The 72089-nt window shown below is 38.4% G+C and overlaps 1 long non-coding RNA gene across 1 annotated transcript; it reads right to left on the bottom strand.

Annotated features, from left to right (window-relative positions):
• Nucleotides 1-12796: 12796 nt before the first annotated feature.
• Nucleotides 12797-27558, bottom strand: LOC142166343 (uncharacterized). Its single transcript, XR_012696692.1, has 3 exons — nucleotides 27185-27558; nucleotides 26748-26868; nucleotides 12797-14608 (listed from the first exon to the last, which is right to left on the bottom strand). It is a non-coding gene; the product is annotated as an uncharacterized LOC142166343 (long non-coding RNA).
• Between the last annotated feature and the right edge of the window lie 44531 nt (nucleotides 27559-72089).

The following is a 72089-nucleotide window of genomic DNA, read 5'->3' on the forward strand; positions in this document are numbered from 1 at the left end:
TTAGGAAACTTCACATTCTTGAAGTCTTATCGTGCGAATCTGTTGATACTGGTAACTAAACATCTGTTATTCCATTTGCTCACAAATGGTGAGGACACGTACTACCGGCCAGGATGGACAGCCACCAGTACTACCAGTTGGGGCTGCGAGAGGTCGAGGTCACAGTCAAAGCCATGGTAGGGGCATGGGTATAGCCCACACAGCAGCTAGTGCAGCACCTGAAGATCTACCAGCCGCCCTAGTTCATGATCAAGTCCCAATTGTGGATGCACCAACGGGACCAACTCAGGCACCGGCTGTGCCTATTTTTATCCCAGGTCTTCAGGAGGCCTTAGCTTAGATTCTGACCGTGTGCAACAGTCTTGCACAGGCGGTCTCTGTTACTACTACAGCAACTACTTCCCAGGACAAGGGAGGCACTCAGACTCCCACCGCCCGTACACCCGAGCAGGTAGTTTAGGGACTTCAGACACCGGGGGCACCACCAGTCTAGCCGGTTGCACCTGCTCAGGATTATTTGGTTCTAGTCACCCCCGATGACGATCAATGTAGATTGGAGAGATTTGGTAGACTTTAGCCTCTGATTTTCAATGGTGTGCAGAGGGCGAGAAACCCAGGGTTTCTTGGATAAGTGTCAGAGGACTCTCCATACAGTGGGTATTCTGGAGACCAGTGGGGTCTCATTCACTACCTTTCAGTTCTTTGGAGCTGCCTTTACTTGGTGGGAGACTTATGAGAGGCGTAGGCCTGTTTGTGCAATGCCCCTTTCTTGGCAGCAGTTCTCCGTTCTCTTCCTAGAGAACTATGTGCCGCAGTACTGCAAAGAGGAGCTGCGCAGACAGTTTGAGCAGTTGCATCAAGATGATATGACTATGATGCAGTATGAGATGAGGTTTTCTAAGTTAGCACATCATGCTTTTTAGTTTGTTCCTACAGATAGGGAGAGGATCAGGAGATTCATTGATGGCCTCACATATCAGGTATGTATTCTTATGACCAGAGAGAGGGTGTCTGGTGCTTCTTTTGAGGAGGTGGTTGACATTGCTCGAGAGATAGAGTCGGTTCTCTGCCATGAGTGAGTTGAGAGGGAGGCCAAGAGGTCTTGGGGATCCGGTAATTTAGGTGGTGTTCCTTCTCGAGGTCAGCTTCACCATGTTAGGGGTCGTCCCTTCAGTCATGCTTAGACGGCCCGTCTAGGTCACCGTGGTGGATCATCTGGCCATGGTCCACATAGTTTATATCAGGGCCATTCATCTCTCAATGCCATTCCAGCTTAGAGTTTGTCTCATGCACCATCATCTCAGAGCTCATCTATGCCTGGTTCTTCTAGTGGGCATCCCAGTGCTCGGGGCTCCCTTTAGTCCCCACCGCCATTCTCAGGGAGAGGTTGCTTTGAGTGTGGAGATTTGGGTCATATCAAGAGATTATATCCCCTCCCCCTTAGGGGAGATTCATCCCAGCAGAGGAGTCAGCCTTCGGCTTCAGCACCAGTTACTTTCTACCCACCCACCCAGCTCGGGGTGGAGGTCAGTCAGCTAGGGGTCGCCCTAGAGGGGGAGGCTGACAAGGTGGCGGTCAGGCCCGTTTCTATGCACTCCCTACTAGAGTGGATGCTATTGCTTTAGATGCTGTGATCACATGTATTATCTTAGTTTGCCACTGGGATGCCTCTGTATTATTTGATCTTGGTTCCACTTTTTCATATGTGTCATCATAGTTTGCTCATTATTTGGATACGCCCCGCGAGTCTCTTGTTTCATCTGTTCATGTATCTACTCCCGTGGGCGATACTATTATTGTGGACCACGTATATCGGTCTTGTGTGGTGACTGTTGGGGGCTTGGAGACCCGAGAAGGCATTTTGCTTCTTACTATTATTGATTTTCATGTGATATTGGGCATGGATTGGTTGTCTCTGTGTCATGCTATTATGGACTGCCATGCTAAGATGGTGACGTTGTCTATGCCAGGAGTGCCACGGATTGAGTGGCAAGGTTCATCGAATTATGTTTCCAGTAGAGTAATTTCATTCTTGAAGGCCCAGCGGATGGTTGGGAAGGGTTGTCTCTCTTATTTAGCCTTTGTGAGGGATGTTAGTGCAGAGACTCCTACTATTGATTCAGTTCCAGTGGTGAGAGATTTTTCGGATGCGTTTCATGCAGACCTGGCGGGCATGCCACCGGACAAGGATATTGACTTCGGTATTGATTTGGTGCCGGGCACTCAGCCTATTTCTATTCCTTCATATCGTATGGCACCGGCGGAGTTAAAGGGATTGAAAGAGCAGCTTCAGGAACTCCTTGATAAGGGATTTATTCGGCCTAGTGTGTCACCTTGGGGTACACCAGTTGTATTTGTGAAGAAGAAAAAGGATGGCACTATAAGAATGTGCATTGACTACAAGCAGTTGAACAAAGTCACAATCATGAAAAAGTATCCTTTGCCTCGTATTGATGATTTATTTGACCAGTTTCAAAGAGCGAGGGTGTTCTTCAAGATTGATCTCAGATCAGGGTATCACCAGTCGAAGATCAGGGACTCATACATTCTTAAGACAACTTTTAGGACCCGATATGGTCATTATGAGTTCTATGTGATGTCTTTTCGGCTGACCAATGCCCCAACAGCGTTCATGCATTTCATGAAAAATGTGTTTCGGCTTTATCTTGACTTGTTTGTTATTGTATTCATTGATGATATCCTGGTGTACTCTCGTAGCTAGGAGGAGCACGCTGAGCATTTGAGAGTTGTATTCAAGCGGTTGAGGGAGTAGAAGCTTTATGTTAAGTTCTCCAAGTGTGAGTTTTGGCTCAGTTTAGTGATGTTCTTGGGTTACGTGGTGTCCAGTGAGGGTATTCAGGTTTATCCGAAGAAGATAAAGGTGGTTCAGAGTTGGCCTAGATCGTCCTCATCCATAGAGATTCGTAGCTTTCTTATTTTGGCTGGTTATTACCATTGATTCGTTCAGGGATTTTCATCTATTGAATCACCCTTGACCAAATTGACCCAAAAGGGTGCTCCTTTCAGGTGGTCGGATGAGTATGAAGCGAGCTTTCGGAAGCTCAATATCACTTGACCACGGCTCCAGTGTTAGTTCTACCATCAGCTTCAGGTTCTTATATAATATATTGTGATGCTTCTTGGGTCGGCATTGGGTGTTTGTTGATGTAGGAGGGTAGAGTGATTGCTTATGCTTCTCATCATTTGAAGTCCCGTGAGAAGAACTACCCTGTTCATGATTTGGAGTGGGCTTCCATTGTTCATGCATTGAAGATTTGGAGGCACTATCTCTATGGTATATCTTGTTAGGTGTTTGTTGATCATCGTAGACTCCAGCACTTGTTCAAATAGAAGGATCTCAATTTGAGGCAGCGGAGATAGTTGGAGCTGCTAAAGGACTATGATATTACTATTTTATATCCTCCAGGAAAGGCCAATGTTGTGGCTGATGCCTTGAGTAGAAAGGCAGTAAGTGTGGGTAGTTTTGCGTTCCATCCTGTTGGTGAGAGACCTCTTGCAGTTGATGTTTAGGCCTTGGCCAATCGGTTTGTGAGGTTGGATATTTCGGAGCCCAGTCGGGTACTAGTTTGTATGGTTTCTCGGTCTTCCTTGTTTGATCGTATTAGAGAGCGCCAGTATGATGATCCTCATTTGTTTGTCCTCAAGGACAACGCCAGAGATGTGACTATTGGTGATGACGGGGTATTGAGGATGCAGGGCCGGATATGCGTGCCCAATGTAGATGGGCTTTGGGAGTTGATTTTTGAGGAGACCCATAGTTCGCAGTATTCCATCCATCCAGGTGCCGCAAAGTTGTATCAGGATTTGAGGCAGCACTATTGGCAGAGGAGAATGAAGAAAGATATAGTTAATTTTGTAGCTAGGTGTCTCAACTGTCAGCATGTGAAATATGATCATTAGAGACCGGGTGGCTTGCTTCAGCAGATAGAGATTCCATAATGGAAGTGGGAGCGGAGCACCATGGATTTTGTAGTTGGACTCCCACGGATTTGAGAAAGTTCGATGTTATTTGGGTGATTGTGTATTGGCTGACCAAGTCCACGCACTTCATTCATGTGTGTACTACCTATTCTTCAGAGCGGTTGGCTGAGATTTACATTAGAGAGATTGTTCGCCTTCATGGAGTGCAAGTTTCCATCATTTTAGATAGAGGCACACAGTTTACATCACATTTTTGGAGAGCTGTGCAGCGAGAGTTAGGCACTTAGGTGGAGTTGAGCACGGCATTTCATCCTCAGATGGACGGGCAATCTGATCCCACTATTCAGATATTGGATGACATGTTACGCGCGTGTGTTGTTGATTTTGGGGGTTTATGGGACCAGTTTCTACCGCTCGTGGAATTTGCTTACAACAATAATTATCAGTCGAGTATTCAGATAGCTCCGTATGAGGCTTTATATGGGAGACGGTGTAGATCTCCAGTAGGTTGGTTTGAGCCGGGAGAGGCTAGGCTTTTGGGTACAGACTTAGTACAGGATGCTTTGGACAAGGTAAAGGTGATTTAGGAGTGCCTTCGTACAGCGCGGTCAAAGAAAAAGATGCTGACAGAAAGGTTCGTCATGTGTCTTATATGGTTGGGGAGAAGGTTCTACTGAAGGTTTCACCCATGAAGGGTGTTATGAGATTTGGGAAGAAGATCAAGCAGAGCCCTCGGTTCATTGGGCCTTTTGAGGTGTTTCGGAGGATTGGGGAGGTAGCTTATAAGCTTGCTTTGCCACCTAGCTTGTCGGGTGTGTATCCAGTATTTCATGTTTCTATGCTCTGGAAGTATATCAGTGATCCGTATCTTGTTTTGGATTTCAGCACGGTTCAATTAGATGGTTATTTGACATATGATGTGGAGCCAGTGCCTATTTTATAGTGGCAGGTCCGAAAGTTGAGATCAAAGGATATAGCTTAAGTGAAAGTGCAGTGGAGAGGTCAACCCGTAGAGGAGGCTACTTGGGAGACCGAGCGGGAGATGCGTAACAGATATCCACACCTATTTGAGGCTTCCCGTATTTTTCTAGACCCGCTCGAGGACAAACATTTGTTTAAGAGGGAGAGGATGTAACGATCCGGATGATCGTTTCGAGAGTTATAGCCCCATTTTACCTGTTTCCTTATTCTTTTGAGTTCCTCAGCTGTATTTGGAATTACCGGGTTAGTTGGTTCGGATCCAGAGTGGTTTTGGAGTAAAGTGAGACACTCAGTCACTTATTTGAAAGCTTAAGTTGGAAAAGTTGACCGGATATTGACTTATACGTAAACGACCTCGGATTTCAATTTTGAAGGTCCTGTTAGCTACACCAGGTGATTTTTGGACGTAGGAGCGTGTCCGAAATGTGATTTGTAGGTCCGTGGTAGAATTAGGCATGAATTGGCGAAAGTTGGAATTTTGGCCGATAGTGGAAATTTTGATATCGAGGTCGGAATGGAATTTCGGAAATTGGAGTAGGTTCGTAGTGTCATTTCTGACTTGTGTGCAAAATTTGAGATCATTCAGGTGTGCTTTGATTAGTGTCAGCATCGTTCATGAAATTTGGAAATTTAGAAGTGCTTAGGCTTGAATCTTAGGGTAATTTGTGTTTTTGATGTTGTTCGAGGTGATTAGGCTAAGTACGTATGATGTTATGGGACGTATTGGTGTGTTTGGTTGAGGTCCTGAGGGCCTCGGGTTGATTTCGGGTGATTAACGGAACAAGATTAAAGTTTGAAGGATTGCTTAAGTGGTCTGGTTCTGGTGTTTTCGCACCTGCGGTGGGGAGACCGCAGGTGCGGACCGTGGAAGCAAAGAGGATGCTCGCAGGTGCGAGCAAGTGTGTCCTAGACTGGAAGTGTAGGTGCGAGATTAGGAGCGCACCTGCGAGACCGCAAATGCAAAAGTGGAGCACATATGCAGAAGTGGAGCGCAGATGCGGAATATCGCCTGTCACACCTCCTTTTAGCGCGCCCCGCCCCGGAGGGTAAATGCGCGAGGGAGTTTTTCCAATTTAAGTGACAATATTCGAAATGGGATTATTTATTTAATTCAGAGTCGCCACTTGGGAAAGGTTTGGCTTTTGGTGTCCCAAGTCACCGGTTTATCTTGAATCCCAAATCGAGGAAATTTTCGACTTTTCCAAATGAAGTCTGCGAACCAGAAATTCTAAGTAAGGAATTCTGTTGACCCGAGGGAAGGTGTTAGGCACCCTCGAATCCCGTGGTTCTAGCACGGTCGCTTAAATTGTTATAATGGCTAAATATCTGATTTAATTACATGTTGTGACTTATGTGTTTTATTAAGACAAACCGCTTTTATTATTATCATTTATTTTTATAGAATTGCAACGTCGTGAAAATGTATCTCGAACCACGTCGCAATCAATGCACCCGTAGTTGTTAACACATTTCGACTCCGTTGAGATTTGGATTCGGGTCACATCAATGTGCACCCGAGTTTAAGAATGTAATTTAATTAAGCCGTGCCTAAAGGGCCTAACGCGTTATTATCTTTGGGAAAGGCCATGAAATTTACTAAACGGCCTGTCCTGAATTCTACATATTTATTATGTTAGTTATTGCGGGCCCCGCAATTTGCATTTTTATTTGGCGAGGCTCGTCTCTATTTTAAAAGATATCCTAAAGTGGCTACATTTCTAATGCGTTTGTCTCTAAAAATGGAAGAAAAAGATACATGCTAATTTAATTATATGTTTTGGCCTAATCCGGATCCTTATCAATTTCTGATTAATTATTTACAAAGTGGAGAGAACATTATACTTCACGAAAAATGCCTTAATTTGACAAAGAGACTACATACGAGCTGACGAAATGCTAAACTTGCATCCAAACATTTCTTGAATTGAATTTAACTAGACTTATTTAGGCTAGGTTAAGGGAATTAACTGCTAGGCATTATTACTAATAGGGATTCGAACGTGCTTCTATATACTGCCTAGCGGGTCCTAATAAAAGAACTAAAATAAAACAGAACATCATTATGTAAAATGGAAGTATTCTATCGTATCCATATCATTATAGCTAACAGGAATCTGGTCAGTCGCTATGTCAATTATCCGTACATTCTGTGTACTGTACAATTACATACCTCGTAACAACAAACAACTATAAACTAAGACGCAAGAGACTAGAACTCAGTTAAGTATCAACTAATCTTTTCCTGCTATTGAAATTACAAACTAATCAATTATATAAAAAGAAATCAATATACCATGAGTATTACAACAGACATTTAAACTTCTCCAACTCTTTTCATTTCATGCTTTCAAACTGTTACAGTTACACCAATATGGGACTCGAAATGTATACCTGGATACTGAAATGCAAAGAAGAAGTGAGAGCAGAAGAGTCAGCAGCAGCAGCACAAGAATGGTAGTAACAACAAAGCGATACAGTAGCAATGACAATCCCAGACCAAACAGACCAAAGCAGTAAACCAATGGTACAGTACTCAATGTTGATCTTTTCAAAACTCAAAGGAAAATCCTAAAATCTGATAGAAACAAAACAAACTGGATGTTGGATTTCAGACACGAAAGGATGAGGAAAAGTAATGTTTCCAGTCGAACAAGAATTTCTTTTCTAAATCCCCCTCCTGATTTCTAAAAAAAAACTCTCTTTCTCACTCAGAAACTGATTCTGTTTTTTCTCAGCTTCCCTTTTTTGTATCTCTATATCTGAAATTTAGTGTCAACTTTCAGTTCCCCCCCCCCCCAATTTGTCTCTGTGTCTCTGTGTGTATCTATCTATTTCTCCCTTTTTCCCTTTTATTATCCAAAAAATCTCCTCCGGCACTGATGGAAGTTCTCCCTTTTATAAACCTAAAATCAGCCCTTTAACAGCCTATTAGACAGTCAGAACACCCCTCCCATGTGCTATCTTCTTTTCAGTTTCCACTTACTATTTAAATAAAAACACAACCCATGATATTCCCTGGCAATTTTACCTTTTGAGTAAGGTTTATTATTTCTGAAACTAAAGAAGAATATGGGCAGCAGAATGTAATCTGACAGCATATGCTGTCAAACTATTTTAATTCAAAAAGGGCCTTTATGCACATGTTGTGCACAAGCGCACATGCTATCAATTCAGATTGCAATTACAGACCAAACCTTAGATTTCTGAAATAAATTAAACAACTATAAGTAGCTAAACTCAGTTCCTAATTGATTCAGGTAATGCTTAATAGAAGCAGGTCAATTGGTTATTGTTCGGACAACTGAAACTAATTGATGACATATGTCGACTCGACTATACTAATTACAACATGTTCAATCAAAACCAAGGATTAGAATCGAACAGTGTTGCACCAAGGGTTCAAATTGCACTGGCAACACAGAGGTTAACTTGGGGATTGATTAATCAAACAATTTCAATTCAGTCGATTATGCAGTTTTACATACACACACATTATCGGTGAATGAGGAAACATTTGACCAAATACAGAGGGGTACAGGCAAGGTGGACAATCAACAGTTGATAAAAATTCAAAGACACAAATTACACAAAACATTTGGCCATACGAACAGACCTTTAAACCACACACGTACTGAATAAAGGAGAAGGAGAACAAACTCACCTTAAATCCCGAAAAATCAAAAAGTCTTAGCTTGGATTCGAACAGACCCTTCTCAAGGTTGAACGGACTTTAATCGAAGTGTTTCTCAAAGGAGAAACACTTCAATTAAAGTCCATTAGACCCTAATCTCTTGGTTTAAACAGGCACGGAACAGGCACGAGGTTTAAACCTAATCTCTTGGTTTAAACAGGCACGGAACAGACCCTTGGTTTAGCTTGGATTAGACCCTAATCTCTTGGTTTAAACAGGCACGGAACAGACCCTTGGTTTAGCTTGGATTAGACCCTAATCTCTTGGTTTAAACAGGCACGGAACAGGCACGAGGTTTAAACCTAATCTCTTGGTTTAAACAGGCACGGAACAGACCCTTGGTTTAGCTTGGATTAGACCCTAATCTCTTGGTTTAAACAGGCACGGAACAGGCACGAGGAAACCTAGGGTTCTAAAATCAGACCTGGGATTCGTGTTTCCCTGGTTAGATTCGGACCAAACCAAACATGGTTTGGTCACGAGGGAGGTTCGGGGACTGTCTGGTGCGAAGCTAGGGTAGATCGGGGTAGGTCAGGTTCCGACTCGAATCTTCAAATGAAGATTCGAGAAGGTGGGAGGGGATTCGAAATGTGTAGTTGGTGGATTTGGGTTCAGGACGGTGAGGAGCATCTATGGTGTTAAGGAGGGGGTCACCGGCGTCCATGCCGCCGGCTTTCATGGTGAAGGTATACAGGGGCGGCTAGGGTTTCGTGGGGAAGGGGATGAGGACGAAGGCTGGGGTCTTGGATAGGGGGGCAGGGTATGGTAGGAGGCTTATATATGGAATGGGTGGATTGATCTCAGCCGTTGGATGAGGCACGATGAAGGGCCAGGATCCTTCAACTAACGGGAAACGGTGTCGTTTTAGACCTAAGGGGGTTGGGTCGGTCCGGGCGGAATGGATCGGGTTTGTTCATGGGTTAATAGGGAAGTGATCTTGGCTGTTGATCAATCTGAGATCAACGGCCTAGACCAAGCTAGGTCACTACGACGTCGTTTGGATGCCCTGGGTGTCAGCTGGTGTGGACCGGGTTACACATGGGGTTTTGGGTTTGAGTTTGGGCCTCGAATTTAAAATGAAAATGAGCCCAAACTGATTTTCAACCCAATTCTGCATTCTCTTTTATTATTATTTTTTAGTTTAAAACAAAACTTAAGTAAATCAAATTAAAATTAAATAAACACTTAATACAATTATTTGCACACATATATTAAAATATTTAAAGCAGGTAAAATCAAACAAAACAACAATCACGGACAAAGATGCCTATTTATGATTTTTCTCTTTAATAACCGGGTTACGGTTCAAACTATGCATGACACATACATTTTTTGTATTTTGTTTTAATAAAAATAAAAATGGGCAAAAAATCATAAATAATTAACAAAGTGCCACGTAAAATCCAAAAATTGTACAGCAGGACCATTTGTTATTATTTTTTATTTCTTTTGGAGCGATTGTTGCGTAAGACAAAAATCACGTGCTCACCTCGCCAGGGAAGGAAGAATCGTAGAAGCGGGCAGGGCCCGCAGGGGCGGACTCGCAGGTGCAATTGTTTGTCCGAAGATGCAGACTTTGAGTGATTAATTGAGATCCGCACCTGTTATGAGGATTCCGCAGGTGCGGTGTCGCAGAAGCGGGATATGGACCACAGGTGCGGTTCCACTGGGCAGAAAGTATATAAAGGAGACTTCGCGAATTTTGGTTCATTTCCACCATTTTCAAGTCGGTGTTTTGAGCTTTTGGAGTGATTTTGAAGGGAGATTCAAGGGGTTTTCAGTAAGGTAAGTTGCTTGAGCTTTAGTACTCCTATCTATGGTGTTTTCCCGTTGTTTTATCAATGAATTAGTGGAATTAGGGGTGAAAATGAGGGGTTAGGGCTTGGAATTTTGGAGAGTTTGATTTGAGGGACCAAATGGAGTCGGATTTTGATGAATTTCGTATGTATAGACTCGTGAGTGAATGGGCTTTCTAGTTTTGTGATTTTTGTCGGATTCTGAGACGTGGGCTTGGGGGCCGGGTTTGAGTGAATTTCGGGATTTACGTCCACTAAAGTAATTTTCTTGTGGAATTGGTTCCTTGGCCTATAATGATTGCATTGTATTGCTCTTTACTAGATTCGGGACGTTTGGAGGCCAATTCGAGAGGCAAGGGTGTCGCGGAGTAGGATTTTGGATTGGTTTGAGGTAACGCTTCCAAACTTGGTTATGAGAGTTCGAACCCCGAACTATGTGTTATGTGATTAGTATTGAGGTGACGCACATACCAAGTGATGAGTGTGCGGGCGTGCACCGTGAGAATCAGGGCCTCGTTCATTCCATGGCAACGTTAAGTGACTCTTTCTTTCCGATATCCGTGTTTCCATCATGTGATTAAGTAAATGAGCTATAAATCATGCTAGATATCATGTTAGGGCTTTACGCTGATACTGTTGGGACCCGAGTGGTCGTTTTTTGTTGTCATCTCACTAGTTTTACTGATATTTTGTACTCAGTCTTATTCATGCATTTCATAGCATGTCTCAACCTCAGTTGTTATTTATTGGCACATCATATCATTGTTCCGGGCTAGTTTCATGGCATTGTGAGCCCGTGTGTGAGATTGGATATTGATGACTGAGTGAGGCCGACAGCCTGATTATGAGTGATAATTATGGGATCGGACTGCATGCCGCAACGGTTATGTTGATGATTATGATAGCGCTTGGGCTGTAGGAGCCCCTCCGGAGTCTGTAACACTCCTAGTGAGCGCAACTGATATTATTGAGGGATGGATCTTCCCTGGACATGGATCTTGTCCGAAGCATTTATACCTGGAGATGGATCTTCTCCATAGGGCTGGAATGGCCTTCCTCGGTATTGAATGATTGTGGTCAGTGATGTGTATAGATTCTGGGATGGGTCTTCCCTGGGACGGATAGCCATATACAGTACCGAGTGGTTGAGCACTTGAGAGTGGAGGTACATGGTACATTTTCATGCATTCTATGCATTGGCACATAGAAATTAGCTGATATTTATACTTCAAATTGTCCAGATTTGTATTTACTTTACTGCTTGAGCTGAATGCTTGAATTGAAAGCATGCCTACTTTTCTACACAGTTTATTTATGTTACGTGTTGAGGTTAAGTTTCTCACTACCTATCAATCCATAATTTGGACTTCTTACTTACTGAGTTGGTGTACTCATGTTACCCCCTGCACCTTATGTGTAGATCCAGGTTTCTCTGGCCATGGTAGCGGTTGTTGATTTACTAAGTTGTAGATCATCGGAGATAGCGAGGTAGCTGTCTGGCGATCGTAATCCTGCTCTTCTCCCTCTTATCTTCCTTTAGTTGTATTTAGTTATTTTCCCAGACTATGCTAGTCTCAAAATTGTTAGACAAATTGTAGTAGATGCTCATGACTAGTGACACCCCGATGTCGGGTTTTCTTTTCCGCACTTTTGTTTTGATTTGAACTCATTTATGAAGGTTTTATATTAAATAGCTTTGGAATTATCTTTGAAATGAAAATATCGTTTTGTTTTGATAATGTGTCGGCTTGCCTAGTACCACGATATGCGCCATCACGACAGGGTTAGTTATTAGGTCGTGACACCTCATAATGCGCAAATAGCGGACTAGGGCATCCTGAAGTATGGGAGTAGCAAAGAATCTCGTCCGGACCTGAGCGAGTCCAGCTAGTGCGGTCTGAATAGGGATCTACTCCTCATGATCGATCAGAGGCTCATCAATGGGTGTTGATGCATGTGCTCTAGGCTGAGCTCTGCCTCTGCATCGACCCCTACCTCGGCCCCTATCCCTGGTAGTGGCTACAATAGGGGGCTCTGGCTCATGCCCGACTATAGATGTTGTGCGTGTTCTCACTATTTGTGAGTGTAAAAAAAATAGAATGGAACTTCAGTATACAATAAAATTGCACGATAGAGAAAGAAAGAAGTGAAATTTTCCTAAAGTCTTATAGCCTCTAAAAGATAAGTACATACGTCTCCGTACCGATCCTCGTGAGACCTAAGCAACCTAGTGCTCTGATCTCAACCTTGGGGCCGCAATAGCGGCTAACATCTACTTGCTAGGTAAGCCAACATTAGATAACTACTTAACTAGTTTTAACAATTTAGGCAGAGAAATCATGATAAACTCGGAAATGAACCAAAGTATTTATATAAATAACACGGTACTAGATCTACTCCTAGATATCCAGAGTCACAAGTACATGAGCAATTAGAACACTACAAATATGGTCTGAAATAAGGTACAATTGTTTGAAATGAAATAAATGGTAAAACATGATATAAGGAGACTTCAAGGACTGCAAACGCCAGCAGCTCTACCTCAAGTCTCCGAAAGCAGCTGAATATATGCAGTCTCGCTACGCGCAGCTGGAACCAACACCGAGATCTGCACAAGAAGTGTAGAAGTTTAGGATAAGTACAATCGACCCCATGTACTCTGTAAGTACCGAGCCTAACCTCGACGAAGTAATGACGAGGCTATGGCAAGTAACTCACAATAAACCTGTACGAAATAATAATAATAATAACAGAAAAATAGGAATAGAAATAAATTGGTAAACTCATACAACAGACCCGGAGGTCAACTTTCAGAGGGACCCAGAATAATATAATCTCAAACCTCGTATCACAATATCAAGAATAAACTCTACAACCGCAACACAACTACAACATATCAAATCTATTAAGCTTGCAACCGGATCCCAATAATTAACACGATACCATGATCCGATATCTATTATCATACCATATCATCATCTGTCCATATCATTTTATGTCCTTATCTCTATATATCATATCATTTCCTGTTCTACTGCGGCGTGGAACCGCTCCCCAATATCAATTCATTTCAATACTATTGTGGCGCGCAACCCGATCCCCCAGTATCAAATTATTAACATAAATAACTCAACACCAATATTTACGTAATATCAACACAAAAGAGGATGAAACGTACGGAACATTATGGAACCACCAATACAATGGATAATATCTAACACCTCGAAATTCCAAACCGTATCGATTTATCAATACAAGAATAGCTAAATGGCTCACCTAAGCGAAATAACATAATAGAGTGCATCTAGTAATATAAAGACAATAAAATTAGGTAAAACATGTGACAATGAGAATGTACAATTAAGACAAGTAGGAACAAGTAGCAGGTAAGTAGATTATTGAGTGAGAAATGAACAAATCAAGCAAGCAAAAATTAACAAGTAAAGCACATACGTCAAGTAGGAAAATGCAACAATTAAAGCATATATCAAGAGATAACACGGAATAAATGAAGACATGGAAATGTGAAGAGGGAGTCGCATCTGTGCCATCTGGACCTCCCATGTCCTCTTCACAATTGCGATGTTGGTGCTCGCAATTGCGACTACTGCAGCAGCAGCACTCCAGTAACCTATAACAAGCTCAAAACCATCCTGAAACACATCTGAAACTCACTCAAACCTTTGAGACACCAAATCAATATATATATACAAGTTTAAGAATATCATACGAACTCACTCGAGCGATTAAAATACCAAAATAATACCTAGAACCACGAACCAGATATCAAAATGCATGAAATTCAAAACAAAACTGTCATGACCCCAAACACCCCGATCGTGATGGCGCCTATCACAGTATTAGGCTAGCCAAAACAACACGAACAATATGAAGATCCTTTTTAAAATTCATTTTTCTAAACAGACTAAGTCTCAAATCTTTCATTTGTAAAGTATCAAAAAAATACGCGAAAACAAGTACGTAAATACATCAACACAGTCCAAATCTAGTATCACTAGTCATGAGCCACTAAGTACAACTCAACATTGTCTGCTTAATACAAAATAAGTCTGAAATATAAAGTACTAGGATAGGAAGGAGAAAGGTAGGGCTGCGAACGTCGTGCAGCTACCTTGCTAACTCCGGAAATACGCAGAAGATGCTGAAAGCTCTCACTCTGATGCTCAAGCACCTGGATCTGCACACAAGGTGCAGGGAGTAACGTGAGTACGCCAACTCAGTAAGTAATAAAGTCTGAGTGCAGCGACGAGCATTTAAGATTATATGCATGCATAATCAGGAATCTCAACAGAAATATCAAGGTCAAAATCTACAGTTCAATAACGATATACCTCGTAAAAACTCCAGTTTTAATGAAAATTCTTTAAAGTATTTATTCAATATTTTTCAATAGAGGCTCAGTATAAAAGAAGAGTGAAAACAAAAAATGTCATAATCAAGCCCCTCGGGCAAAACAGTGTGAGAAAAATACAAAAATATCCCTAAGGGTCGAAACAGTTCGGCACAAAGGCCCCAAACATGGCATTCAGCCCAAGTTAACAGATTCATAACTAAAACAAATGGATATCATATACAGTATATCAAAATATGCAACTATACAGTCGCTACGGGACAGACCAAGTCACAATCCCTACGGATGCACGCCCACGCGCCCGTCACCTAGCATGTGTGTCACCTCATGTATCAAAACAATACGAAATTTCAGGGTTTCATACCCTCGGATCTAGATTTACAATCGTTACTTACCTCAAACAGGATTAAATCCTACTCCACGACGCCCTTACCTCTTGACTCGACCTCAACTCGCGTTGAATCTATCTAAAATCAGAATCATAACATCAATATATGCTAAAGGAACTAAACCCATGTGAAAATAATCAAATTGCATCAAAAATCCTGAAATGGCCAAATCCGACCCCTGAGCCCACGTCTCGGAATCCGATAAAAATCACATCAATAAAAATCCTTATCCTCCCACGAGTGCATACATATCAAGAACATCAAAATCGGACTTCAAATGGCCCCTCAAATCCCCAATTTTACCTCTCCAATTTCAAGCTCTAACTTCCCAATTTTTCACCCTTAATCTCATAAATTTCATGCTTAAACAACTGAAAATCAACATATAATCGAGTTTTAGATTTAAGAAACTCACCTCAATGAAACTCCCTTGATTCCCTCTTCAAAACACTCTAAAAAGCTTCAACTCCGAATAAAAATGGTGGAAAACAACACAAATTTCGCGAAGGCGGGTTTATATAGTTTCTGCCCAGGCATTTCCGCATCTGCAAACAAATTAACGCATCTGCAGATTTTTACTTAAAACCACTCGTCCCCGCAGGTGTGCCTCAACTCCCGCTTCTGCGTTTCCCAACCGCATCTACGGCCTTTCCTCGCTTCTACGGTCTTCGCACATGCGGTCCCCTAACCGCAAGTGCGGTTATGACGAACCAGCAGCTTCAGCTGCATTCTCTAACTTCCAAACTTTTCGATAACCATTCGGAATCATCCCGAGGCCCCTGGGACCTCATCCAAAAATACGAACATGTCACATATCACTATTCAAACTTATGTCAATCTTCGGAACACTCAAAATAACATCGAATCATCAAAACACCCTCGGATTCAAGCCTAAGGTTTCCAAAACTACCGAATTCCAAAAATGACCAGAAAGCCTATCAAATCACCTCCGAATGACCTGAAAATTTGCACACACGTCACAAATGACATAACGGGCCTACTCCAATTTCCAAAATTTCATTCCGATCCCGATATCGAAATTTTCACCACCAACCGGAAAACGCCAAAATTCCAATTTAGCGAATTCAAACCTAAATCTAACACGGACCTCCAAATTATATTCCGATCACGCTTCTAAGTCCTAAATCACCTCACGAAGCTATCCGAACCATAAAAACCATGTTCCGAGATCATTTACTCACAAGTCAACTTCCGGTTGACTTTTCCAACTAAAACTTTCCAAAAAGAGACTAAGTGTCTCATTCCTCTCCAAAACCACTCCGAACCCGAATCAACCAACCCGATACCATATAATACGACTGAACAACACACAAAGAAGCAGAAATGGGGGAACCAGAGCGGTAACTCATGAAACGACCGGCCAGGTCGTTACAAAAACTCAAGAATCTCTAGTATCACGACCAAACGTCTGAATCCTATCAAACTAACTCCAAATTACATCAAATTTTGCAGACAAGTTCCAAATAGCAAAGAGCATATTCCAAGCCCCAAATAAAAATCCGAACCCGATAACCATAAAGTTAACCTAAGGTAAAACCTAGGGAATTTCCAAACATTCAAATTGTTAACTTTCGATAAAACAAGCCATATCAATCTAGGGACCTCCAAATTAAATTCCAGGAATATGCCCAAGTCTAAAATCCCAATGCAAAGCTATCGGAATCGTCAAAACACCGATCCGGGATTGTTTACACGAAATATTGGTTGTAGTCAACTCAAGTGCCATTTTAAGTCAAAAATCACTTTTTCTTCAAATTTTCACGTAAAAGCTTTCCGGAAAACAACACGAACTACGCACACAAATCAAGAAATATCAAATGAAGCTAGTAGAGGTCTCGAAACATAAAAATAAAGGCTAGTGCTCAAACGACCTATCGGATCGTCACAGTATCCAACATCAATAACTTAGGCAACTAGTATCTCAACCATGTTTAGACAAGATACTTATCTCAAATAAGCTAATTTATTAATCCAAAAATGCCTTCTCACGTGAAGCGCCCTTGAACGGCTCGAATCTAGCCAAAAATAACCCAATTAAATCAAATAAAGCCATAGGAAACAACCCAAACAATAAAACTTCGATCTTTATATAAATACACAAAGTCAACACGAGCTCACATCTCGAAACCTAACCAATCTCGCAAATTTCAGTTACGTATTCCAATACGAGTCCAAATATATAAGTCCCACCCTAATCTGACTTCAAATCCCAGATAATCACTCTAAAAAATCTAGCATAAAAACTCCCATTTTTTCCCTTCAAATCCAAGTTCCAAGTGTACAAAACAAAGGGGAATCAAGATATAACATCATAATCAAGTAAAGATTACTTGCACTCCAAAGTATGGTGAAAAATTCTCCAAAAATCGCCTCTTGCCGAGCTCCAAATCCCCAAATAATGAAAAATAAGCTAACCCTTTGACATAATAAACTGCCAAACGATCTCCGCATCTGCGAGCCCACGTGTGGTGTCAAAACTGTGCATTTGCGCCCTTCACTCAGGCGACCAAACCTCGCAAGTGCGGTACTTTTTCACAAAAGCAGCCTCTGCATCTGTGGACCTTCATCGTAGACGCATCCCTCGCAAAAGTGACCTCAGAAACCCATCCGAAAAACAATCGAGCACTCTAGGACCCCGTCCAACCATACGAACAAGTCTTAATACTTCATTTAAACCTATCCAAAGGCTCAAAATACCGATAGTTACACAAAAACCGTGAATCACCGATCAAAATCAATCTCTAAATTCATAAACTTCCTACTTCAAATCAAGCGTCTGATTCAAGCCTAACCAATCCGAAATGAACCCAAACTCTGCATACAAGTTTCAAATAATAAAATGGACTTATACCAATTTCCGGAACAACAATCCAAACACGTTATCATCAAAGTCAACTCCCGGTCAAATATATGCTTAAGTCCAAAATCGTCGCACAACCCTATTATAACCAACAAAATGAGGTCCTTTACACAAAAGTCAAACCTTGGTCAACTCTTACAACTTAAGCTTCCAAAATGAAACTAAGTGTCTCAACTCTCTCCATAACCTTCCCGAAACCAATCTCAACCATCCTCGCAGATCACCAAACATCAAATACACATACGAAAAACATAAAGTAGGGAACATGGCTTAAATACACAAAGTAACCGGCCGGGTACACTAAATCTTCTACTATATATATACGAATATATGATCTATTTAAAACTTTATAAATATTGAATAAATAATTTTTATAATAAATACTATATTCAGATCAAACCCAAATTTAATAGTATATATCCCAACTAACACATGCAAAACTTTAAAATTGTATTCTTCTTGCGACCCTCCACCACCAAACACTGCCACTTCTTCAACGGGAAAAAAGGGAAAAAGATAGTGTCCAGTTTCGATAGTAGTGATGTGAATTGTCGAAAGAAGAGCAAGAGGGCTACACAATGTTTATTTAATGGTCAATGTAGAAAAGTCAATAATATGATCTGATATTAGGTGGCAAATATTGAAAGGTTGAACCACAAGTTGGCAAGTGACGATACAAATCGGCCGTCTCATTGGACAAGTTTATAAAATTCCATCCTCATTGACCTCACTTCTTAACCGGTAATTTTCTTTTTATTTTATGTTTGGGAAGATATGAGGAGAATGTCAAACTTGTGATAAGTCTCACTAAAATTAAAACCTGTTATTGTACGAAGTTCAATCCTAATCCAGCTCTTTGGTTGTCATGGACATGGATTTAGAGATGGAAGAATACTTGCCTTTTACTAGACAAAAGACCAAGATTTTGGGGTATTATCACTTTTAGTACGCGTCAGAAACTACTTATATTCGGTAGCCGAAAAAGTGTATAAAATTTGTATAATTTTTATATATAACATACATAATGTAAATATATATATATATATATATATATATATATATATATATATATATATATATATATATATATATTTGACTATTATTTTGAGAGTGACTATACAATATCATTTTCACAAGATTATCTTTTGTTAGCCAACTTATCTGAACTGTGCATCTTATTAAATTGAATTTAATTTTACACAATCGATGAATTTTAATTTGTAATCGCATACTTGTTATTGCTTTTACAAATTACAATTTAATGCATATTAAGAGATTTATCTATAATTACTTAATAAATTATCTGGTTATGTAAATAATTTTTACATGTTCAGGACCTTAAGTTGTTGGACTAATGAACCATCATCCACAAAGCTTTCAGGAGATCAAGGACATAAAAATTTCTAAACTATTTTTTGTAATGAGAAAAGCCACCCAACTTTCTTAAGTACCAAAAGAAAGTCACTAACAACTGTTTTAACTAATTGACCCAATTTTATCTAAGTAACATATAAACTGTCTTCGTTGTTTCTTCCTAGCTTAGTGACTTTCTGTGAAAAGTAAGCAAAATTGAGTAATTTTTTCGTTAAAAAATAAATAATCTAAGGACTATAATATTTAGATAAAGTTAGATTGATTTTTCGATTACGAAAAATAATATAATTACTTTGGGGCAATAAAAAAAAAAAGTTGAGTTGTTATCCATCAAAATTTATAACTCCTGTCATATTGCATACATACTTCAGTTATGACTTAAGGTAAAATAAGTAAGTTAATATCACTACTAAAAAATTGGCTAAATTCGTCCAGGAAAATCGATCGAAATCGGTCGAAAATTGAAAAAAATCGACCGATTTCAGATTGTTTTTAATTAGTCGAAAAAATGATGGTCGCTAACGTATTGCGACCGAAATCATTCGAAATTTTCCGACCGAAAATGGTCGGTTTATTCAAAGCGTTGACTGACTGTTAAACAGTATTTACCGACCGAAATTGGTCGGTATTAATTAAAAAAATTTATTTAATTTTCAAATACCGACCGAAGTCGGTCGGAATTTTAAATAAATAATAATTCTATTTAAATATATAATTATTTGTAAATTATAATAAATTGTTAATTTATTTAAATAAATAAATTTAAATTCAAAATTTCCGACCGAATTCGGCCGGAAGTTTCAAAAATCTGGAGATTTCATTTGAAATTTCTGACCGAATTCGGTCAGAAATTTTGAATTTCGGGCAAAAAAATGATATTTCCGACCGATTTCGGTAGGTTTTCTAGGTAAAAACTAGGCAGAATATGCCTGCTTTTAAGCTACACCACCTGCCAATTACAACCAATATCCATCATATAATGGCAGCATTATATTGCTGTCATTCAACCATAATTAATCAACAACAACAACAATTAACTAACAACAACAACAACAATTATCTAACAACAACAATAATAATTAACCAACAACACTAATAACAACCATAACAACAACGCTAATAACACCAACAACGCCAACCACAACAACAACTATACAAATGTTCAATAACAAAATAATATCAACAATACAATCATCATTCAAAACTAGTCCCAACTAAATATTGACAAGTTCAATATTTTGTTTAGCAATACACACCATTCAATGATTGTTTATATTGCATCATCTCCATCTTCACTACTAGAACCTTCATCGCCGGGATGGTTTGAAGGATTACGACGAGAAGGATTAGCACATGATGAAGGCTCACGAGACCAGAGAAGTATGACCAGGTCTTGGTTAAATATTGACCACTCTTTCCCTTGTCAAAAATATTTTCTTTGAATTTTGCGGCCAATTTACTTAATTTCCAACCGATTTCGATCGGTTTTTTTCCGACCGATTTCGGTCGGTAATCTGTGGACGAATTTTGACAGTTTTCTAGTAGTATATCCTAAAATCCCCCTTAACTATCAACTTTTTGCGTGTTTTCTATTTAATTATTGGATGTGCCCAAAACCGCCTCCCTCCCCCCCCCCCAACTATTATCCCCCATCGTAATAAAGCCCTCTTCCTGCTTACCTAGCATAATGCGTGTGATATGCCTAAAAGCTCTAAACGATTATAAAAATTGGCCACTTGACATAATATAACGGCTAATTAGCCTTAAACTTTTTATAAACTGTTTTTTCTTTTATTTTCTCCTCATTTCCCTTATATTTCACTTTTCCTCCTTGTGAAGTTACCAAATTAGAGGTTAATTAATTATTAGGACTAATGTGGAAATAGTGAGACTTGGGGGTGTCAGCTGGAGTAATAACCAACTTAGTCTATAAAATGACTAAGTCGGTTATTACTGTGCTTAACAGAAATAAGAGCATTGTAGCTCGCTCTTCTTCTTCCTTCTATGAAATCAAAAAGAATGAAGGCTGAACTGTTCTTACATGTTATAATTCAGTTGAAGTTCGATCGATTCAATACAAATTAACATGGTATCAGAGCGGTTATCGATCAATTAGTGTTGTTATCTTACAAATCTGAAAACAGTCAATTTCAGAGCTTGAGAAGGTGCAATAATGGCGGACGATGAAGTTGAGAAGCTCCCTCACAATCATACACTGTATCTAATGGATTCAGATTCACCGGTAACAACTCTAATAGCTCTCAAACTCATAGGGCCAGAAAATTATGCCTTGTGGAGTAGATCTTGAGAGTAGCTCTCCTTGGGAAGAACAAATTAGGTTTTGTGGATGGAACTTGTCAGAAAACTTCGTACAAAGGAGAATTGGCAGTGCAATGGGAGAGATGTAACGTCGTGGTCGTCTCATGGCTCAGCAGCACTGTAGCGGCAAAATTGGTATCGAGCATCATGTATGCTTCAAGTGCGAGGAAGATCTGGGATGAGTTCAAGGAAAGGTTTGACAAAGATGATCTAATTAGAATTTATTAAATTTTTGCTGACATTGCGGCTCTCAAGCAAGGTACAGATTCTGTGATCTCTTATTTCTCAAAACTGAAAGACTTATGGAATGAGTTAGATATCCTAGCACCTTTACCCTCATATGATTGTTAGGAATCACGTATGTATGTAGATCACCTGATGAGACAAAGACTTTTATAGTTTTTAATGGGATTAAATGAGAGTTACAGTCATGTGAGGAGTGCAATGTTACTAAAAAGCAAGTTCTTACTGTGAATCAAGCCTATGATGTTGTAGTGCAAGAAGAAAGTCAGAGGGAATTAGGAGTGGTTGAAACAAATAGGGAGCCAATGATTGTGTTAGCAGGCAAAGGTTATGAAAGGGAAGAAAATAGGTATGATCTGTGAACACTGTGGATACAAAGGGCATTTGAAGGAGAATTGCTAAAAAATAGTTGGATACCCTGCAGATTTCAAAAGTAAGAAAAAAAGTTAGTTTCCTACAAAAACATATGATAACAATGCTAGTGGAGATAAAGAAGTAACAATGAATGAACAGTCACAAGGAAACTACATGACTGAAGATCAGTACAAGCACTTGGTGAGCCTGATGACAAAATCATCCATGGAAGGAAACTCCAACAATTCATCAAGCTCAGCAAATATGACAGGTATAAAGTCACTGCTATCTAATGCAAGATCATATGATTGGATAGTAGACTCAGGAGCATCACACCATATCACCTTTTGTAAAGAAGTTTTAGAAAAATTAAGGAGAATCAATAAGGTAAATAATAGAGGAGTTCAAATACCCACAGGAGGCAGATCAGAAAGAGTACACACAGGTGATGCAACAATACTAGGAGGGCAGAAGATTAGAAATGTCCTACATGTACCTGACTTCAAATTCAACCTCATTTCAGTGTCTAGGTTGACCAGAGATTTGTGTTGTTCAGCCTGCTTCTACCCTGGTTTTTGTGCGTTTTAGGGGCTCTACAATGGTAGGGTATTAGGGATTGGTAGAGAAGATGAAGGCTTGTACATAATCAAGAGTGAAGAATATGACATAGTAGTTGGATCAGTCAAGAAGGAAGAAATAAGTGCAGAACTGTGGCATCAAATGATGGGACATGCTTTTATAGGATCATTGCAATGCATGTCAGATCTGAAGAATAAAGTGAATAAAGATGTGCAGATGTTCTGTGAGATTGGACCATTGGCTAAGCAAAGTAGACTAAGTTTTCCTACTAGTAGTCACCAATCTGACCATATTTTTCAGCTTATACATGTAGATGTCTGGGGACCATACAAAACTGCAACTTATGATAAGAGACATTACTTTGTAACCATAGTAGATGACTATAGCAGATACACTTGGATTTGTTTGCTACATTCTAAATGTGAAGTAATGGTGGTACTGAAGGATTTCTTTTCTCTTGTGAAGAATCAGTTTAATTCTTCAATAAAAATGTTGAGATCTGACAATGGTAGAGAGTTTTTCAATAAAAACTGCAATGAATTACTTGCATCCTTGGGAATAGTACATCAGAGTAGTTGCCCCTACACTCCACAACAAAATGGAGTGGTGGAGAGGAAACATAGACACATATTGGAGGTATCAAGATCATTGAAATTTCAAAGTAGCATACCTGCTAGATTTTGGGGGGACTGTGTGAAAACTGCAGTCTACTTAATCAATAAGCTGCCCACAATAGTATTGAGTGGAAAATTACATTATGAAAAACTTTATGGGAAAACACCAAAGATAGATCACCTCAGAGTATTTGGATGTTTGTGTTATGCTAGCACATTGCCAAGAGGGGACAAATTTGCAGCAAGAGCTTTGAAATCAGTGTTCATTGGATACTCTGAAGTACAGAAATGATATAAGCTATATGACCTGGAGTCCAATAAGTTCTTGGTGAGCAGGGATGTAAGTTTCAGAGAGGACGTATTCCCTTTTAAGACCTTACCTTGTCAGCCTGAAAACTTGTTCCTTCTTGATACTGATCTACCAACAGTCACAAAAGATCAACCTACTTCAACACCTATAGTTGATAATGATCTGGGAATAGAAATTGAAGCTGAGATAGACACTTACACTCCTCATGTGCCACCAAATATGTCACTGAATAAGATAGCAAATGACATGGAGATACAGAATTTAGATGAGAGGGATGGACAAAGTACCTCACAATAACAACAGTAGCAAGAAATACAGCAGGAAAGAGTAACAGTAAGAACATGCAGAGGAGTTACCTAGGAAAGTGCCATCAATTGTGCAGCAACCTACAGAGACCAGGAAGTCTATAAGAACATCAAGACCAGCAGTGTGGTTCAAGGATTATGTGACTACTTGCAAACCAAGAGGAGACTGTCTCTATTCAGTTTCAAACTGTGTAAGCTATGATCACCTTTCAGAACACTACCAATGTTATCTAAGTTCAATCTCGGCCCAAGTAGAACCAAGAAGTTTCCAGGAAGTAACACAAGATGATAGGTGGATAGAGGCAATGCAACATGAAATTCAGGCACTAAAAGAAAACAAAACATGGGAGGTAGTAGATCTCCCTCCAGGGAAGCAGACTATTGGCTTAAAGTGGGTTTACAAAATCAAACACAAAGCTAATGGTGAAGTGGAGAGGTTCAAAGCCAGGCTGGTGGCAAAAGGATATACACAACAGGAAGATTTGGACTATCATGAGACTTTTTCACCTGTTTCCAAGATGGTAACAGTCAGAACTGTGATCAATCTAGCAGTTTCTAAAGGCTGGACTTTCTCTCAAATGGATGTTAATAATGCCTTCTTACAAGGTGATTTATATGAGGAGGTGTACATGGCCTTGCCTCAAGGATTCCATAGGCAGGGGAGTCCAAGGTTTGTAGGCTACTTAAGTCCCTTTATGGCCTCAAACAGGCATCAAGGCAGTGGAATATCAAGTTGACTGATGCACTGATAGGTGAAGGATACTTGCAAAGTGCCTATGATAATTCCCTATTCACAAAAAAGACATATGTAGACCTAGTAATCATCCTTGTGCATGCGGATGATTTACTGATTACTAGCAGCAACACTACATTGGTGGAAGAGGCAAAGGCAACCCTGCACAAGCATTTCAAGCTGAAAGATTTAGGTGAGCTAAGATACTTCCTAGGAATTGAGCTCATGAGATCATACAAGGGAATTGTGCTTAATCAAAGGAAGTATGCACTTAAACTAATCTCAGAAGTGGGGTTGAGTGGTGCAAAACCAGCTAGTTCACCATTAGAACAGAATCTCAAGTTGACAACTGTTGAGTATGACAAGCATGCAGAGGTTAAGAGAGATGAAGAGCTGCAGGACATTGTAAGCTATCAGAAACTAATAGGAAAACTGATCTACCTCACCATTACAAAACTAGATATTTGTTTTGTTGTTCAAGTTTTAAGCCAGTTTATGCAAAATCCAAAACAATCACCTTTGGATGCTGCATTGAGAGTAGTTAGATACATAAAGGGATCACTAGGAATGGGATTGCTATTAAAGAAAGGAGAAATAGAAGAAATCACAGCTTATTGTGATGCAGATTGGGCAGCTTGCCCAAATACAAGAAGGTCAGTGACTGGTTATGTAATAAAACTGGGAGAATCACTGATCTCATGGAAGTCAAAAAAGCAGCCAACTGTAAGCAGGAGTTCTGCTGAAGTAGAATATAGAAGTATGGCAGCAGTAACTTCAGAGTTGGTCTGGCTAGTGGGCTTATTGAAGGAGCTGGGATTGACTGTATGCTGCATTGTGATAGCAAAACAGCTATGCAAATTGCAGCCAATCCAGTCTACCATGGGAAAACAAAACACATAGAGATTGACTGCCACTTTGTGAGAGAAAAAATCAAAGAGGGATTGATTGAACCTCAATATGTTTCTACTAAGGAGCAGCTCGCAATTGTGATGACTAAAGAGTTAGGAGCTGAACATCATAGGGTCCTAATATCCAAGCTAGGATTGTTCAATGTTTTTCACCCTCCAGCTTGATGGGGAGTGTGAAGTTACTAAATTAGAGGTTAATTACTTATTAGGACTAATGTGGAAATAGTGAGACTTGGGGGTGTCAGTTGGAGTAATAACTAACTTAGTCTATAAAATGACTAAGTCGGTTATTACTGTGCTTAACAGAAATAAGAGCATTGTAGCTCGTTTTCCTTTTCCTTCTATGAAATCAAAAAGATTGAAGGCTGAATTGTTCTTGCTTGTTACAATTCAGTTGAAGTTCGATCGATTCAGTACAAATTAACAGTCCTCATTTTCTCACTTTACTTCTTTTTTCATTTTCCTTCTTCATTTCTGCATCTGGTCCCCTCTGAAATTGTCCCTATATTATTATTCCTGAATTGAGTATTTAATTTTCTCTTTTGTCCTATCTCGTTTTATATGAAAGAAGGAACACACATTCAATACATTATAGAAAGTGGGGTTGCATGTATTTCTGGATGTGGGCATGCATCTTTGAGAACTTCAACAACAAATGCTAATCTAGTAAGATGCTTTTTCGGATGCAAATATTATATGGTAATTGTCTTTAAAATTATTATGTATTATATTAGATTTTCTGCCCAAGATTTTAATTTATTGTAATTGTCTTGTGTAATTTCTCAGGCTATTGATTGGGTGGCGTGTGGTTTTTTTTCTCCAGTGTTACGATCCGGAATTCTATGGACAACAAAAATAATCATCAATTTACCGAAAAGCCCTATTTTTTATATGAAAGAAATTAAATCAAAACCAAAATTTTGCAACTGAGAGTTCAATTTATACAGAAGCCGAACCTGTGTGTCGATATCTTCTTCAACAGCTTGGAATTTTGGTCTTTTCCCTTCAACAATCTTCAGCCAACAAATACCCAATAAATCCTAGATTTTTAATCAAACTCGAAATTCTTGTATTTCCCTGCAAAAATCCCAAGCAGCAGCAAAAATATAAAGAGAAATCGAGAGTTAATGGAGAAGAAACAAGATGAGATCCATGATTAATGGAGGAAATCACTATCTTGAAGTCTCCATAGAGAAAAGGGATTCTTACAATTGACCGCCAATCTTTTACCCTAGCTCCCCTTTGTTTAATTTTAACAATGTGTTTTTTTTTATTTTATAAAATTTCATTAAAATTTAAACTCAATAACTAATCCAGTTTTTAGATTAATTATCGACATGAAATGCTACGTGGGAGGTTCTTAAAATTAATAAAGAGTGTGTACATCACGCACCTGAAAGAAAGCAAGGAGGGGGCTTTATTATAAAGGGGATAATAGTTAGGAGGGTGTTCGGAGGGTTTTGACCACACTCAATAATTTAAGTAAGAAACTCAGGAAAAATTTATAGTTCAAAGGGATTTTAGGAAATTAACTGAATAAGTAATGGTCACCGTGACCACTGTATGTAGACATCTTTAATTCATACTTTATTTGTGCAAAGCGTAAAGTGAATTCCATGAAATGAGCTTCCAATTTTGAAGTTACCTGGAAATACAAGAGCCAGCCACCTTGCAACAGTGTAACATGTGCTATGACATTAAACAAATTTTACTTATGGTCGATTATTATTAAAACATGTTGAAGAAATCAACAAAAGAATTAACCTTTAATACTTGGAAACACTATCACAGATCACGGCTCGCATTTAAAGATAAATAAAGATTATCTGCAATCTGCTCCTAATAAAATTGCAAAAATGGAAAGCAAATTGTATTAATTAACCGAGAGCAAAGTTGCCGGCTCGCTTGGTCATTACCATTTTCTTTATTTTTGTTGTTTTATTGTATGATTTGATGAAAGCTAAAACTTAACCCAACCAAACATTTTAGCCATATCTAATTAAGTATGAATATCGAAAATGTATCTCTTCCAAAAACCAGTGGCTGATTCAGAATACAATTTATGGGTTCACATGAATCCAATAACTTTTGTTCAAACTATGTATATATATTTTAAGAGATTCACCATATATCTATAAATATATATAAATATAAAACTGGGAATTATCTAGGTGATGTGGCACATTTATCTACCCAACAATTATAATTATCTTCTTCTTTTTTTGGCATTTTAACTGTCGTTCTCATTCAATTATTACTTTTAAAATATCTAAAATTCTGTATTAAATAATGAACAAGCGTTACTTTTACTGGGGATTCTATAACGTTACCTCAAAGCCCGATAAAAGAGCCATCCCTTGGACCTCTTTTCTTCATTACACTACTTTCCTCCCAAATAGAAGACTGCAAACACAACAAGCCAAATTGGAGCGACTGGTAGCAATTGGAGTCCTAAAGAATCCGCGAATAGTTCATGACTTTGCAGTTTTTTTTTTTTTTGGTTTCTAGATTGTCCTAACTGTTTTTACTCAATCTTATTGTTATTTATTTTTGGAACAATTTGAGAGAATGCTATGACTGCTGTAAATATTGAAACTCACATAAAGCATAATTGGTTGAAAATTTTGGGATATACTATTTTAGATATATTATTGTGTTTTATTTTTTATGAAATAATTGTTTATTTAATTTGTTCTATTCAATAAAGTACTATTTTAAATAGATCATTTGTTACATGTGTGTCCTTTAGTTATGTAGTAAACAATTTAGTGTATATAGTCTTAGCTTATGCATAGAAGATTAAATTATCGGCTCTCATAATTAATTAACTATGTTCACAATCGAAGATATTATTGTACAAAATACCTTGATGATTGTAGCACGAGATTATAGTATAATTTATCTTGATTATATGAGTGGTTTTACTCCGACTTCTTGTGTTAGTTTATAAATATTTAATTGTCAGCTCAGTTAATATTGTATAGTAACATAAAATCGTAGAAACTTATAAATTTCAAATCCTGAATCCGCCTCTACCAAAAACCAATTATAGTCGAGGTAAAAAAAAGGGCTGAAAAATGATGAACAGTTATAGTCAATAGTAATTCACTTATCTTCTATCGGAAAAATAAATGGACAATAATGCTGATCTTATTAGACAAGGTTAAAAGAATAAAAAGAAAAGAGTTTATAGTACTATATCCTCATCTATCATCAAGTGGTGCGACGGAAAGAAATAAACTCCTGATAAGAAACACTTCCTTCTTTAACGAGTCCTACACGATGCGAATATCAATTGGTCGATCGAGCAAATGGGTTTCGATATGGTTTAAAGGTATATCCTGATCTTGTTAAAGACGCGTTTGCTGGCCGCCGGTGACTTGGAGCCGGCAAAGAGGACAAGAGTTGTGGAGGGAAAGCCAGTTTGTAAGGCAATTAGAATGGAAAACATGGCTGCAGGATACTTGTTTGCCACCAACACTTGATTCGAAGCCTTCCATGCACACTGTACAAACACTATCAACAACTTCAACGGTTGGCATTTCGTGAACAATTTGGGCAAAAGAAACATTTTTACAGACAGAAGTTGTAGGCTCAGGCATCGTCAAAGCCATGTCGAGATCGAAAAGTTGATCCAACACCGTCGTGCTCGACATTTTTCTTCTGTAATGCCTACTTTGTTAGTATGCTACTTGTATTTGATACTCCACGGAATAGCTCTTAGACCAATATATATATATATATATATATATATATATATATATATATATATATATATATATATATATATATATATATATATATATATATATATATATTGGTCTAAGGTCACGTGTGGTTTCCTGGATACAGTTGGTGGGGTTCGAAGAAGCAACCTATCTTCTCTTTTCTCTTTTATTTTTGATATACATTTACAAAATATATATAATAGCGTCCTCCAAAATTCATGTGGTGTTATTTGATTGGATGCGTGTATTAAAAAAGAAAGACTTTTGAGACTTGTAATATAGAAAAGGTCATAGACATTTGTGTGATTAAATTATCTCATTAAGGATAAATGAAAATTTTAAAATTAATTTATTTTTAATAAAGAAGAAGATATTTTTTTAGGGAAAGACTAAAAAGAAAAATATGAAATAGACGGGAGGAATATTTTCGTAGCTTTTGCACATAAGAATTATAAAATTTCGTAAAAAAAGTGAATTTTTTCAAGTGAAAATGGCATTTGAAAGCTAGAGCTGTGTTTGGACATGAGTACGGTTTTTTTTTTTTTTAATTTTTGTGAATGATTTGAAATGAAAATTTTGGAAAACAATCTTTTGAAGTTTTGCAAATTTTTGAAAAATTCGAAATTCATCTTCAAGTGAATATTGAAAACTTCATGGCAAAACGCTGATTTCGAAATTTTTTTTACAAAAAAAGAAAACTTTTGTATGGCCAAACGGCCCAAATTTATTTCCTCCGTTTTCAAAAGAACATGATTTAAAATACAAGAATGCATTAGTCTGTTTCATATCAATTTGAACATCGGTTCCTTAATATTTTATCTTAATTTACATATATATACTTTGTAGTTAAAATAAAAATAGCAATATAAACTACAAGTTTTAATAATAAAAATACTAGTATTAAGAACATTACAAACGTAGTTAGAGAGTTGTTTTTCCCAAATCGAAGAACTTTTATTGAAAGCTGGAAATTAAGTAGAGTTATTAATTACAACATGGAATTGACCTTCTTTATGCTCAACATCATTATGTGAGGCTCAAGTACTCCCATATCTTGTTAGGGCGTGCAATACTTTATCACCTGCCCGGTAAATATGAAAGAAAAAGTATTATGAATCGCAAATGGAAATAATTTCAACTAACTACAAAATCTCCACCGTAAATAGTGGCAAATTGGCCGATTATCATGATTTATACTCCTTAATTTTGTATAACAATTACATAAACATTCTAAAATAGTTCATATTTATGGCCTCCGATTAATTTAATTATTATAACTGAATATCATTAATGTTTATCCGTAAAACAATACAGTTGAATTTTATCTTATACAATTAGTAACAAGCTCATTGAGGGATTGACCTATATCTTAGAGAATCTTTTGTTTTCCTTGTTATTTTTCTATTATTATAGTAAGTAATAAGAAATTAAAGAGACGGAAAAACAAAAGAAATAAAATCTGACTCTTAAAGCAATTTCACTAGAGACCAATGTTTTAAAAGGTGGAGGCATAAGGTAAGGTGTTTTAATTAACGTGGAGAGTTTTGTAAGCTCCGAGACATGGAATGTAAGTGATCACAAACCCCAAATAATAAAATATAAAATGGTAGTTATAATAATAATAATAATCCAACGCGAGTCGGGGTCGAACCTCGAGGAGTTTAGTATGGGTATTATGGTAAACACTTAAGTGAGCAACTTGAAGTAACTCAATTTATCTTTCAAACAAAGGTGGGTATTAATTTCACTAATTAAAGTAATAAGATTTGTGACTAAGCTAGCAAACAAGTACTCCCTCTATTCCAATACGTTTATGTGAATCCTATTTCCTTTTTGGTCTGTTCCAAAAAGAATGACACCTTTCTAAATTTGGTAACAGTTTAGCTTAAACTTACAATTCTACTCTCAATGAGAAGCTTTTATAACCACACAAATACTCTAGGCTTCTTTTTGACTTGTTTAGGACCACAAATTTCAGAAGTCTTCATTTTTTGTTAAACTCCGTGCTCAGTCAAACAGGTTCACATAAATTGGAACGGAGGGAATAATAATCAAAATATTTTTGAAGTTTTATCAAATAGAGAAAGGCCTAGGGTTGTAATATTAACATAGGTGTAAACCTAATGGGTAATATCAATTTATGCTTGCTTGATAGATTAGGGTTGTTATGACTCTCAATACTCAAGTACTCACTCTCTTGGTTAAGGAGTGATTATGCCTAATTCAACTTTCTCAAGTCCAATAGGTAGCTATAAGTACAATAGAATATACATCCAAGTTAGATTATCCCTATCTCTAGTTCAAATCTGTTGATTAAACTAATCAATAACTCAACTAGTTCAATTTCTTGTTAGCCAAGTTTTCCTAGACTAAGTTCCTCTTTCTCAAATAAGAACAAGGTCATAAAGGCATCAACTAATGTTTGCAACCATCAATTCTAATTTTAAAGCATAAACAAATCTAAATAACATTAACCCATAAGATTTACACACTAGGGTTGGATCACAACCTTGGATAAAAGTCAAGCTACTCATATTAAGAGTCGTGAAAAGATGAAAATAAAAAAAATCAAAGATATAAAACCTGAATTAAATAAAAGAGTAGATGATTTTCTCAAATTGTACCTCAAACATGCTCCAAATAGCTAAATATAACTGACTCGTAGTTGCTACATTTAAAGGATGCCCTTAAAAGTCATAAAGTTCTATTTATAGAACTCCCGAAATCTCTAATAAAAATGCCCTTTGGAGGGTTTGTGGCTGCACATCAACTTTTGTGGTATCTACATTGCTAGATTGACATTGCTTGGTTTTAGTAGGAGAAGTTATACGGGTGTACTTTAATTTCTGCGCACCGTATTTGAGGATCAAACTTATTCAGTTGCTCCTTCTCTGATCTTTCAAGCTTGTCAGTGCAAACCTATTTTGCTTACCAAGTGAGGCCATATATTTTGTTCTGTGGACCGCACTTCTGCCAAAACTTTGTGAAGCTTTAGTTCTTCCTCTACGGCCGCATCCCTTCTTTTGTGTACCGCACTTGGTTTTCTGGCCACATGTGTAATTCTACGGACCACACTTTTCCTCTTTATCGAATTTTGCTAGAACATCTACCCTTTGAGTCATTTTACTTCATTAAACTTATATTTTCAAGCACACCTGCAATTCAACCATTTTTATAAGATTAGGAGATAAAAATCAGTACTTCGAACTAAAACTATAGCAAGAAGGTATTAATGAGTGGTTAACATCCATACTTATCAGCAAGCCCCATGAATCTTTAAAAGTTTTACTTTATAAAATAATAAAATAGTATAATAACCATAATATATAAAGTACATTAAAGTTTAAGTAAACTAAAAAGGATTAAAATAACTCATAAAAAAATATCTAGAATTTTTAATAAATATAAACAATTCAATACTGTAAAAGTTACTATGAGATAAAAATCAACTATTCTTATCTTTGAAATAATACTATGAGATAAAATCAACTATTCTTATCTTTCAAACAATCAAAAATTTATAATTTCATAAATATATTATCAAACCACACAATTTGTTTCTCTAAAAGTTAATAATAAATAAATTTCATCAGTATTGTAATTTAATATATTACTCTTATGAGTAAATATAACATTATTTTGAAATAGCAAAATAGTATAAATAAATAATTTTGAGAGATATAAAACTAAGATATGAAGACCTATAGTACGTGAAAATATAAATTTTGACTATCTATTCACAAGAAATATTCTCAATTACTAAATATGTACTACTATGACTCATTATTTGGAGTTATTGTCAATCTTCATATTTTGCTGTAATGACCCTATCGGTTGTTTTGAGTATTTTAGCCCCATTTTCCTTATTTGATGATCTACTTATGTGTATTTTTGGTTATGTGACTTGTCGGGGTGGTTGGTTTGGTTTTGAGGAAATTTTGGAGTGAATTGGGACACTTAGTCCCAATATTGGAAGCTTAAGTTGTAAGAGTTGACGTAGTTTGATTTTTTTTGTAAAAGACTCCAGACCGGAGTTTTGATAGTTCCAATAGCTTTGTATGATGATTTTGGACTTAGGGATATATCCGTATGTGGATTTGGAGGTTTGTAGGTTGGTTTGTTGCTTTTTGAAAAAAGTTAAAAAATTGAGGGTTTGAAAAGTTGATAGGCTTGACTAAGAGTTAACTTTGTGGATATCGGGTTCGGGAGTTGGAATATGTCCGTTGTTTCATTTGAGACTTTTATGCAAAATTTGAGGTCATTCTGAGGTGTTTAGGCATGTTCGGCGTATGTTTTGAATTTGGAAAGTTCATTAATTTTCTTAGGCTTGAATTGAGGTGTGATTCGTAGTTTTGATGTCGGTGTGATTTGAGGCCTCGAGTAGGTCTGTGTTATATTTTGGGATTGGATGGAGTGACTAGACGGGGTCCCGGGTATGTTTCATCTGGGTTTTAGACCATTTTCTTCAAGTTTGGTATTGCTGATTCTGAGTTTCTGGTTTCCTTCTTCGTGACTGTGAAGAAGCTGTCACGATTGCGGAAGGTATTTTGTTGACAATGGTGGTTTCTCATCGCGTTCGCGATGCTTTAGGAGGCAGTGGTCATTGCGATCGCGAGAGTTTGGATGCGTTTGCGTTTAAAGGGAGTCCAGCTGGGGGTGTCAGGCTACTAGCCTACACGATCGCGAGAGGATGGCCACGTTTGCGAAGGCTCAGAGGTGGAGAGCATCGCGTTCACAAAGAACTATTTTTTGGTAGTGTTTGGTTGTGCTTCGCGATCGCGAAGTTAGTCCTGCGATCGCGATGGTTATGCCTAGGTAGACCATAAGTACTCTATTTTCGAGGTTTTAGTCATTTTCACATATTTTGAATTGTAGAGCTCGGATTTGGGTAATTTTGGAGGAGATTTTCACGATATGAATTGGGGTAAGTATTTTTTACTCAGATTTATTCACTATTTATGATTCCAACCTTGATTTAGCATTAATAATTGGTGAATTAAAGTAAATAAATTGGGGATTTTAGTAAAATCTTTTCTAAAGCATAAATAGATGATTCGAGGGCCGATTTGAGGCCAGATTTGGATGAAAAATACATATTTGGACTCTTATCAAATAGGTGTTAGGAATTTGTGAGTGGTCAGGTTCCAGGTGCAGCACGAGGTTGATTTTTATTTTGGTTAAATATCTTAGCTTTATCATTTTAAATCATTTCATATGGCTTTTATTGATGATATTAAGTTATTTTGGCTAGATTCGAGCCGTTCGGATGTTGATTTAAGCGGGAAGGGCTTATTAGAGGATTGATTTGGATTGCTTAATGTAAGTATCTTACCTAAACTTGGTTGATGCACTAATTGCTTGAGCTATTTGTGATAGCTACATGCTATGGGTGGCGCATTTATGTGGGGTTGAGCACATATGCATGCACAAGGTATTTATTCATGCTCGGAGTAGTGCTTAGGCAATGATATGCCTTGAGTTGATTGATAAGCTTCATGCTGTGACTTTTCTCCTATTTTTACCCCTTTTTGCGAGCTATTTGTACCATGTTTGAGGTTACATGGAGGTTAATCTCGTGATTGATCCTGATAAATTGCTACTTTCGTGATATAATTATCTGATTGAGCTGTGATAGCACACTTTGCGTATGCCTACACCATGGCATGTCACTTATATCGTTCGAAGAGTATGAAATTTGATATTCATTGATGATGTACATGTATTCTTGTATATCTGCTTTCTGTGTGATATGGATTTGACTGGTAGCCCGTGACCATGCCAGACGGATTGTGGTATTAAGCCTGTGACCATGCCGGGTGGATTATGATATTGAGCCTGTGACCACGCCAGACAGATTGTGATTATTGGCACATGAGTTGTCCATACGGTTGATATTATTAGCACATGAGTTGTCCATGCGGATTTAAATATTGATATTATTGGCATGTGAATTATCCGTCCAGCACGTGAGTTGTCCATGCGGTTGATATTATTGGCACGTGAGATTGTCCCTGCAACATTTGGATATGGATCTATCCCCCTAGGGTCACCCATTCGTGTTCCTTCTTGGTGGTGTACATGCGGCTATTGAGAAAAACTAATCAGTGGTGGTACTATTATGGAAATTCTATGGAAAAGCTAGCATGTATTTGATTTGGTTATTTCATTTCATCTTTACTTGCAACTTCCTTGACTACTATCTGTTTTATTTTATTTGCATATTTTCTTCATATGCTGGATATTGACTGAGCATAATATGTTAAGTAATTTTGTTGCACCATGGTGGTTCTTTTGTGATTCATGACTCGATCATATTATTGTTCTGTACTTGTTGGATTCTATGAACTGTACGTACAAGTGATTAGCGAGTATCATTTATAATTCTTGCTTCTATTATCTCGCCGAGGTTAGTTATGATACTTGTTGAGTATATAAGGTCGGTTGTACTCATACTACACTCTGCCCTTAATTGTGCAGATCTCGGTGTCGGACGAAGTTGTGGCTAGATGTGAGTGTTTTGGAGACACGAGGTGGAGCTGCATCCCAACTGTTGTGTTGGCATCTCTTTTCCTTTTTGTACTGTTATTACCATTCTAGATTTGTAGTTTTGGCTAGAGCTCATGACACTGCATTACCAGTTTTGGGGAGTTACTGTATTTCGACACAGTTATTCATATTATTAGCATTAGACTTGTACTAGTTTATTGCTATTTCTGTTATTACGGTATGTCATTGTCATGTTAGCTTGCCTAGCAAGTGTGTTAAGAGCCATCACAACTGGTTTGCAGTTTTGAGTCGTGACAAGCTGATATCTGAGCCCTAGGTTCATAGGTTCTACAGGTCATGAGCAAATTTAGTAGAGTCTTGCGGATTGATAAGGAGACGTCTGAATATTCGAGAGGCTACCGAACTATTAGGGAAACTTCATTTTCTTGCATTCTTGTCGTGCAGATTCTTTATTTAAGAAGTTTTAACCTTTACACTTCAATTCTTTCACAAATGGTGAGAAATGTTCAGCCGGATCAGGTCGACAAGCACTAGTACAACCAGGCAGGGTCACGAGAGGCCGGGGTTGAGGTTGAACTAGTGGTTCTGGGTTGCATCCCCAGCAGAGTCGCCAGAGCTGTCACACCTCCTTTTTCCGCCCCCGCGAGGGTGCAAGGAGTTTTTTCCAATTAAAGGACAATCGAAACGGGATTTATTTATTTATTTCAGAGTCGCCACTTGGGAGATTTAGGGTGTCCCAAGTCACCAATTTTAATCCCGAATCGAGGAAAAGAATGACTCCATATTACAGTCTGCGTACCAGAAATCCGGATAAGGAATTCTGTTAACCCGGGAGAAGGTGTTAGGCATTCCCGAGTTCCGTGGTTCTAGCACGGTCGCTCAACTGTCATATTCGGCTTATTTATCTGATTTTAATACAATTATGAACCGATGTGCCAATTTTAACTTTTTACCACTTTATTATTATTATTTTTAAAAGAATGTGAACATCGCTTAAAACACGTCTTTGGACTGCATCACATGAAATGCACCCACAATCCGGAACACATTTTACTTGATGTTTTGGGATTTGGATTTGGGTCGCATGAAATGCACACCCAAGCTTAAGAAAGTAAACTATTAAACACGCGCCTAAAGAGACTATCGCGTTATTATTTTGGGAAGGCCGTGAAATTCGCTAAACGGCCCTCCCGAACTCTAAGTAATTAACACATATATTTTTGTGAGGGCCCCGCAATCTGTGTGTTTTATTTGGCGAGGCTCGTCTCGTTTTATTTAAAAGGATAAACCTATAGTGACTACATTTCTTCTATTACGTTCGTCTCTAAGAATAAAAGGAAATCCCTCAATTAATTACATGCTGAAAAAGTCGAACTTATTAGTTATTAGTTTACGGCTAATGCAAATGGAAAATTGAAATCGAGTTTGTACAAAGAGAGATTGCTTCCGTTCTATATTCTATTATTTATAACACTGGAACATGAGATTTATGCACAATAATATCAAAACAGATTACTTGTTCTTTGATTAATTTAAACTAATATTATTAGATGAAGAAGTTATGCAACCTCGTTACTCATTAATCAGTCAACTAAATTTTTATACAAAGAAAGGAAAATTATATTCAAACACAAATCTAAACAGGAGGAATTCAACAGGAACAAAGCCTGATTAATATTTCATTTTGCTTCAAGCCGAGAGTGTACAACTGTGTACCTGGAAATGGCAGTACAAGAACAAAAGAAGGAGGAGTCAGCAGCAGCAATAACACAGCAACAGAATCCCACAGCAAATAACAGCAACAAAACCAGCAATAACCAGTGTAACAATGGTCAGAACCAAACTGGAAAAAAAACCCCGGAAAGCCTAACTGAAAATCAGTAACACTAAACGCAATCCACAGAGGCAGTAACAAAGTTCTGATTTTAGTAGTAAAGAAAAGGACCTCACTTTCAGTTTTTAGCTCTCAAAGACTGATTTTTAGTTCTGAAAAATTAGCCTATTTCTCCCTTTTAAGTTCTGAAAATTTTTCCTCTCTGAATTTTTTCCAGTCCCCTTCTCTATATCAACTCCTCCTATTTATAGGCTAGAACTAAACATTATTTATTCAAAGTTTTCACTTTCAACATGTATATTCCCTCTCATGTGCATCTATACACTTTTATCATTAATCCCATGCTTATTTTCTGATTTTCTACCCTTAAAGATACCAGACAGGGTGTATTCTGCACTACTAATTCCCTTTTCATTAAATAATTCCTTAATTTAATTATTCACTGAATATTCAACTAGTAGACTACTAACACTAAACATTTTAAATCTTTTAAACACCCAAAAATACCGCTGAAAATCCCCTATTATTATTGCCTTGCCCTCACCCTTAGCAATATGTATTTAAACCTCTCTGATTTACAACTACACCAAATCACTACACAGCTACAACCAATCCTTAAGTCAAATTCACACAAATGATTCAAGCATCAAAACAGACCAACGAAGTGATTCATGCTGTATTCATCCAAATAAAGCAGTCATAAACTAATTATTCGACGAAATTGTTCAAATCGAATGTAGCTTATAACACACACTCAAACAAACAGAAGAAAAATCTTGACCAAATAAAAAGGTCTTGAAGAAGAAGGAGAACTAATGAACAAAACAAAATTACAAAATAACACTTTAAACAAAGAATCAATAATCTGAAAAATAAAATGAACAAAACAAGATTACAAACAACACTTAGAACCAAAAACCATAACAGAAAAGTAGATAAAATGAACTAAATAATCTTAAAAAAAAATCTGATACTTGAACGAACCCAAGTCGAAACTCGGATTTGAACTATTGGAGGTCGAACGGACTGTGGTGGATTAGCATGGAGGGACGAGGGTGGTCGCCGGTTTCAGGCAGTCATGGTCGTTGTTTGGGGTGGTATTGACGACAGGAAACAAGGGAGAAGGTTGTTGATGTGACTGTTCCCGGTTGACGAAGCAGCAGCAGAAGCAACGCACGAATGGTTTGGTGTCCGTTGCTTTCTCTGTCCGGCAGCTATGGAGGTTCGACGGTGGGAGTTCAGGCTGGTTATGGAGAGGTTTTGAGGGGGGTGACGATGAGGAAGCAAGTGGCGAGATCGTTTGGACAGAAAGAAGAAAAAGCAATGGCCCCCTCCAGAAGTCCTGGACTGTTTTCTTTTTTTCGTCATTTCAAACGAAGAAAAAGGTCCACAGTCCTTCCCATTTTTTGGTTTTAAAAGTTTTTTTCTCCCTTTTTTTCACGTTCTCTCTCCTCTCTTTTTTCCAAAATTTTTCAGCCCTCTTCTCCTTCCAAAAGTTTTTTGCTTTTTCAAACTTTTCTTCTAAAATTTCTCAATCCCCCCCCCCCCTCTCTTCACGTTTTGTCCCCCCCTTTTCAAAAATTTCAGCCTTTTAAAATTTTCCTCCCCCATGTGTTTTGTCCTTGTTCAAAGGACATGGACCCCATGTGTGTAGGGGTCCAAGACATGTGTCCCCCATGCGCGGTGGGGTTCCCCGTGTGTGGTGTTCCGTCCGTGTTCCCCACGCGTGTCCCCCACGTGTAGTGGGCTCGGATTATTATGGGCTAAGTCCGAAAATTAGGCCTAAAAACGGGTAGTCTGAACCCAAATATTATTCTTTTGCCCGGACCCGAGAATAAAACACGATGTTATTCAATTAATCCTATGCAAGCAAAATAACTACAAAAATAAGACTAACTTTTAAAACAAAACTATTTCTTTCTTTTTTTTTTAGTATTTTTTCAAGATTAAAATAGCTACAAAGCATAAATAAAACTATTTTTTTCATTTTCGTTTTTATATAAAAATAAAATATAAAGTACTATTTTTTTGTATTTTTTAAGATTAAAATGGCTACAAAACGTTAATAACTCTTTTTTTTTGTAATTTTCGAAATTATACAACGATAAAAATATAAAGTACTATTTCTATATTTTTTAAGTTTAAAATGACTACAAAACATTAATAAAACTACATTTTTATAATTTTTGAAATTATATAAAGTATAAAAAATAAGGTACTATTTTTTGTATTTTTTCAAGTTTATGAGAAATACATAAGCTAAAATTTACATATATATTTTTTGTAATTGACGAAATAAGGTAAAATAGTCAAAATAGCTATATTAGACTCAATTCAAATATTAACGTTTTGTAGCCCTCTTTTTTTCTTTCTTTTTATTTTTATTTTTGATAAAACTAAAATTCTAAATTGATCTACAAACTAAATTAACTCCAAAAATACTAATTAAACTCCTAACAAAAATTATCATACACAATTAAACACCAATTAAAACAAAATTGCATAATTTGACATTAAATGCTAACAATGCAAAATATTCCTATTTTTGTGACTTTCATTTTTTGTAAAACAAACTTAATTAAATACTAAATGAAAATGTGATATATTTTATATTTTTATTAATTAAAACAAATAAACACGCACTCATAAAAATACAAATAATTATACAAAAATACTACAAAAATAACAAAAATTGCACACAAAGGAAAATTGTTTTATTTTGAATTTTTGGGAATAATTCTTTCGTAGGGCAAAAATCACGTGCTTACAGCTGCCCCTCTTTGCCCGAAAACACGAAGGGTTTTCTTGCAAAGATAAAGTGAGCGATTTTTGCCCATCTGAGTACTCCGTGTGAAGCATTTTTTTTTTTGAAAAAGATTTAACCGAACCTTTGCTTCAAAAGTTTCCTACATATCCCTGGCTAAAGGGGAATCAGGTTAATGTAGTTCGGGAAGTTTTGGTAGCTGGGACTACCGTGGGACTACAATGTTACTGCTGTTGCATGCTATTACCACTGCTTACCGATCTCCTTGTTACACCGTGCTTAAAAGAAAACAAGAAGCTAGGCTAGACTGCAACTTGTTCTTGTTGCCTTGCTTTCTTGTCGGCTTGTGTTTCCTCCGGTGCTTTTCTTCCGTGAATTTGGGGATGACACTGGCCCTTTGCTTTTTTGAATACCAGTTTTCATCATTTTGTTCGGTCCGCTGGGGACATGGCTTTCTTCATTAAGCTTTTCGGTGGTTCCTCTGGAGATACGGCTCTCTTCATCAGATTTGTTATGTTGCGCATAATTTAATGTTCACAGGCCGCTTCTTTCAAGACGCGTCTTTTCTTTCTTTTGACTCATGTGCTTGAACTTGTGTTGGGACCTCTTGTTGCAACCTTCTGCTTTCTGGTGCTGGAGATTTTTATTGTTTCCTGCTAGGGATTCCTGTTGTAACCTTCTACCTTCCGGTGGGTTACTGATTTCAAGATCTGTAGTATAAGACTCAAAAGTATTCCTCTCGTTATACAGGTGGGTGCCTGAATGCAAAAATATGAAATGTATGCCCACATTATACTGGTGGGCGACCTAGAACAGAAATGAAAAGACAGAAATGTATTCCCGCATTATACTGGTGGGCGACCTAGAACAGAAATGAAAAGACAGAAATGTATTCCCACATTATACTGGTGGGCGACCTTTCCTTTCGGGAAAAGGCAAAACGAGTCTTAAGGGAGGTAGTCTTCGAAGTAGTTTGCAGAGGAATGAAACACTAGTTTTAGTTCGTTGAGTTAATTTAGGAGAATATCATGTGATTTGATTTCCTTCCGCGACCTAGAACAGAAATGTATTCCAGCATTATACTGGTGGGCGACCTAGAACAAAAATATATTCCCTCATTATACTGGTGGGCGACCTAGAACAAAAATGTATTCCCGCATTATACTGGTGGACGACCTAGAACATGAATGTATTCCCGCATTATACTGGTGGGCGACCTAGAACAGAAATGAAAAGACAGAAATGTATTCCCGCATTATACTGGTGGGCGACCTAGAACAGAAATGTATTCCCACATTATACTGGTGGGCGACCTAGGACAGAAATGTAAAGACAGAAATGTATTCCCGCATTATACTGGTGGGCGACCTAGAACAGAAATATATTCCCGCATTATACTGGTGGGCGACCTAGAACAGAAATGAAAAGACAGAAATGTATTCCCGCATTATACTGGTGGGCGCCTATTTAAACTAGGACATGAAAATATTCCTCTTATTATATAGGTGGACGCCTAATTAAACTAGGACATGAAAATATTCCTCTCATTATACAGGTGGGCGCCTATTTAAACTAGGACATGAAAATATTCCTCTCGTTATACAGATGGGCGCTTATTTAACTAAGACATAAAAATATTCCTCTTATTATACAGGTGGGCGCCTATTTAAACTAAGACATAAAAATATTCCTCTCGTTATACAGGTGGGCGCCTATTTAAACTAAGACATAAAAATATTCCTCTCGTTATACAGGTGGGAGCCTATTTAACTAAGACATAAAAATATTCCTCTTATTATACAGGTGGACGCCTATTTAAACTAAGACATAGTTCCTCTCGTTATACAGGTGGGCGCCTATTTAAACTAAGACATATAAATATTCCTCTCGTTATACAGGTGGGCGCCTATTTAAACTAAGACATAAAAATATTACTCTTATTATACAGGTGGACGCCTATTTAAACTAAGACATAAAAATATTCCTCTCGTTATGCAGGTGGGCGCCTATTTAAACTAAGACATAAAAATATTCCTCTCGTTATACAGGTGGGCGCCTATTTAACTAAGACATAAAAATATTCCTCTTATTATACAGGTGGACGCCTATTTAAACTAAGACATAAAAATATTCCTCTTATTATACAGGTGGGCGCCTATTTAAACTAAGACATAAAAATATTCCTCTCGTTATACAGGTGGGCGCCTATTTAACTAAGACATAAAAATATTCCTCTTATTATACAGGTGGGCGCCTATTTAAACTAAGACATAAAAATATTCCTCTCGTTATACAGGTGGGCGCCTATTTAACTAAGACATAAAAATATTCCTCTTATTATACAGGTGGGCGCCTATTTAAACTACATAAAAATATTCCTCTCGTTATGCAGGTGGATGCCTATTTAAACTAAGACATAAAAATATTCCTCTCGTTATACAGGTGGGCGCCTACCTTCAAACAAACAACTTTTAAAATAAAATGTCATTCCTATGGGTAAAACAAACTTAGGAGGAAATGCATCTCCTATGGGTAAAAACAAACTTAGGAAGTGCGTCTCCTAGGGGTAAAAACAAACTTAGGAGGAAATGCATCTCCTATGGGTAAAAATAAACTTAGGAGGAAATGCATCTCCTATGGGTAAAAACAAACTTAGGAGGAAATGCATCTCCTATGGGTAAAAACAAACTTAGGAAGTGCGTCTCCTAGGGGTAAAAACAAACTTAGGAGGAAATGCATCTCCTATGGGTAAAAATAAACTTAGGAGGAAATGCATCTCCTATGGGTAAAAACAAACTTAGGAGGAAATGCATCTCCTATGGGTAAAAACAAACTTAGGAAGTGCGTCTCCTAGGGGTAAAAACAAACTTAGGAGGAAATGCATCTCCTACGGGTAAAAACAAACTTAGGAAGTGCGTCTCCTATGCGTGAACCATTTCCTTATTCCTGAATTATTTACTTACCTGTGTTGTCTTCCCTCGATTTTGTTGGGGATGAATTTTCCTTTTCTTCCTTACCCACTCTGGGTTGTCCGACCCTCTGGAAACTTGGTCGAAACTCTGTCGAGGATGCTTCTACATCTCGATGATCCGCTGGGGATAACACTGCTAAGGATAACTCTGCTGAGTAAATATGTTATCTTACTCCTTCCAAAATTACTTCCTTTTAAGTAGGATGTTTCATTCCTCTGCAAACTACTTCCCCTTTTTTTTTATTTTTTTTTATTTTTTTTTGCATAGCTTCTTCCTTCGAAGACTAACTCCCTTAAGACTCATTTTTCCTTTCCCCGAAAGGAACCGCTGAGGATACCAATTTTCACCAAACTTGTGTTGGACTCCTCGAAACTGCTGGGGATAACACTGTCGGGGAATTATTTACTTACATGTTTGGGGATAGAATGTTATCAGCTGGGAATAACGCTGTCGAGGATAACACTACAGGGGGATTCTGATTCCTTCAGAACTAGTGCTTTACTCTTCGGAAGGCTGTTGGGAATGATGCTGGCCTCTTGCTTTTCTGAGCTCAAGTTTCATCCCTTTGTTGGGGAACAACTTCCTCCATTGAAACTTATTATGTTGGGGGCAACACTGGTGCTAAGACCACTTCCCTTGAGACTGGCGTTATCTTTATTCTTCCCCGAATGGGTACCTGACTTCCAGAAAATTTTCTAAATGGAAGGAAAATTTTCTGCCCCAGTTTGATAATATCCCTTGTGGCATGCATTTCTGGCATCAATGCCATTTCCTTTACCTGTTTCAAATCAAACAAAATTTGTTAGTTTAAAACATGGTGGTTGGTTATGATACTCCTACTGGGATGGCTTTTTCCCTTTCTCTTTCCTTGCTCTGCGTTCCACAACTTGTTGGGGATGATATTATTTGCTGGGGATAATCCCTTCCTGCTGGGGATATTCCTCTTCTTTTGTGGCATAGCTTGGAAACTGGCATTTTCCCGACCTTTTAGTCTAGTATGAATTTCCCAAATCATGCTCACTGCTTTCCTTGCTTTGTTCACGGGCCTTGGCCTTGAGGTTTATAACCTTTGATTTCGGCAAGGGTATCCCTCTTGACACTCGTCAATCCTTTTGTCAATTCCCTTTTGCTAGGGATATCTTTCTTGACACTGGCCTCACGCTTGTTCCTTGCTGACTATACCACTTGGATGTACTAGCCAGATCTCATCTTGCATAATTGTAAAGCTGATGGCATATTTTGAAGTCAATTCTCACTTGTTCTGACCAAACAGACTCTACTGGGGTATTTTTCTGTGAAAGAAAAAGATAAAAGGGAACAAAATAAAAAGACAAAGGAAAAAGATGACTCTTTAACAAAATAAACTATAAATAAAACCTATCAAACGCCGATACCGACTCTAATGGTCGTGACATGCACATGTGGCCTATCCTCCGCCGTCAATCGTCTTTCAAGATCTTCACTTGGAGATTCCCCATCTGATTCTTAATCTTATTCGACTTGTAGTGCCCGAAGGGTTTTCACTATCAAGCCTCTCTCATTTTTTTTTCTCAACTTTCATCGCCTTATGGTGTCCGTGAAGATTTTCACCGATAAGACTCTCTCATTTGTATCACTTTCCAGCTGGGGATTTGGAGTGTTGCCGATATGACTCTCTCTGCTGGGGAATAGAGTCCTTTCTGCTGTGGATCAGAGTGTTATGTTCATGGGTAAGACTCTCATTTATCTGACTTGACATCTTTTGAAGACTGATCAGAAGGTCTTTATTTGGACCGTAATGTGGGTTTTTGGATAGGCTAGAAATAAAGGGTTTTAAAGGCTCAAAAAAAAAATCAATTTGGGGTTCAAAATTACAACCTTCGGAACCGGCTTTCTTTACATCAAGCACAACCTTTGCCCCAGTTTCTTGCTTGGGGATTTTTATTTTTTGCTTTACACTATGTTACACTATGCACATTATGCACGCTATGACCGAGCCGTGAGGCGCCTACGTATCCTTTTTGAGGAATCAGGTCAAACGTAGTTCCCAATTCCTCTTTTTTCATTTGACTTTCTTTTTTTCTTTGTTATCATTTTTCTTTTCTTTTCTCTTTTTTTTTGGTTTTGTTGTTTTTTCTTTTTTCTTTTTTTTTCTTTTGTTTACCTGCCATACTTGCGTTTTCTAGTCGTTGCTAATGATTCCGAACGAGGGGTACGAAAGAAAAATAAATAAGGCTCAAAAAGGGTTAACGAAGGATAAAGTGTTTAGGTAGCAGAACAAAATGCATTCGTCATTCCAGTCTTCAAAACATGCCAAGTGCAAACAACATAATTTAAACTAAGATTTGTAGCCTCTTCTGATGGTGCTGGACTTGACAATTATATTCACATTTGCTTTTCCATTTGTCATTTCTAAAGCACCGTTGGGCGACACTCTCATTCTCATTATTACGAACGACCCTCATGCCAATTTGGCGAATCTTGCTTCTAACGGTTTTCTTTGTGTTTAACTTGCCCTAGTTTCGCATGACTCGAGCTCCGAATAATCTAAAATCGTCTTTATTTCCTTTAAATGTTCTGATCACCTTTCCGGGGTTTTATGATTAACCTTTAAGATTAGGCCCAAACTGTGTGCACATGTCATGTCACTAGAATCGGCATTGAACAAAATGATAAAAGGACTAAACAAAAGATGACTAGAAATAATAAAAGACCAGATTTTGCATTAGATTACCGGTGAAATGGTTTGAATAACAAAACAAAACAAACCAGAACAAAATCCAAAAAACAAACTGGACAAAACTTAAACAAACCGTTATGACAAATGGAAAGATTAGAAAGTTTGACACAACCCTAAGAATAATCCGGTCAACAGAAATAACAACAAAATAAACCATCAAAAACTTCTCTTTTGATAACCAAGGAACGAAGCGCCCTCCCAATTATTAAACCTGGCATCTTAGCCACTGAGCTTTGCGTCAATACTGCCAACACCATTACCAGCTTCAACATCATCAACCTTGGTCAGCGAGCTCTCAAGAGGATTCGCATGCTCCATGTCACTGTCATTGATCACAATTGCCCCTCCCTGAATCATTCTTTCTATTTCTTTTTTCAAGGAAAGACAGTCTTCAATGTTGTGTCCTCTGACATTGGAGTGGTATGCGCATCGTGCTGCCGGATCAAAGTTCCTTGCACGTGGATTTGGAGTACATGCGGGGAGTGTCTCAATCAAACCAGCATGCCTTAGCCTTTCAAACAGACTGGCATAAGATACTCCGATAGGGGTGAGAGCCTTTCCTCGTTTCAGCAACCTCTCGTTCCTAAATGCTTGATTGGGCCGGAAACCTGATCCAGGGGGCTTCCGGTAGGCTTGTGAGGGTGGATAGGCCTTCTGTGGAGCTGGGTATTTGGACAGTGAAGTCCGTCCTTGGGAATCTCGTGGAGAATAGTAGCGTTGGGGAGGGGAGTAGTGTTGATGAGTGATGGAGCTACTCGGGTAGCTGGGAAAGCTGCCATAAGTGGGTTGGGATGGAGAGTATGGGGGATCTTCCGTTATGGTGTTGGGTGCTTGGGAAATGACAGAGTTCAAGAGCCTTGGTGGTGGAGGGGGCGGTGTTTTCCCAGTTATCCATGCCTGATACATGTCTGCCACATGTTGTCTCAGCATTTTCACTTCTTCTACCAACCCATTGTTCCGTTCGACCAATTGTTGTCGGTCATCAGTACCGACCCACTATGTTCTGAGGTTCTGTGTCATTTGCTTTGCAGGGAGGAGTTACCACAACCAAACACTTTTCTATATATGAACACAACAAAGGGAAGTCATCACTTTAGTGTTAGGGCATTTGACAGACAATCATATATCAGAGATGCAATGCACCTAAGCAGTTAAACCATTCTATCAGAGATGTGATGCACTCGCGCTTTCCTTTATTTTTCTTTCTTTTTTTTTTCTTTTTCAGTGGTGGTCGAATCTTATGGAGATTGCGTACGTATCATGACCCCGCATGAATCAGACCTTGCGTAGCTCAGACCAATAAAAGATAAACAATACTAAACATTTTTTTTCAATTTTCATATTAAAACAAACTTGGTTTCAAAGGTTTGAAGATGACCTACAAACTCGAAAATCAGACAACCCACATATTCTAATTAAAAGATTTACAAACTCCAAAAACAAATGGCCAGCTTCCTTTCTCCGTTTGACAAATGCAACCGAACGGTTATTTTTGCAAACGTGGCCCCTTCCCAATTTCTTATGAATTTTGAGGCCGGAGAGGATTATTTTATGACACTTTACAAACTTGTCCGTTCTTTTACGAAAATAGCCTTTCGACAACTGAAAGATACTCTAAGGCTATTTCAGCAAGAAAGGTTTAAGACGCGGCCGAACTGGCTCGGCTTATTTTTGATTGAAAGTCCAAACGGTATTCACCTGACCGCTGACTTTTTTTTTTAATTACAATAAAAACCTGGTGTTGCAAACACGGCCCTTTAGCGCCTCGGGGACGAAGATTTTTAAGGCTGTGTGGGTCAACTGGACCAAAAATCCTAAACATGACCCAAAAGGTGGCTGTTTATGCAGAGTCAGCCTTCCGGCGTCCCTTTCGGGAACATTCGGCTATGTTTTGACAAAACAACATCACCTGACTTATTTATGACTCTTTTTATCGTTTTTCAAATTAGAAAACACAATATTGCAAACACGGCCTTTCAACGTCTCGGGGACGAAGATTTTTAAGGCTGTGTGTGTCAACTGGACCAAATCTTAAAAAAATGACCCAAAGGTGGCTGTTTATGCAAAGTCAGCCTTCCGGCGTCCCTTTACGGGAACATTCAGCTATGTTTTGATAAAACAGCGTCACCCGACTTCTTTATGACAGAATTAAAATTCTGACAGGTTTTTTATTTATTTATTTGTTTTTGGCTATTTTAGCAAAAGGTGGGGTTGGACCCGATGAGGGTTGCCTACGTATCTCACATCCGGTGAGAATCAAACCCGCGTAGTTCGGGTGAATTAACCGCACTATTTTAAAATATGATTCTTTTTTTATTTTTATTTTTGACATTTCATAAGCAAAAATATAAAAAAAACTACTTTTTTTAAAACAAGACCCTTTTTTTTTTAACAGACAACCTATTTTCCAATTTAAAAAAAAATCTTTTTTTAAAAAAAAAAAATATAACAGCCTATTTTTCGAACAAAAAAAAAACAACTCTTTTTCTTTTTTTTTTCTTTGCTTTTTTTTCTTTTTTCTTTTAGTAAAACAAACCAAAGAATAAAACCCTTTTTTTTATTTTCCAAGGTTCCGACAGTACTTGGGCATTGTTTTTTTTTCAAAACCATTAGTTAACTCTCCAACTGCTATTTTTCTCTTTTTCTTAATTTTCTAACATTCCGGAAATTCAAAAAAAAAAAACGGTCAACATCCAGGCCAGAGTAAATAAATGCACAGAAAACAATTAGGATGCATCAGGATGGTCTTTTCGTTTCAGGTTGCTAGCCCTAGACGGACCCAACCCCTGTGTTGAGTCCCCTAAGTCAAAATGCACATGAAGCAAACAAGCGTTCCTACTAGGGATCTGGCATGAGGCTGAGTTTTTCTAGGTTCAAAACCTGGGTGTTTGTTCTAGACCTGGCTTACCCGAGCGGACAACTCGAGCCGAGGAGGAGGCGGCAGTCCGGGAATACAGAAGCTTCACCGGCTTTGCGACTTATCCAAACCTCGTTCTAAATTGGGACTTGACACTAGACAGAAAAGAAGTCGTACACCGTACACCCTTCTTCACAATTCAGAAGACTCAGAGAGGAGATGGGTTTCGGCACAGCTTATATACAGTTCACAAAATATCAAAGCAGTAAAAGCAGTTAGTTAGCACAGTATGCACAGATCATGTAACAAAATTTGATAAAGCTTAATACAACAATTATTCCAAGCTCGAATTCTGAACCCTGAACCAGTGGTTCTGGGTTGAGTCCCCAACAGAGTCGCCAGAGCTGTCACACCTCCTTTTTCCGCCCCCGCGAGGGTGCAAGGAGTTTTTTCCAATTAAAGGACAATCGAAATGAGATTTATTTATTTATTTCAGAGTCGCCACTTGGGAGATTTAGGGTGTCCCAAGTCACCAATTTTAATCCCGAATCGAGGAAAAGAATGACTCCATATTACAGTCTGCGTACCAGAAATCCGGATAAGGAATTCTGTTAACCCGGGAGAAGGTGTTAGGCATTCCCGAGTTCCGTGGTTCTAGCACGGTCGTATCATATTCGGCTTATTTATCTGATTTTAATACAATTATGAACCGATGTGCCAATTTTAACTTTTTACCACTTTATTATTATTATTTTTAAAAGAATGTGAACATCGCTTAAAACACGTCTTTGGACTGCGTCACATGAAATGCACCCACAATCCGGAACACATTTTACTTGATGTTTTGGGATTTGGATTTGGGTCGCATGAAATGCGCACCCAAGCTTAAGAAAGTAAACTATTAAACACGCGCCTAAAGAGACTATCGCGTTATTATTTTGGGAAGGCCGTAAAATTCGCTAAACGGACCTCCCGAACTCTAAGTAATTAACACATATATTTTTGTGAGGGCCCCGCAATCTGTGTGTTTTATTTGGCGAGGCCCGTCTCGTTTTATTTAAAAGGATAAACCTATAGTGACTACATTTCTTCTATTAAGTTCATCTCTAAAAATAAAAGGAAATCCCTCAATTAATTACATGCTGAAAAAGTCGAACTTATTAGTTATTAGTTTACGGCTAATGCAAATGGAAAATTGCAATCGAGTTTGTACAAAGAGATATTTCTTCCGTTCTATATTCTATTATTTAATAACACTGGAACATGAGATTTACGCACAATAATATCACAACAGATTACTTGTTCTTTGATTAATTTAAACTAACATTATTAGATGAAGAAGTTATGCAACCTCGTTACTCATTAATCAGTCAACTACATTTTTATACAAAGATAGGAAAATTATATTCAAACACAAATCTAAACAGGAGGAATTCAACAGGAACAAAGCCTGATTAATATTTCATTTCGCTTCAAGCCGAGAGTGTACAACTGTATACCTGGAAATGGCAGTACAAGAACAAAAGAAGGAGGAGTCAGCAGCAGCAACAACACAGCAACAGAATCCCACAGCAAATAACAGCAACAAAACCAGCAATAACCAATGTAACAATGGTCAGAACCAAACTGGAAAAAAAAACCCCGGAAAGCCTAACTGAAAATCAGTAACACTAAACGCAGTCCACAGAGGCAGTAACAAAGTTCTGATTTCAGTAGTAAAGAAAAGGACCTCACTTTCAGTTTTTAGCTCTCAAAGACTGATTTTTAGTTCTGAAAAATTAGCCTATTTCTCCTTTTAAAGTTCTGAAAATTTTTCCTCTCTGAATTTTTTCCAGTCCCCTTCTCTATATCAACTCCTCCTATTTATAGGCTAGAACTAAACATTATTTATTCAAAGTTTTCACTTTCAGCATGTATATTCCCTCTCATGTGCATCTATACACTTTTATCATTAATCCCATGCTTATTTTCTGATTTTCTACCCTTAAAGATACCAGACAGGGTGTATTCTGCACTACTAATTCCCTTTTCATTAAATAATTCCTTAATTTAATTATTCACTGAATATTCAACTAGCAGACTACTAACACTAAACATTTTAAATCTTTTAAACACCCAAAAATACCGCTGAAAATCCCCTATTATTATTGCCTTGCCTTCACTCTTAGCAATATGTATTTAAACCTCTCTGATTTACAACTACACCAAATCACTACACAACTACAACCAATCCTTAAGTCAAATTCACACAAATGATTCAAGCATCAAAACAGACCAACGAAGTGATTCATGCTGTATTCATCCAAATAAAGCAGTCATAAACTAACTATTCGACGAAGTTGTTCAAATCGAATGTAGCTTATAACGCACACTCAAACAAACAGAAGAAAAAACTTGACCAAATAAAAAGGTCTTGAAGAAGAAGGAGAACTAATGAACAAAACAAAATTACAAAATAACACTTTAAACAAAGAATCAATAATCCGAAAAATAAAATGAACAAAACAAGATTACAAACAACACTTAGAACCAAAAACCATAACGAAGAAAGAAGTCCTGGACAGAAACGATGAGGAAGCAAGTGGCGAGATCGTTTGGACAGAAAGAAGAAAAAGCAATTGCCCCCTCCAGAAGTCCTGGACTGTTTCCTTTTGTTCGTCATTTCAAACGAAGAAAAAGGTCCACAGTCCTTCCCATTTCTTGGTTTTAAAAGTTTTTTCTCCCTTTCTTTCACGTTCTCTCTCCTCTCTTTTTTCCAAAAATTTTCAGCCCTCTTCTCCTTCCAAAAGTTTTTTGCTTTTTCAAACTTTTCTTCTAAAATTTCTCAATCCCCCCCCCTCTCTTCACGTTTTGTCCCCCCCTTTTCAAAAATTTCAGCCTTTTAAAATTTTCCTCCCCCATGTGTTTTGTCCTTGTTCAAAGGACATGGACCCCATGTGTGTAGGGGTCCAAGACATGTGTCCCCCATGCGCGGTGGGGTTCCCCGTGTGTGGTGTTCCGTCCGTGTTCCCCACGCGTGTCCCCCACGTGTGGTGGGCTCGGATTATTATGGGCTAAGTCCGAAAATTAGGCCTAAAAACGGGTAGTTTGAACCCAAATATTATTCTTTTGCCCGGACCCGAGAATAAAACACGATGTTATTCAATTAATCCTATGCAAGCAAAATAACTACAAAAATAAGACTAACTTTTAAAACAAAACTATTTCTTTCTTTTTTTTTAGTGTTTTTTCAAGATTAAAATAGTTACAAAGCATAAATAAAACTATTTTTGTCATTTTCGTTTTTATATAAAGATAAAATATAAAGTACTATTTTTTTTTGTATTTTTCAAGATTAAAATGGCTACAAAACGTTAATAACTCTTTTTTTTTGTAATTTTCGAAATTATACAACGATAAAAATATAAAGTACTATTTCTATATTTTTTAAGTTTAAAATGACTACAAAACATTAATAAAACTTCATTTTTTATAATTTTCGAAATTATATAAAGTATAAAAAATAAGGTACTATTTTTTGTATTTTTTCAAGTTTATGAGAAATACATAAGCTAAAATTTACATATATATTTTTTGTAATTGACGAAATAAGGTAAAATAGTCAAAATAGCTATATTAGACTCAATTCAAATATTAATGTTTTGTAGCCCTCTTTTTTTCTTTCTTTTTATTTTTATTTTTGATAAAACTAAAATTCTAAATTGAGCTACAAACTAAATTAACTCCAAAAGTACTAATTAAACTCCTAACAAAAATTATCATACACAATTAAACACCAATTAAAACAAAATTGCATAATTTGACATTAAATGCTAACAATGCAAAATATTCCTATTTTTGTGACTTTCATTTTTTGTAAAATAAACTTAATTAAATACTAAATGAAAATGTGATATATTTTATATTTTTATTAATTAAAACAAATAAACATGCACTCATAAAAATACAAATAATTATACAAAAATACCACAAAAATAACAAAAATTACACACAAAGAAAAATTGTTTTATTTTGAATTTTTGGGAGTAATTCTTTCATAGGGCAAAAATCACGTGCTTACACCAGTTGCTCCAGTTGAGGAGCAGGTTTAGATAATATTGATGTGATTTTCTAAAATCGTATGTATTGAGTAATTCGGAATCTACATGTAACGCACGTGCCGAAGAACTCTCTCTATATATATATATATTAAAAGCTAGCTACACATATTATAGGTTAATTTAGTCTACTTTGTAAAAATTTAATGCACTAATAATACCCAAAACTTAAATTATTATTTTTTGAATATTGATAATAAAGTATGCGCCGCCTATAATGATTTTTATTTTGAAGTACCACTTGCAACACTGATATTGTAGTGATAGTCAGATTCAAAGTTTGCGGAGTGGGTCGTCATCCATTTCATGTCTTTTGCTCTACTTGCCAGTGAGTGTGTAGAAGGGAATGAGTCTTGCATGAATAATTCAAATATGGTATGGTACTACTAAGAAATCTAATACACTATATTAATTTAAATTGATCCTGTAATTAATTGATTAAACTTATCCATTTTCCAGTTTCTTCGCCACCAAGTGATAATAATAAAAGTTTTAGATGCCAATTTAATAATTTAATCCAATTATCTATTAGGTTGTGCTGTCGATTATTTTTTATTCTTTCTTTGTTGACAAAGCTAACACGTGAGAGTTTAGACTTTTGAAAAACAGAAAGCTTGATCATGGTTGTTGGCGCCACAAGGATGGCCACCACATTTGATCATGGAACTGTTTTATTTTTAGATAATCTCTCTTCTAATAGAATATTATGTAGTCGTACTTTATAATTCTTATTGTAGAACCAAAGATGGACTCTTGGGTTGTGCATACGGTCAAGATCGAATGCCTTCGATACATGTATTCAAGAGGTCGTCCGAAGTCCGAGTCCGGGGAGGTCGAGTTCGAGACCAGCTGACCAGACTTGATCTCAAAGACAGAGTGCAAAACCCGAAGATGGGAGTTCGAGAAATACCGGGGCCAAGTCTGCTCGACCCCCGAAATAGTACCGTTATGGATTTGTACCAGAATGATTGTACGATTCCGTACTAGGCGGTTAGACAGCTGTACCAAGAATATTCCTTACTGTAAATAGAAATATTCCTTTTTTAGGGTTCCCCTATTATATAAAGGGGACCCCAATCATTTCTAACATCATCTAATCATTTAGCAAAGAATATATTCTCTGCCTTTTGCCTATTGTTCATCAGAATTGTCCTTTAGCTTTATTGTTCTTACTTCGCTTTTCCTACTCAATTGTTTTTACTGCCCTAAGCCACCTCGAGGTTACTAAGCTCGAGGTCACTGCTGCTAAGTAACATTGGTTTGATTCACTTCTATCTTTCATTTCTACTTCATATCTGTTGATTATTAATTGGCATTGAACTAAATCACATATCTTTAAAATTACTAATCAAATTTAATTGTTACTCGTATTTTTGAGGTAAATAGTTTGGCGCCCACCATAGGGCTAAAGATAATAATGATTATTTTTTTACTAATTCTCGTTACACACGTTGCTTTTACACTTTGTCTTGTCAAGAATTTTGATTCTCAAGATGAAACATGTCTAGCTCACAAAACGCACCCATTCATAGCAACGAAGGTCTTGAAGAAAACAGCAACGCATGAGTCAGTGTACCATCGATAAACCTAGGGGAAGTGCTGAATGTGGAACCTATTGATGTTAGTTCACATATCCCTTTGAATGCAGATCCAGGCACGGACCCTAAAGGAGATATATGCAGGGAAGCCCGGCCCGGTTTCCAAAGAACACAAGGAATGGAAGAAGGGGGAGTCAGCCTCCAAGTGATGTTCGAGATGCTGCAAGCTTAGCAAATCGCCATCGCCCAACTTCAGAGTCAGAATAGAACTCCAAACACAGCCAAACCAGTAAACACTCGGCGTACTGAACCAGCGTTAGAAAAGCCTGATGAAAGTGGCTCGAGGACTGAACCAACGATTATGAGAATGCTTGAGGAACTAACGAAGAGGGTCAAGTCCAGAGAAAAGAAAATTGAAGACAGTGATAAGAAGGTGGAAACTTATAACTCCCGGGTAGACCAGATACCGAGACACCTCCAGTTTTGAAAGGTCTAGATGCCAAAAAGTACATACAAAAACCATTCCCCCTGAGCGCGGCTCTGATGCCCATTCCCAAGAAATTTTGCATTCCCAATATACCCAAATATAACGGGACACCAGACCTTAACGAGCATATAACTTCATACATTTGTGGGATTAAAGGAAATGACTTGAATGACGATGAAATCGAGTCAGTTTTGTTGAAACAATTCGGGAAAACACTATCAAAGGGAGCCATGATTTGGTATCACGACTTAGCTCCTAACACTGTTGATTCATTTTCTATGCTAGTAGATGCCTTTATGAAAGCACACGTTAAGGCCACGAGAAAATTGAACGTCTTCAAAATAAAGCAAAGGAAAGACGAGATGCTAATGGAGTTCGTGTCCTAGTTTCAGATGGAAAGAATGGATTTACCACCGATCTCCGATGACTAGGTAGTGTAGGAATTTACGAGCTCGATCGCCTCTCAACAGTTAAAGCAGAACTTGATCGAAAATCCAGCTGTGACATGGTCAGATGTGCACAATCGTTATCAATCAAAGACCAGGGTCAAGGACAACCAGTTGGGAGCCCCCTCGGGTTCAGTTCATTCTAACAGATTCGCAGCCAAGCCCCCGAGGGACACAGACCGAGAATCGAGACCAAACAAGGAAAGGCAACAACTAGCTAACAGCTTGGGAGAAGAAGTCATCGAGGCCAAGTGCGATTCTTTATTGGTGGTAAACCAAGTGAACAAAAGTTTTCAGGTTCGAGAGGATAGAATGCAGCGGTACTGGGACAAGCTGCAGGTAACTTTACACCGCTTCAAGGAGTAGACTCTTGATCATGTGCCTCGGGAACAAAATAGTGAGGTCGATGCACTTGCTAATCTAGGATCCTCAGTCGAAGAAGATGACATCGTCCCGGGGACTGTCATCATATTATTGAGGTCCGTGGTTGAAGAGGGTCATGCCGAGATAAATTCAACGAGTTTAACATAGGACTGGAGGAACAAGTTTATCGACTATTTGAAAAGTGGAAAACTCCCATCGGACCACAAAGAATCGAGGGCCTTACGAACCAAGGTTGCTAGGTTTGCATTAGATAAAGATGGAACATTGTACCAAAGAACATTCGATGGACCATTGGCGTTATGCTTGGGTCCAGGGGATACCGATTATGTTCTACGAGAAATCCACGAAGGCACTTGTGGGAACCATTTCGGTGCCGAGTCTTTGGTCCAAAAAATTATCAGAGCAAGTTACTGCTGGGATAGCATGGAAAATGATACTAAGGAATTTGTCAAAAAATGTGATAAGTGTCAACGATTTGCACCGTTGATCCATCAGACTGGAGAACAACTCCATTCAGTCCTATCCCTGTGGCCTTTCATGAAATGGAGGATGGACATAGTTGGACGCTTACTAATGGCCCCAGGTAAAGCTAAGTTTATTTTATTTATGACTGATTATTTTTCTAAGTGGGTGGAAGCACAGGCCTTCGAGAGGTCTGGGAAAAGGAAGTTATTGACTTTATCTGGGACCACATCATATGCCGATTCGGGATACCTGCCGAGATCGTATATGACAATGGAAAACAATTCATCGGTATCAAGGTAAGGGAGTTCTCAGAAGCATATAAGATAAAGAGGATTTTATCAAAACCGTACCATCTGACTGGAAACGGGCAGGCCGAGTCAACAAACAAAACTATTATTCAAAATCTGAAGAAACGGTTAGACGATGCAAAGGGAAAATGGAGAGAAGTTTTACCCAAGGTCCTTTGGGCATATCAGACAACATCGAAGTCTAGTACGGGGGCCACCCCGTTTTCTCTAGTATATGGTTTCGAGGCCCTCATCCTTGTCGAGGTCGGGGAACCCACCACCAAATCTTGACATGCAATCGGAGGAGTTAAACCACGAGGCCATGAATGCTAGGCTCGAGTTGTTAGACGAAAAGCAAGAAGCAACGCTTGTTCGGATGGCCGCGCAGAAGCAAAGGATCGAAAGATATATAATAGAAGAACCAACCTTCGACATTTTAGAATCGAGAACTTAGTCCTATGGAAAGTCACCCTCAATACTCGAGACCCAAATGAATGGAAACTAGGCCCGAATTTGGAAGGACCATACCGAGTCCTCGAAGTTATCGGTAAAGGATCTTACAAACTTACACAATGGAAGGTCAACAACTGCCAAACAATTGGAACATATCATTGCTCAAACGATACTACTGCTACGGTATGACTTCACCCTTTTTGTCCATTTGAGTTTAAAACTAACTCGTTACAGATTTTTGGTTGAAGCTATCGAAGGCATACGATCTCAAAGGCATCATTTTTTACACGAAGACCTTAGGTTTTAAAGCATGCGTTACACTCTTTTTCCCTTAGATCGGATTTTGTCCCAAATGGGTTTTACCGGTAAGGTTTTTAACAAAGCAACAACTATGTGCTACCTAAGGAGAACTCAATAGTATCCAAGGATTCTTTTCAATCAACCTCCAATACTGGGGGCATCACCCTCGGAGGTTATATTTTTGAGAAAAATACTTCATGCCTAAGAGGGCCTCGATAGGAGAACTTTGTAATAGGACAAACGGTCAAATGAACAGTGTCCATATAGAATAGTCGAGCCCCGACGGCAAAACATGTATGCATGTATCAATAATTTGAAGAAGCAGTTTGGTTATTTCAAAAAGACTTTGTAACTCAAAGAAGTTTACTATCATACGAGCTTTACACTTACAACCCTACAGGAAGTGTCTCAAGAGCCAAAACACAAATACACCCCCAAATACTTGGGGACTGTCATTGACAGTCAGCACATCCGATTCATCGAAAAATCGAACCTATAAGACCTCAAAGAGGCGGCCCCTCGAAACAAAGGCCAAGGCCAATATACTCAGGGATTAACTTTTCGAACAAGTTAGAAAAGCTATCGGGAAACAAGTCCAAGTGACATACCCGAAGGCTACGACCATATCGTCATATAAAGGCTACGGCCAAAATAATGCGGCTCGAAGATGTCCAACTTCCGCCATAAATTAAAGGTCTTCAAACATTGAAAAACCGATTAAATTAGGCTACCCTCGGCAAAAGCAAAATATAAAGGGCTTCGATAAATTCAGCCCTCAAATAATTGAAAGGGCTTCGATAAATTCATCTCTCGAATAATCCAAAGGGTTTGATAACATCAGCCTTGGGATAAACCTCAAGAGGTATTCAATTATGTCTACACAAACAAATTACTAATAAGGTCTCGATACGTCGAACCTTCGAAAATCCCAAACGGATACAAAAAATACATGCTAAGGCATACAAAAATTTCCACTAAGCCTTTTAGTCGAAAAGAAGGGAAAAATTATAGCCATTCTAGAGGCCGAAACGGACCAACTTAAAGATCCTAAGGGCCTATATATAAGAGCCTAAGGTCCAGCTTAAAAGAGCTTAAGGGCAAAAGCACATAAGAGTCTGAGACCTCGTTCTCACTCAACTCGGACCCAAGAGTCCCATTGTTCCGAGCTCGCATCAAATTGATTTAAGCTTAGCTCGGGGATTATCTAAAACCTTAAGGGGTATTATATCGAGCAATAAAAACCTAAGGGTTTATTAGGTTCTGAGTCTGAATCGATACTCGAGCCGATTATTTGAATTATCAAAATCTTCCACAAATGAGAACAAAATAAAATTCAACACAAGTCGGGGATAGAACCAAATGGTACTTTATATTCATAAGGGCAGTTTTACAAAACATATTTACAACTCCCACAAGGGGCCCTTGCACAAAAATGAAAACCTAATCTATTTTCGGGGTCACACCCCCGGGAGCGTCATCTTCAGGAACTGCACCTTTAGCAACTCTATCTTTGGGAGCCTCCTCTTCCTCGGGAACATCTTCTTCACCTTATTCGTCCCCGAAGCCACTCGCTACATCCACATCATCAGAAGAGACCAGAAACCTGGCATCGGTTTCTTGCGCCTTTGCCTTGGCTATCTCCTCGGCAAGGTCGAACCCTCAGGCATGGATTTCTTCGAGAGTCTCCATCCGGGCCTGGCACTTCACCAAATCATTGATCCATTTTTACCGGTTGGAGGCCTCAGTCAAGTCATCTTGAACGATCTGGCATGCCTTAAGTATACAACAATGGATTTATCGGCCGCAACCTTCGTCTTCTCAGTTTCAGCCTTAGCCTGTACAGCTTCGGCCCGGGCTCTAGCTAGCTCTGCCTCTAACTCCTCAATTTTCTTGGCCTGGGCCAGACCCTTCACTTTAATGTCTTGGAGTTGAGTTTCAGCTGAGGCCAGTTGGGCTGTGACGCCTTTCTTATCGGCAGCAAGCTGATCCATGCTCTCCTTCCATCGATGACAATCAGCTTTGACTTGATCAACCTCGCCTCGAAGCTGCCCAATCATCTCCAGCTTTTGCTACAGCTGAGATATCGAAGATTTAGCCTCCGAAGTAGGGCCAAGAAGTTCGTACTCTGTTAAAATCACAATTACCTACTAGTCTAGCTCGGACTCATTTTTTTGAGCTTTGGATAATTCAGCCCGGAGATCCTTAAGCTCCTCTTCCTTTTTGCTATAGAGGAGCCTCGGGGCCTTCTCTTAGCTGGAAACTTTCCTAAGCTCGGCCTCACATTGGCTCAACTCAGCTCTAAACTTGACGATGGCCTATACATGAAATGAAGATATATCAGTCAAAGGAAAAGGAGGAAAGAGAAAATTACAATAATAAAGGTGAATATTTACTTGAGAGAGGAGATGTTGAGCCTCTTCAAAGATGGTGAATGCATCATTGAGGTCAGTGGCATCCTCGAACCCAGCAAAACAACCCTGAAAGTGATCTTCCTCGAGGACCTTGCTCGGATCGGGCATACGCAGAGTGTTAGCTTCTTCGATTGCCCCCGGAATAAGTTGGCAAAGAAAGGGAATGACCTATTGTCGCGGCCCCGAGCTCTTCACTCGGGGCGTTCTCATTGGCTTCAGGGGTCTCCATGTTTTCCCCCTCGGGTACATTTGTTGAACGGGGAGGAACGATCTCAACCTCTACAGGGGCCTTGCCCTCATTTTCTTTGGGGTTCCCTCACCATGGGATGAGGTTTCTAGTTAGGAGGGCTTGGCGGCCTCGATTGGTTTCCTGGTTTGTGGCACCAACGCCAACTCTTCGCCATCATTTTCTTCATTCGGGGAATCATGGGCCGAATTAGCGCCCGAGTGGGCAAATCTTTTCCGCAGCCTTCGAGCAGGGGTTTTCTTGTCTTGAGGGTCTTCAAGCTTCGAAACCCTTTTTCTTTTGTTGTCCTTCTCAAACTTCGGGATTGAAAACTTGGTCCCTTCCCTGGGCGTTGCCGGCCTCATCTCGGATACATCTCCGAGGCCTACACAAGTAAACGTGAATAAGTTGACGCCACCAACATATGAAAAGTATTTGAAACTTGGGAAAAACACTTACTATAATTTTTGGCCTCTCACTGGCCCTTTGATAATTCGTGCCATTTGCGCTCATCATACGAGGATGTCGCTGCCAACTTTCAGACCCAATTTTCGAGATCAGGAACAACAAGGGGTATCCAAGCAACAACTGCAAAAAATATAAAAGTATTATTATGGGATATGGAAATGGAGTATATATATAGATATTAGGAAGAAGGACTCCACTTACGATTGTAATTCCATTTCTCTAGGAACAACATTTTTGTTCCGGGGAATGACATCTGAAGCCTTTACTATGACAAACCAGCTCATCCAACCCCGATCCTTTACTTCGTCGCTGCTGGCGAAGAAGGTTTTCTTTGTGCGATGTTGTAGCTTGACAAGCCCTCGAAATAGCTAGTGCCGGTACAACCGAATCAGGTGGTTGAGGGTGAATTCCAACCCCTCAACCTTTTCGGAAAAATAGCACAACATGATTATGATGCGCCAAAAAGAGGGGTGAATCTAGCCAAGGGTGATTTCATACATTTTGGAGAAATCAATCACCACCAGATCAAGGGGATCCAGTGTGAAGGGGTAAGTGTAAACACTTAAAAACTCCTCCATGTGGGTAGTAATGCTTTCCTTGGGGCTCGGAATCTGAATCACGACCTCATCTCCCCAGCCACAGTCTTTCTTCACGTCCTTAAGGTGCTTCTTCGGTATCAAGCTGAGATATCAAGATGCATGCTCGCATCAGCCTGGGACGTCGGGGGGATTTTCAATACTAAAGTCCTTTTTAATTATACAATGGCCAGAGGTGAATTCCTCAAGAGTTGGCGGCGCCATCGATTTGGCCGATTGGGAAGTAGAAGAAGATGATGCCTTTTCCTTTTGAGGGACTATTATAGAAGTTTTCGCCATGGTTTTGGGTTACAAAAGACGGCAAGGCCTGGTTGTTACCGGTACTAAGAAGACGGTAGTAGCAGAAAATAAAGAGAACAGATTAAGAGAGAGAGGTATGGAGTAGGTACAAAGATGCTTGAAAATTGAAGTAAAGCTTTCTTAAAGGTAGGACCTTATATTTATAGATGGTCGGCGACGGTTCAACAACGCTAGCAGCCGACCAACACTGGCGTGCATTTAATATTTTGGGGAAGCGAACCGACAGGACATTTCAGTCACTTCAAGTGCCTACCTCACGAGAGTGACATCATCGTTATAGACTCCGAAGGATTAAGGTTCAAATCATTTCTTATCATCTTATTCTAAGAAACACGAGTACTATTTGTATACGGTCGAGATAGAATGCCTTCGATCCATGTATTCATAAGATCGTCCGAAGTCCGAGTCCGGGCGAGGTCAAGTTCGAGACCGGCTGACTAGACTTGAGCTTAAATACAGAGTGCAATACCCGGGGATGGGAGTTCGAGGAATACAAGGGCCAAGTATGCTCGACCCAAAATAGTATCGTCATGGATTTGTACCAGAATGAGCTAGATTTCTGCCACGTCCCCAAAGTCATGGCGCAAATCCCGAAATAGGATTGTATGATTTCGTACTAGGCAGTTATACAGATGTACCAAGAATATTCCTTACTGTAAAGAGAAATATTCCTTATTTAGGGTTCCCCAATTATATAAACGGGACCCCAATCATTTGTAACATCATCTAATCATTGAGCAAAGAATATACTCTCTACTTTTAGCCTACCGTCCATCAGAATTGTCCTTTAGCTTTATTGTTCTTACTTTGCTTTTCTTACTCAATTGTTCTTACTGGCCTTAGCCATCTTGAGGTCACTAAGCTCGACGTCAATGCTGCTAAGTAACATTGATTTGATTTACTTCTATCTTTCATTTCTACTTCATATCTCTTGATTATTAATTGGTATTGAACTAAATAACATAGCTTTAAAACCACTAATCAAATTTAATTGTTACTCGTATTTTCGAGATAAACAAGTTGAAAAGTTTGAAGTCAACTTTTATGCAAAGTTGGCAAGTTATTTTTGCCGAGTTGTTCTTTAAGCAATGTTTTCTTAGGGGTGTCAATGGTTTGATTTAACCGGCAATTTTATAAAATTTGTACAAAACTAATTTTTCAGTTATTTTATTTTGTATAACAAAAATTAGACTTTTTTAAACCGTTACAATCATCTCGATTTTTCTTCGGTTTGGCTTGGTTCGGTTAATTTTTGGTATTTTTCTCAAAATATCACAGAAAAGTCGCTAATAAAAGTTAGAATACGATAAGATACGTACTTACTTAGGACTTCGGTAAAACTCCCTAAATATTTTTGCAGTATAAAAAACAATGAATCAAGGGAATATGAAAGACAGAAAGAATAGAGATTGTTCTACTATATTGTAAAGGAAAGTTAAGTAAAGGCAAAAATAGATCACACGAGTTGAAAAACATTAATCAAGATCGGACCCAAGAATAAAGTTTATTGAAAGATTAAGTATCCAATTAGAAAAATGGTATAATATATAATTACTCCATTGGATTTATAACACATTACCTAATGCACCCTTTCGCTTTACAGGGGTCCTATGACCCCCTTATATGTATATTTTTAGTGAAATTATTAACTCCTTTTGAGCTTACATGGCACTTGTTGTGTAATGCACTTGATGCCTAAGCATGAAAAGCTCCAAAATGGCATTTTTTCTTTTCGTTTTTTATATCTCTTGTTTTCTTTTACCTGTTACTTTATACCCTTTTAACCATCTTCATACATCTATATGCAACTTCCACCAAACTCCCCTCCTTTCCTTTTCTTTTATTTTCTTTACCTTTTCAATTTTGTCTTGTTTGTTCTCTGCCTTTGTTTCAAGAAATATTTGGATTTTTTTTGGCCACACAAATTTATCGATGAGACTGGAGTCACCAAATCAATTGTTGTCCTTGGAATATACACAAAATTCTGGGCCTTCTAACATTTTGGCAAATTTCATGGCCTCTTTCTAGACTTCCTTTGCCAATGCTTGGAGATTGAGAGTGAAAGCTTATAAATAAATATTAAATAGATGCAGACATATACAGAATCAAATAAGGAAAAAGAACAATTATATTCGTTTTCACATACTTAAGGGTTTTGAGGATATTGGGCTTTGGATAAAAGGTGGCCGAAAAATGACAGAACAATAGCGGTAATGGGGGTGATTTTTGAACTTTTAGATTTTGTGGCGGCTTTTCAAATCTTCAGAATTTGATTTAGTTATTTGTTTTATGATTATTTTACTTTTGAAGTTCTATTCTGGTGGGGATTTAATGGTGTTTGGTGGTATCTGCAATGAAGGTGGTAGCTATGGCAATGGTGATGGTGACTACAGAGAAGGCGACGCTGGTAGTGAAAAAAGGAATAGTTGATGGAGAAAAAGAAAAAGAAAAAATCAAAAAATAAAAAGAAAAAAAATTCAAATAAAATTGACGTGGCGTCAAATGATTGGTGTGTATGTTCACATTTATTTTTGTGAAGCTGATGCTTGTCTGAAAAAAGGGTATTTACATCATTTAAAACGATTATAAGGACTCATAGCCCCCCTCCCCCCCACCCTCACAAATTGAAATGGTGCATCAGGTAATGTGCTACAACCCCAATGGGGTAATTATGCATTATCCTTAGAAAAATCTAAATCATACAAGAGGAATGATATCCAATACCTTATGGTTTGCTACTCAAGATCGATGGAATACCTGTGGTTTGCAACTCAAGATACAAGGTATAACTAATTTAGTTTCATTAGGAGTAGCATAATAGATTAAGACTTGAGACATTTTCATTTTATTTACTTGTTGGCTTGTAAATGTTTCTATAATTACGTCAAAGGAAAAAAATAATATTTTATTATTTTTAAATTTAATATATAAAATATGTCCGGATTTGGACTTAGGCATATGTCCGGATTTGAATTTGGAGGTTCATAGGTTGATTTAGTATATTTGGCGAAAGTTGAAGGTTTGGAAGGATCATAGGATTGATTGGGAGTTGACTTTCATGATATCAGGTTGGGATTGAAGTTCTAAGAGTTAGAATAGGTTCGTTGTGCCATTTGGGACTTGCATGAGAAATTTGAGGTCATTCCGAGTTTGTTTGATACCAGTGAATTGGGACACTTAGTGTTGATACTCCTACTATTGAGGGAATTCCTAGATGTGTTTTCTATAGACTTGCTGTGTATGCCACCCGACAAGGATATTGATTTTGATTGTTATTTGGTGTCGGGCACTCATCCCATCTCTATTCCACCGTATTGAATAGTACTAGTAGAGTTGAAGGAATAATTTCATCAGTTGCTTGATAAGGGTTTTATCAGGCCTAGTGTATCACCATGGAATGCACCATTACCATTTGTGAAAAAGAAAGATAGTTCTATGAAGATGTGCATCGACTACAAGCAATTGAACAAGATTACTATAAAAAATAAGTACCCACTACCACATATTGATTGTAACGACCCGACTGGTCGTTTTGAGCTTTAGCGCGTTGTTCGGCAGTTTGAGGCCTTGAGTAACTTCACTTCACGTACTATGACTTGTACATGTGATAAGAATTGAATTTCGGGAAGTTTGGTGTTGATTTGGAAAGAAAATTCTAATTTCGAAAGCTTTAAGTTAGAAGAATTAACTAAGGTTTGACTTTTGAGTAAATGACATCGGAATCGGGATTTGAAAGTTCCAACAGGTTCGTATGATAATTTTGGACTTGGGCGTACATTCGGATTGAGTTTTGGATGATACGGGAGCGTTTCAACGCCTATTGTGGAAAGTTGGCATTTTGGAAGAATTTCATAAATTTGGGTTGAAGTGTATTTTAATGTTATCGATGTCCGTTTGGAATTCCGAGCCTGGGAATAGCTTCGTATGGTGATTCTTGTCTTATGAGCACAGCCGGATGTGGATTTGGAGGTCTGTAGGTCATTTGGAAAAAGTTAGAAGTTGGAGGTTTTTGGAAGTTTGACCGGGAGTGGACTTTTTGATATCGGGTTTGGATTCTGATTTTGGAAGTTGGAGTAAGTCCGTAATATTAAATGTGACTTGTGTGCAAAATTTGAGGTCAATCGGACGTGATTTCATAAGATATGGAAGTGAGAAGTTCAATGGTTCATTAGGCTTGAATCGATGTGCAATTCATAGTTTTCATGTTAATTGGTATGATTTGAGGCCTCGATCAGGTCCGTGTTATGTTATGGAGCAGGTCAGTGTGATTGGACGGGGTCCCGAGGACCTCGGGTGTGTTTTGGATGTGTTTGGGTTGTATTGCGCTCTTATTTGATGTTTTAACATCATTTCTTTGGATATAAAGGATAACATATTGATAAAACAACCTTTGATTTGTGATTGAACTGAACCATTAGATCCGTATCGTAATTACGGATTCATAGCAGCAAGAATCATCGAATTCCGATGTCGTTTGAGAGAGTTATGTCCATTTCTGTGTCGGGAAAGATTGCTCTCCGCGAATGCGAGGGAGGTCCCGTGATAGCGAAGAAGGAAATTTGGGTTGACCGATCAACGCGAAGAATTGCTCTTCGCAAACGCGAAAAAGAAAAATTGCCCGGACAATGTTTTAAATCGAGAATTTTAGTATTTTGGGCATATCATAAGTTCTAGAGCTCCGTTTCAGGTGATATTTGTGGTGTTGTTCTCGTTTCAATATTTTTTCTTTTGGTTATTATTTTTATCCGTATTTGGATTGTAGAAAGTGGCATTTTATGCCCCAAAGTTAAGAAATAGTAAATCCTTGATTTGATGGTCGATTCATGGACAAAATTAGATAAGTTTTTGGATATAGACCATATGAGTTATAGGTAAAATTTATTTTCAATAATTTTCAGAATCCTGGCACGTAGGCCTGAGGGTTGACTTTATTGACATTTTGAGCGGAGTTGGGAATTCTTATAAATTGATTTATTATGAGTATTAGAGTATATTTTTATTGTTTTCACATTGCTTGACTATTTTTGAGCGACGAGCACCGGTTTGAGGTGTTAGAGCGGCGTTGGAGCCGGTTATTGAATTACAGAGCGAGGTAAGTCTCCTGTTTAACTATGTGAGGGGGAAATTGCCCCCTAGGTGTTGTAATTGATATGTATTACTTGTTGTAGGGGCACACACGAGGTGATGAGAGTCCATACATAGCTACATTCATATTATTGTCTGGGTAGACTCAGGTTCATGCCATGCTATAACTGTACTATTTGGGTTATCTCTTGCTTATTAAATTCTTTTACTTTGCATTACTACTTGAGACTAGATGGACGTAAAGTGATAGACTTGCTATTGTAGAGATTTGACGAGTTTCATAATTAGCTGCTGAATAATTGTACTCCTCTTACAAATTTCTCCCATGTTAAGCGATCTCATTTAAAGGTTTCCTCAAAGCTCCTTATAACTCACATGTTCTTTTGTGAGTGGGGTCAAGGACCCATTAAAGCTTCTTATTCTAATGGTATTGAGCCGTTTGCCTCGGTAGGATAGATACATCTATGGTTCGTGCCATTCGACCCTCGACAGGCACAAATTATGATAGGATCGGGCCGTTTGCCTCGACAGGATTATGTACCACACTCTTATGGGAGCGGACCGTTCGCCTCGGTAGCATAATAGATTTATCTATGGTTCATGCCGTTTGACCCTTGGTAGTGCACAAATTATGATTGGATCAGGTCGTACGCCTTGACATTTCTATAAAATACTCTCATGGAAATTGTGCATAATATCTGACAAGAAGTTAGTGTATCTATGAGTCTTCCTGATTTGAATTATGACAACCTATCTGGTGAGGTCCATTATACAGATATATATATATATATATATATGCTCTGGTTGAGGAGGTATTTGCTAGTTAAGAGCTTGAGGCTATTGTAGAGAGGATGATCATATCACGTATTTACACTTGTTTAATTCGTTTATTTACTCTACCCCATAACTGTTTACTTCTTACTGTATCTGTCTTATTGGACCACTAGTAAGTGTTGATGTTGACCCCTCGTCACTACTTCTCTATGGTTAGGCTAGATACTTTCTGGGTACACGTTGATTTAGCATTCATGCTACACTTGCTGCACATTTTTGTGCATGTACATATGTCTGGTGATCTTTTGGGCGCTGAGGCGCAGCTATTGCAGGGACTTACCATGAGCTGCATTTCATGTTACGATCCGCAGTCTGCACAGTCTCCATCATAGTTATTTGTATTCTCTTGTCTAGTTTGTATCTCAGATAGATGTTGTATTCTATTTTATTTCCTAGTTGATGCTCATACACTCGTGAAACCGGATTTTGGGGGTGCTTATGGGTTGTCCTTTATTGTAGTTGTGAAAATATTATCAGTAACCCTGTAAATTCTATTTTTTACTATTTAATTGATGAAAATTATGATTTTAGAAATACTAAAATGAGTAATTAAGTTAAACATTCACTGTTGGCTTGCCTGACGGTGATGTTAGGCGACATCACGACCTCTAGTAGATTTTGGGTCGTGACAGCTTGGTATTAGAGCCAGGTTCATTTAGGTCTCATGGGTCATGAGTTAGTCTAGTAGAGTCTTGCGGATTGGTATGGAGACATCTGTACGTATCTTCAAGATGCTACCTGACTGATAGGAGCACTTCCCTTTCTTGATTCCTCATCGTGCGATTTGATTCCTTTGAAGCTTATGCCTTTATATCCTTCTTACATATTTGTATACGATGTTCAATGCTCGTATCAATTGGGCATCGAGGAGTTATAGTGGTACTACAGATATGGGTAGGATGTTTCTCCCTGCGCATTCGAGCAAGTCATTATCGTCTGCTTGCAAAAGGATGTTCTGTCATTTCATCTAAGTATCTGTGTTTTCAATAGTTTCGAGGCTGCGCGCAGATTGCTATGATGTTCAGACATTGTTATCGCACCGTGTTGGTATAATGGTAGGGTTCTTGTTTGTGTGTCGAGGCAGTGAATGACTTGAAAGGAGGTTATTCTCAGTGCATGATTTAGAGGTTCAACATTTTATTTCCAGCAGAGGAAAGGCAATCAGACTATGAATGTTCAGGTTTGGGATAATGGAGTAACGAGACTTGGTATTTTCGAGCATGGTGGAATTCTCAATTGCGATGTGGTGTCATCGTCCTTATTGAACACGTTAAGGTTCACCAATGTTATAGTCTTCATCAATTTGCCTTCGGGGTAGGGTAGTGTGAAATGGTGCCGGAGAAGTGGTTGTCAGAGATAGCAGAGTGTAGCAATTTTGGAATCTAATAGGTATTTCTAATGTTGATGGCTTGAGAAGGATGATCGTCTAGGAGGCTTGGAGTTGGTGGCAATTTATTAGCTCAAGTGTTACAGAGATGGATTTGGATTTGAGGTAACGATTGGGTAGCAGAGGACGTTGAAGGACATGTGGGAGGTGTTTTGCAGTGGTTGAATTGCTAAAAGGCCAAGTATGAAAAGCAGAAGTCGAGGAGTTACTTAAAGGAGAGGATTTAACCAAAGTGAGGCAGTGGTAGAGTAACATATGGGTTCTGTGGTAGGATGGCCACACACCTTGAGGAAAGTTTGGATCCGTTTGGGAATTCATAGTGGGTAGTGACTAGGTCCACGGATTTTATTTGGATGCAACATGACTTCCAGTTTGGAATGTATTGTTGGACTTCAGCTGCTGTCAATGGGGAAAAAGAAATCTCGGTGGGTCCCGGGGTTATGTAATTGTAGCTTCAAGCTAAGTGGGAGAGCCCCACCGTCTAAGATTGGATTGCGTGGTTGTCTACTTGTGCGGTTTCTTGTTATCGATGTATTGGTGGGTTATTACGACTAAGGAAAGAAAACATCATTAGTAATTTGAGCAAATGATTTGAGGAATGTGTGCTATATTTGGCCTTATCGATTCATGTGCAGGTTTTGGAAAGACTCAAAGTTTATGCTTCATGTGGATGTGATGTACAAAGAAAGGAATTCAACAGGTTGCTTCTTTGAGAGGGTGTTCATGTGCTAACAGGGCCTTGGAGTTTGATTATATTCGGGAACAAGTCAGAGTGGGTGACTCTCAACGACGATCCTAGTGGGTTCAAAAATTAAGGTTCGGTACCTGAGGATTTCGAGTACATGGTATGGTTAAGTATCGAGATTTTGAAGTGGATTATGAAAGGGACTTGGATTGTTCTATGTTATTATCAGTCTGCAGTGCAGCATTGGGAGAAATGGGAGAAAATAACTTCGGATTTGTAGAGGAATTATCAGAATGAGTGTACTAGTTGAAGATACGAATATGCACATGTTTACCGTGAAAATGGTAACAACAATTAAATTTGTAAATGGGATTCTAAAAATACGTGATATATTTTTATGCTAGTTGTTAGAGCGGTTGATGCTAAGAGTATGAAGTTTAACGGAGAGATACAAGCTAAAACGGGGCAGTAATCAAACCCAGGGGACTTGCTGCCCGAGCTTCGGACTGGTCGATGAAGGACCTCGAGGGCGATATCTGACTCAATCTCGAGCTATCGGGGTAACCGAGAAAGGAGATAACAGTTAAGGTATGATCAAACTAGGCTCTTTATGGCCTATGCCAAGCAACAAATGAAGAACAAGTATGAAATTAATAAATGCTAAAGTGGCCTCGAGCGAGTAAGTTATCTAGAAGAAAGCGAGAGAGATATTATTGAGATTGTTTAGAGTAGTTGGAGTTCTATCCGCCCTTTACAAAGTAGTGTGGGTTCTTCATATATAGGAGGGGAATCCGGTTATGGTAGAGCATACATTGTAAGGCATGGAGATAGGACGACTAGATGTGATGCCTCAGCATAGGATCTAGGTAGGCCGGCTCTGTCAGACTTAGCCGTGTGCCTTGGGAACTTCCCCTTCTACTCTAGCCTCGACCTTTGTCTTCCTTGAGTTGGGCCTCGACGAGCCCAGAGGGAGGGGACTCGGTTGCAACTCCACGTCCTCGGGATCTCGAGGTATTCTTCCGAAGTGGCTTGATAGCGAGAAATTAAGTCCTCTAATTTCACCGCATACAGCACACAAGGAGGATATGAGATAGTTCTTGGGTTTGAGACAACATGGTCTCATGAAATGGGGTCACTAAGGATGATGCAGATTGAGTTCGTCATATTTTGAATAGAGCTATTATTTTTTCTTAAGCAAGTCCAGAGTAAATTACAATAAGTTGGTTCAGTTAGCAATGGTTTACTCGGCATGATGGTGGCAATGATCAATTCCCTCAGCGTGTTAATTTATACAAGTGATTTGTGGCAGTACATGCGAGGCTTGACGACCGTCGTAATTTGATTTGTTTTGGAGGCATTCGATTATTATGGCATGTTACATGTAGATGGATCCCGAAAGAGTTATGGTGGTTTAGTCCAGAACTTGAGGTTGGTGTTTTTTGCGGTTATGGGAATTCAGTCGCGTGTTGCAATGGTTCTCCTAAAATGAGTTAAGTAAAAGGTTTCTATATGATAAAGTGTTTATTTCACTAGTAGTTCAAGGGTTATGGTAAATACGTGTATTATCGCATAGCGACATGATGGATGCAGTGAGTGGCATTTCGCGGTTCGGTGTTGGCAAGAATGTCACGAGCTCGGAGGAAGGAATTCAGACGTTTAGAGTAAGCTAGTATTTTCTTTAGTGTCACCTGAGAATGGTGTCCTGTGTAAGAGGCTTAGTGTGCTGATTTGTGGATTCTTGATTTGCTTTACAACATTAGTATGGCCGGTGGTATAGATGTGCAAACTTGTTGCATAGTGCGAAAGGTCATGGGAGCATATCCCATTGGAAGATTGTATAAGTGTGACATGTAGTCACTTGATTGATTAAATATTGAAACCAAGTATGGAGATTGCGGTACTATCGCTAATGTGAGAATTTATGCCCGAAGGGCGCTCTATTCATTTATTCGTAGAATGTGGAAGTTTGTTCTGGATTTGACGGCTGTTATTGTATGTCATGGGGAAAAGGTTATTGTGGATCCTTGAAAGGTTATAATCCTAGTACGGTTCCATCATAATCAACTTGATGTCCGTGGATGGATCTATATGTGAATGTGTGCTCTATATCAGGCCGGATGTGTTCATTTCAGCATAGCATTGCTTACAGAGAAGTCTTCGGCCTTTGGATGTTATTTCTATCGTAAGCTATTTCATGTAGTCTGTATTGTGCTATGTGGGTTGTGAGACGGTTCGATTATTCGCACACGTATTGAGATCTCATGTAGTTTGTGGTGTTGTGAGAGCAGGATAACTCTCGAGATGCAAGTCATTTATTGCACCTTAGTCGTGCTTGAGTTTTGTAATGTATGGAGCTATCTATCTCCCTAGGGATGATATTATACACTTGGCATGCTTATGGTCGACATTCGGGTATTTCGTAGGTATGAGCATTCTGGCTCGGTAGGTATTTCCTTATAGATTATTAT

Source organism: Nicotiana tabacum, chromosome 11 (assembly GCF_000715075.1).
Source record: "Nicotiana tabacum cultivar K326 chromosome 11, ASM71507v2, whole genome shotgun sequence".
Classification (NCBI taxonomy): Eukaryota; Viridiplantae; Streptophyta; class Magnoliopsida; order Solanales; family Solanaceae; genus Nicotiana; species Nicotiana tabacum.